Source organism: Diadema setosum, chromosome 2 (genome assembly GCF_964275005.1).
Source record: "Diadema setosum chromosome 2, eeDiaSeto1, whole genome shotgun sequence".
In the NCBI taxonomy this organism is placed as follows: Eukaryota; Metazoa; Echinodermata; class Echinoidea; order Diadematoida; family Diadematidae; genus Diadema; species Diadema setosum.
The window spans coordinates 44,629,963-44,702,051 of record NC_092686.1 but is presented as its reverse complement, the minus strand read 5'-3'; the positions used below and the strand labels follow the sequence as shown (position 1 = coordinate 44,702,051).

Genomic DNA, 72,089 nt, shown 5'->3' with positions numbered 1-72,089 from the left:
GAACAAAACACTAACCTACCTAAGGGGAAAACAAATGACATGGGAGAACAATGTTATTGGCAGAACAGGAAGGACTAAAAAGACTGCTTTGGTTTATTGTGCCGTTTCAACACAATTCCATCAGAATGTATTGATTTTACAAGGCTTCATTGTTATTTTTCAGCTAGGGGTAGTTATCCAACGATTTTCTTTTAAAAGACGTACGGTCAAGTCGGTCATCTTACCTACTGCTAGATTTTGGCGTCTGCCTTTTATAGTCAGCCCACCTTCTTTGTAACAGCCATCCTCAATAAGATGCCGATGCGAATGCATTAAGATGAAATTCATATTATTTGGTGAATGTTTTTGATTGCTGGCAATTTACTGTACGACTGGACAGTGTCAACTCGGACATTAACATAAACCTCGATCCCTTCCTACGAACTGATTCTATAGTGATGGCTGTCATCACTTATGATGGTGGCATAAGAGTGTAGATTCTAATAAGGCAATAGACGCGTTTTACACAGACAAAATTGTGAATATGGATCGTTCAAATTCCTCTGTGTAAATGATACGCGTGGTCTGACGAAATAAAAAAAAAGAGAGATGAAGGATAGAAACGTACTTATGTTAGGCATTACTGTTCACTTATCAATCATTACGGCAAATTAAGATAAAATCTCTAGTAAGTCAGCTTAAAGGTACAATGACGCCTGGTTCAATAGCTCACGCAGTACCAGTTCATTCCAGGTTTTACTTGTATTCTCTCAACAGGATCCGATGGTATTTTGTCTTTTTAAAAGAGTGTATAACGCCAACCAACCGATTATCATACACGTACTGATTTAATGAACCGCTACCATGTACTCCTCGGTACAAGAACTCACGACAGGAAAACGAGTGACTTTAATTCCACTGCTGATATACAGTACGCACATAGTCGCAAACTCTCCTTAATCATAAAACATGAAAATATCAGACAGGGAAAATGACATAAATTCTTGTGCATATACGACGAACATATAATTAATCACTATTTTCCATTTATCTCGTCACGTATCTGATGAGCAATGACTGGGGAGTTACACACACACACACACACACACCCACACCCACACACACATAGATAAACATACACACATACATTTATAATCATAATATACGACAAAGTAATTCATCTAACGAATTCTTGAAATATTCTCATTCATAATATTGGTAAAGTAAACTTATATAATATGTAAATCATTACATTTATTTGGGCGAGGAAAATATTGAAGTACAACAAGTAATCAGTAGGACGAATGAAATTCCCTATCACAGCCTGTAAAAGCACTTACAAACAAAAACCAACTACTAGTACTAGTAGTATGTCAATTTAAAGGAACCCCCCCCCCCCCCACATGTCCAGGTTGACTGAAAGAAATAAGAAAGAGATACCAATCACATACAAAAGATACTAATCACATACAAAAACAACAATGACAGTTTCAGTGCAGTTCAACATGAAAGAAAGTGAGGAGTTCATAATGAAATAATGATAATGATAAATTAGTAACATGCTTTCGAGAAACAGTGATACCGGCCAATCATGTTATTCAAATTACAATGTGTACATGAGGTCATGAAATAGGCTCACAAATTTCCATTTGCTTTCACGGAATTCTTACTTTAAATATCTTTGTGTAAAACGGATTAAAAAGAAATTATATCATTCACTATGTCAATATTTTTTTTTCAGAGCTGTAAGGACTAGGCACCGACTATTTACGACTTCATGTTCTGGAGAGTTGACAAGTGATTAATACATGTAATTCAACAATTTGATTTAAAAACCCATGATGAGATGATACATTATTGTGCAGTAGGACAATGACGTCATCACTTCACCTCTTCTCAGCTGCGTAATAGACGTGAGCTATGAGCGACAGCACTCTCTCATGAAAATATGACTATTTTGCTCTTCAACCATTATTTTGTAGTACATTTGTACCTGGTTGCTTAAGTTAGAGAAAATTCTACGACACATGAACTGACATAATTATACTGTACAGAGAAGCTGATTGTGCTAATTAATTGCTCTAATTTCAAAGGATTGACCTAATCTAATCGCCGCAAAACGTACTTACAGCGCAGTGTAATAAGACAATATGTCATTCAGTAACAACTCAAAATATCAACAGATTTTCAGCTCATTATCATTATTGCTTAAAGTCATTGTTTAACTCACATGGATGAACCATCATGTAAAGCATAACGTGCTATTAGTAAATGAACTGTTGCAAACACGAACAAACCAGTGTCCGTGTTGAGTCGATTCGTCAGGAGGACAGTAAGTCTTACCATGTTTACTTCGTGATGTGAAAATGTAATTTATTATTTATTGTACACTCGGAACCCCTATTGGTATTACACACTCTCACCACTTTTACACAATTCATCGTTGCTTACTATTGAGTGTACATTATTGCTCGTCCTTTTCTACTAACGGAAAGACGTAACTTCCATACACTACCGTTATATGACAAGTTATTTTATTCCAACACTCGGAATTCCCTTTGCATTCTGTGGTTATTGTCTTGTCAGGCAAGACTTGTGTAGGCTTCCTACTCCTAGCTGTCAGTGATATTATGTGTTAGGATCAATTGAAGTCGTGCATCGAATTTGAAAGGAAGTCAACCGGTCTACCCCTTCACTCAAAATCAGCAGAAGGACTGATTACTGCAGTACACCTTGACCCAATGTTTATTTAAGACATTTAACAGGTGAGTTGTTAAATCTTAACGAATGTAATCATGTTCAGCTGCTCAGGAGACTTACATTGTGGGGCTGCAGCCCTCCCCTCACACTCTTTGAGGGATCCATATTGACCTTGGCCAAATTACGATACACGTTACCCCTGACATCCTCCTCTTCCGGGATGGAAGCCCCCCCCCCCCCCCCCCCCCCAAACACACACGCATATACATTAGTTTTGTTGTTGCTTTTGCTCCCAGGGGAACCAGATGACGATGGCACATGGAGAATTCACGTACAAATTGCAAAATCACTCCTGCTTGTCTTTATGATTTAACGTTCTCCAAGCAGTTAAAAGGAGCTTAAAGAGCAGTCGAACGGCGAAGAGTGTGATGAAAAGACCCAACATGAGACATCCGACCAGAAAGCCCAATACATCTATCAGATTTCTCTTGATGAAATCCATGTGCACCAAGGGCAATTGATATTGTTTGCCTCCATGGAATATCACGTGGTCAATCCAGAACGCCGCCCTCTCGGCAGGGGTCGTTGGGCGATCTCGAAACATTGCTGAAAGTCTTCCGACCGTGTGCGCATACGTCGAATTCGTCGTCACGTCCTTCAGCGCTTCGAAGATGCGAGTCTCGCTCAACAATCCCTTGTCGATGGTGATACCGATGCCGTGACTCGCCACTTTGGCACCAGTATCATACTGGTCACCGTGAATGGGTATGACGACAATCGGGACAGCGTGATACAAAGCTTCGTAGAATCCGTTGTTGCCTCCCTGATACAAGAACGCGCGTGTCTTCTCGTGTCCCAAAAGATCGTTTTGAGGTAACCATGGCAACGCCATTACATTCGGCGGAAGAGTTATTCCGGATGGAATGGAGCGGAGTTGGAAGATGACTTTTTGAGGAAGACGCGCGAATGCATCTATGAAAGTTTTGACCACATCTGGAGGCACGGAGGTGAAGTAGGTTCCCATGGTGCATACGATGACACCATGTTCTCCGGAACTATGCATGAAATCTTCCAACTCGTCGGTCAATGCAACTGCTGGTTTAGTTGTCAACCCGCCAACAGGAATTACGTTGGGCGGCAATGAACACGGGAATTCCACAGAGAAATCGGAGTTAACTAAGAACAGATCGCTTTGGTCGAAAAGATATTGCACGTCTTCTCCAGGTGAAATGTTGTACTTCTCTTTCAGCCTATCATATGGCTGGCGAAAATATATTCCAAATAAGCGTACAAAAACATAACTTATGGTATTCACTACGCGATCCATAAAGTTCATAGTATTTGGCAATCCACTGAAAATTTCAGGCACAAAAGCCGGTGATTGCACGGCGCCGACGCCTTCGGTTATTGTGCATGGAGTGGAGACGGCAGACACGCCGACGTACGGTATCCCAAGTTTTCTGGCCATCAGTATAGGGCAAACCCAGCCGATGTCGTACACGACCAAACTATAGTTCGCCATCGCTAGTCTGTCCATCATGTCCTTGTCGCCAAGAATGGCGTCACAGTCTGTCGCTCGACCGTCTCGCATCACCTCGGCCAGAGTAAGCATCTGAGCAGATGCTGGCTCGAAGGCGCGTTCGTTGAAGGCGTTAAATTGCTTGTGCACCTCTTCTACGGGGATGGGGTGGCGAAATACTTCGAAATCAAACAGGTTGGCGTACTTGGCATCAGTAGTCCGATGTGCGTAAGCATTGCTGATGAAGAAGGTGATGTTATGCCCCTTTTCCACCAAGCGCTCGGCCATCGCAGCGGCGCACAAAAAGTGACTGCCCTCCCCGAGCAGGGCGTTCATAAGAATTCGTTCGGCGCTGCCGAAACCACCACCGAGCGATACCACCAACAGTAGGCTCGCTAACATCCTCAAAATTCCCGCCATAGTTTACTCGTAGAATATCGTTGCAGTCACCTGCGGTGAAAAACTCAATGGTGCATATTCCAACCTCAGTTCAGATGTTAATGAAAGTATCCAGCACTTTGAAGGAGAGTTCACAGTCGTGTCCTGTCCCGAAACAGGTCAGCCCTCGCCCTTCCGCCTTCAAGTGCATGCTATACATTCCTCGGCACCAATGAAAGGCGATACTCCAATCAGAAACAGGCCTTCAGCTGCTGGTAACGCCGTTCTCCGAGTAGTCTCATTCAATGCCAAACGCCGTGTTCATGCTGGTCAGTACAACAATAGCGTCCGTAGCGCTAATGCTTCTCCTGAAGCATGTCATCATAATATGACGTTAACGACCCAATTGTTTTGTGAGAGAGTAATTCTCATTTCGACTATTGTTTGGCCAGCTCGGAAACTTTCTCATACGAGGTCAGGGCCGTGTTAGTAGGACTAGCGTCCACACTATACGCACACATTGCTGTAGAATGTCGTGATACCCTGAATATTAATTCCCGCAGCCTTTCTCCAAATAAACCAGTTCGGAGTTATAGCTCACAGGCACATTGGTACGAATGACCTTTCCTTGTTCTCAGTCGGTTAGAGGAACTTCATTCGTTTTCAGAGCTGCATAATGCATAAGCTTTACGTAACAAGTTATGGGTTCATCATTCCTGTTCAAACAAAGAATTAACTTGCGTAGACCAGATGACCCAGATGACCAGATCGATCCGTCAATCCATTAACACTTGGGAAAGCATCCATTTCATTATCTTGCATTAAGTGTATCAAAAATGTCTTTCCATTGATATCGCCAAATACTACTTTTGCTGTCAGGTGGATATGCTGGCATGCAGCATTTATAAGGATTACATGAATAATCATTACATCACAGATGCTTACCTAGTGATTTCAAAAACAAATATATACAAGTTGGTACGAATGACTTTATTTTTTCTGCTCACACGCAAAGTGGAACGCGAACTGACTTATTGTGGATCATTTCCTATTATTGTCCATTAGAATTCTGCTGTAGTTGTTCAGTTTGTTTGAGACTTCCCTGACGTAGCATCACTGGAGTCTTGAAATGTATTGAACGTGTGAAGGTTGATGGAAGAGCTTTCTAGTTAAGCATTGTGGTTCTCAAAGATAGGCTGCGAGATAATTAGCTTTGAGTGATTTATAATGTGTACTGTCGACTCAGTGGACAATCTTCATTGGATTAATATAAGGCAGCCCCACCGTGGCTAATGAGAAAAGGATGGGTTTTACTCACGAATGGAGTCTTTGTAATTATATTTTGGTTGCCATGTAAAGTTTGCAAAACTTCTATGAAATAAACCGTATCAAGTTCAAAAAGAATGTAGGCTTATGTAATCAGGATAATGTGTGTGCATGTATGTGCGTGTATGAATTGTGTGTACGTGTGTAAGTGTGTGTGTGTGTTGTATATGATGCATACTGCATATCCATTATTCACATCCCACCCTAACAATAGTAACATAGGTACGTCAGAGGGGTGTGTGAGACTAAGAGACACCTCCTGGTTACGTAATGAACAAGTCTCTTACAAAAGAACGGGTTACGCGATCAATAATTACAGCGAAGCTGAGCATTGTGATCCAATTCAGTCATTATGTACACTTTGGCAGTCTTTCCTCTTCATAAGGGTGTTCCACATCTTGAAGTGAGAAAAGCTAGTTCTGTTATGTTGTTGGTGTTGTTTTTACCTTTCCCCTTCTTTATTTTCAGTTTCTCAAGCTATCTCATGCGAGCTGAATTTCTTTAAAAATCAATTATATTACCGTGTTGTGAAAAATCCTCCTTATGCACTGTGGTATGCAGAAGCAAAAATTGTGTTTAACGTAAGGAGGATAGAAGAGACTAATTTCATTATTTTTATCCTTAGCTACGGTAGACCGAGACGATAGTGCGATTACATTGGAAAATAAGGATATCGTACAGACGTGTTTCGACATTAGCATTTTAGGAGTTACCGTTGACGTTGACAGAGTTACAAAGTTACAAAACAATGTGCAGAAGCAACCAAGAAAGCAAACCAAACGCTTGGCATGGTAAAACGCCCCTTTAAATACAGAAGTTCTGAAATAATCATGCAACTGTACAAGTCACTGATCAGGCCCCATCTTGACTATTGTATCCACGTGTGGAGACCTCATCTAAAAAAGGACATCAAACTGTTGGAAGGAGTGCAGAGAAGAACCACCAAACTTATCCCAAGCATAAGACACCTTCCATATGAAGAAAGACTCCAGAAACTCCACCTCACTACACTAGAAGATAGACACAGCAGAGCAGATCTAATCCAAACGAGAATATTCAATAAGATAGATAGAATCAACCCAACAGAAATCTTCCAACTTGCAACACACCAGAGCACAAGAGGACACCAACTCAAAATCCAGAAGCAACACATGAGAGTTGACGCCAGGAAATACACATTCAGTCAAAGGGTAATTCATGACTGGAACAATCTCCCCCCAGCTGCAAGTTCATGCACCGTCAATAAACAGCTCCAAATCAGAATTAAGACTATCAATGGGTTACTAAGGGCGAATAGCCCCCCTCATCCTAGCCGCACTACATTGGTACACTACCAAGACGGATGCGGCGCTTCAGTAAGTTCAGTAAGTTCAAAAGATTGTCATCCATGGAAAGAACATTATTGGTATCATCTGCAAAAAATGAAAAATAAAATATAAAAAATAATAAAAATCTTCGAAGAATATTCTTGATGTTTTATCATAATACAGTCTATGACCCCAAGACTGTCATGGGTCAGTACTACTGAACGGAATGTAAGTCAATTGCTCAAGTTACAGATACGTGCAATGAAGATCATATCAAATTCTTTACTCCATATGCTCATTATAACCTGTCCATCTCCTTCTTTAAAATTTTTGAATATTAATTTTATGATGTGTATACTTTCAAAATCATTTTTAGTACGTTTGCTTAGAAATGCGTATTAACTCCTCCCTACTTCTTTACAAGAATATTTCAATTTGAATTGGTCCATTCATAACTTCTTAAGATTGAATATACTTTTCCAACTATCAACTCGATCCCCATAAAATACGGTCCTGCATGCTCAAAAAACAAACAAACAACAGTATGTTTCTTTGGAGATCTTTTGATATGGATGAAACATTACTTAATATAAGAACTATCCTATCATCAAATTTATTCAAGAAGAGATATAATTTGTACCAATGCCATTCATATAATTTGCAATGATTCTGTCACGTCAAATCGACGTGTTATCTTAAAATCTGTATATGTGTACGTGTGTGTGCGCAATTTATAACATCTCTATGGAAGAATCCGTTGTATATATATATATAGGCCCAGCTTTATACACGTATAAGGCATTTAGCCTTTCTGTTGGGCCCTTGATAGTTGAATAATTCTCTCTTTTTTCCTCTCGTTCTCTGATGGGGTTGTATGGTTTTCAATAATGACGAATATGCATTTGTTTTGTAAACCCTTCATTCCATGTTGCTGTTTGAATGTGTTACATAAAAATCAATACAAAAATCCAAACCGTTATGATAAATCACCTCCTGCGTGAATACCGCAGCATGAAAGCGATAGGTGATATTCAACAGGTGCATAACAGTCATTGGTGTATCAACGAAAAGATTGTGGTATATCGTGACAAGAGAGGTGTCGAATCGAACAGCGTAATATTCCTATACACGGAGTCACGGAGTGATACACCCCTGGAATGAAATAAAGTCTTCCTTGTCACGTGTTCTAAATCCCATCAATTCCAATTAAACCAGAAATTTTGTCCTCCCTTGCCCCACCTTCAACATGTCATGCATCACAGGGGTGGATCCAGGAATTCTGTAAAGTGGGGGGGGGGGCGTGACTAATTATTTCTGGTGCCACTTCCGGGTTTCATTTCATTTTTTTCCTTTTTATTTCTTTTGTTTTTAACGAAAAATAAAGGAGGGGGGGGCGTGCGCCGGTTGCGCTCCCCTCTGGATCCGCCACTGCATCAGTAAAAGGGTGTAGCACATTGAAAAGAGACGGTCATAAATTTGAACTCATTGCGAAAATCCCTTACGTTGTATTCTTTTCAAGCACTTAATCCCATATATAAAGCCAGGACAACAAGCCTTTCCAGCCCTGGTCTGTGTCCTTGCAGGAGTGAATCATTAACCCCATCACGAGTGTATATAGTTTACAGACTCCATAGCTATTACATCTGACAACCTTGCTTTTTGGTAACGATAAGTTTAGCCTTTTTGTAACCAGTGTCCGTGCACTCGGCACGAGTCCCTATCCGATACTATTATACTCAACAGTTCATCCTCCTAACCAAGGGTGTAGCTGTATAAGTTTACAAGCAAAATATTACAATTCATTTCTTTTCGTTCCTGTTTATTCATATTGTTAATTAATGCTTTGTGATTTCATTGTTACAAAAACGCATACTATAGTATGCGCGATGACGCACAATTAAAAAAGGGGATTATTGGTGCAGATAAAGCCACTATTTTCCTCACATAGTAACAGAATGAGACATATTAAACTACCATAATAATCAATTAGACAGGTCCAGGGTTTTTGCGATGCTGGCCCCCTTGAGAAGCGGCCAAAGTTCAGAATGTAAAGTTCGTAACATATTGACACTTGGGTTGCGCAACATTCTTATCTCGCATGTAGGAAAAAATATAAATTCTTTAGATGTCTTAAACACATTAGAGAGTCACAAAGTCCTTGTTTGTATAATGTATTTGCCTTCAATGATCTCATCAGTCATGTCAGTAGCGACAGTAAACCACTTCAATAAAACGAGGACGGGATACGCTGTTTTATTATGACAAAATGTAAACAGAGCTATTGATGGCAGACCTCGCCGTGTCTGTGCTTTACGTCATTTCAAACATTCTCCTGCGAATGGGACAGAATTACATAAAAACATGTATCTTGCAGTCCAACGATATGTCCAAATGAACTTCACAAAATTACAAGTCAGCCTTTCTTCTTTAAGGTGTGGGATTAGTGCAGAAATACGACGACTATCCACAAGAAAATGTATCTACATTTAGCCCTGAGAAAAATTAGTGTGAGAAATAGGCCATTTTCTTTTTGACCTGTTGATGAATGCTTAAACACAGTGAAGGAGGAGAATTATTCTACCTCGTATTCATTATCAGCTTCTCAGATGACTGTGACACAACGGTGCCTGTAGACCTATAGATATAGTCAGGCAGTAAAAAAATCGAGCAATATCTACAGCACTGGCGTAATGATTGCGGGGGAGGGGGCAAGGGAGAGGGGTGGGATGTGTGGGAAGGGAAGGGGCGATGGGGGGCGGTCGTCGCCACTTCCACCCAAGATTTGGAATGCGAAAAGGGGAAAATAAAGTTGCTTGTATACGTGTGAAGCCGCCGCCTTCAACCTTTTCCAAAATAAGATTATATACATTTGGGCTATACGAAGAAGATATATATATATATATATATATATATATATATATATATATATATATATAATTATAAAAGATGACAAAGTAGCGTGGAAACGCATTTCAGTCCAACAGTGCTATTTATTCAGATCAAATTTTCGACGAATACATTCGTCTTCCTCAGGGTCCACAATGACAATTCTGAAAGTAAACAAGATGACTCTATTCTCTACATAATAATAGAGTCATCTTGTTTACTTTCAGAATTGTCATTGTCGACCCTGAGGAAGACGAATGTATTCGTCGAAAATTTGGTTTGAATAAATAGCACTGTTGGACTGAAATGCATTACCACGCTACTTCGTCATCTTTTCTATACTGGTACCAACACGCGGACTACAAGTATCATATATATATATATATATATATATATATATATATATATATATATATATATATAATTCAATATGTTGGTATATATTGGATGTTAAAAAAAAATGCATTCTGGAGGAAATATTATACAATGAACAAATCATGTCCTTGCTTAAAGGGGCCCTGAAATCCAAATGCATGTTGATCTGTGTTGATTTATGATACCCTCAACATCACTTTTGCGGTGAAACGAATATCTAGAAACATTCCATATATTTTTAATGATTTTTTCTTCTATTTTTCTTCAGATTACTTGGGAACACCCACAAAAAATCCTTCCAAACCAATCAATATTCATATTCTTGAGATGACATCATATGTCAATCATTGCTAAAGTGCTGAAATGTTCAACAAAAGACATTGGAATGCACCTTCCACCTTGACTCAGCATAACTTGCATGTTTCTGTCATATCAATGTGACTAACAAAAGACATGGCGAGGGAACTTGCAAGTTATGCTGAGTCGAGGGGAAGGTCCATTCCAATGTCTTTTGTTGAACATTTCAGCACTTTAGCAATGATTGACAGATGATGTCATCTCAAGAATATGAATATTGATTGGTTTGGAAGGATTTTTTGTGGGCGTTCCCAAGTAATCTGAAGAAAAATAGAAGAAAAAATCATTAAAAATATATGGAATGTTTCTAGATATTCGTTTCACCCAAAAGTGATGTTGAGGGTATTATAAATCAACACGGATCAACATGCATTTGGATTTCAGGGCCCCTTTAAACCTTTTCCATCACTCTGTCTCTCATACTATTGGCTGAAATAAAAAAAAAAGGGATAATTAGGCAGTTCTATCTAGTATTCAGAGTTACTCTATATACGTTTCTAACTCAAATGTGGAAATCGTAAATTATCATACATATAATTGAAATCGCAGTGGTTTTGTAAACCATAAGTGAGTGGTAAAGTATCTAGATTTCCTGTTTCGAAATGTCATAACTAATGACTATTTTCAGGCACGTGTCACTGCTACTGTCCAATGCCCCGTTGCATAAAAGTTACTATTGTGGTAACTTTGCCGTCCAATAGTAACTACAATGGAATTCTTGATTTTGATTGGCTGTTGAGTATTGTTACCATGGTAGTTATCATTGGATGGCAAAGTTACCACAATAGTAACCTTTTTTGCAACGGGGCACTGCCAGATGGTTGGATTTTAATTCGAAATATATGAAAGAGGATGACAACACCCCTCCAGCACCCCCTTCCGTCCACCTCCATAAACGTATACTATAGGACGCTGCAAAGACGCAGAACAGATTAAGAGGTGACGGAAACCACGATTTAGCCATTCACATTGTCCCTGAATACTTTTCTAGCTATCTTACTTTTAAAAAAATGCAAATATGCCACCCAAAATGTGCACTAGATTGTTGAATCTTGACTCTCAAAATACAAAAGTACCCTCGGTGGTGGGGGACACCCTTTCCGACACTCTCTCCCTTCGGACCACTTCCATAAACTCACTACACGGTGAAGACGCACTCGCCGATCAAAGAAGCCGCATACACCACAGAATTAGTCCTTCACATTGTCTCTATAGATACTCGCTTAATTTTCTTCCTCCTCTTGATAAAAAAAAAAAAAATCCATCAAAGTGTGCACCAGATCGCTGAATTTTAATTCTAACAATGCAAAAGCTCTCTCATCAGAATGTACAAAGTTGTCATTGTGGGCGGGGGAACCCCTTCACATTCTCTCCCCCCCCCCCCCCCCTCCCTCCCAAGCACCCAGCTCGTTCGGGCTCGGTCCCTTCCCTATACCTCGCATATTGTTACCACCCCCTCTTTAAATCCTGGCTACGTCATTAATCTACAGTTGATGTTTGATACGTTTGAGGAGAAGTATACACTAAGTCAGTAAGTGGTCGTTCCTGTTTTCGTGTTCGAAGTTGCCTTTAAACTCTTGATGTGATAAGTTCATTACCCCTTGTGAGTATACAACACAATATTATATTTCTCTCCCTCTCTTTGACTTTGCAATCTGAAGTCTCGCCTTCATAAAGGGATGGTACAGCTTCGTTTAGATAATAGGGGCTGCGGGTTTCCAACTTATGTGTGTTTGTGTGTGTGTGTGTGTTTGTGAAATAATGAGAAATCTCTTATAAAATATAACAGAACATGCAATTTTTAGAGGAATTCAAAGTTTATTTGGTGAAAATTATGGCTGAGATATACCAACAAAGCGATTCTAAAATGTGACAGGCCACGACTTTTATTAGGATCGCTTTGTGTACACTTTGTTTTTGGATCTCTCATTAATTTCAAAACCGATTTTCATCAAATGAACTTTCATTCCCCTTAGAATTATTATGCTCTTCAACATTAATTTTCATAGAGTCGTTTCTAAATATACCGCAAACGTTAAAGGGGATGGCTAGTAACTGATCAGTGGGAATCAGTGGGAATGCTGGGGGATGATTGTTCCAATCCTTGTGGGATTCATTTAATTAAGAGTACATTATATATCTATTGTTGTGTGAAAATTATTTGCTTCAGAATGGTCTCATATTCAAGTATTAATGTGCAGTTTAATGTTTCCAGGTTAGCATGCCTGTACAGTGACGGGGCGATCGTTAACGGAATAAGAGACCATTCTGAAGCAAATAGTTTTCACACAAAAATCGATATACATGTATAATGTACTCTTAAATGAATACCACAAGGATTGGAACAATCATTCTCTTTAAAAGCTGAATCCCACCTTAATCAATACTATACCATCCCTTTCACACCTTAGGCCCTACATGTTGAAGATTTACACGTCACAACTTGATTTGACACAATGTTTGAATTTGTATTCTAAACCCTGTACAATTTTAATCTGGTGCACTAACTGCTAATGAAATTATTGTGCGCGAATCTACCGGATGTGACATTTCACTTTTGGATTTGCCAGTAAAGGTTGGGGATTTTGACAGTGAATATTTACTGATCGGTTGCATAGTCATGATATCACGCACTCGCCCTTGGCCCTGCTCTGTCGAAAGGAAATCAACGATCAAAGTGCTTTTTTTTGGGGGGGGGGCAGTGCTCATAATCATTACTGAATTGTGCTGGTCATGGCATGCAGCAAGCCTCTGTTCGCATGACAATCTTTTCTTTTGGTCTCTTGCTTAATGAAACGTTCGTTATTAACTGTAGATTTGGTGAGACTTTTGCCCGTGACACGTTTATTATCAGATTGGTTGAGCCTGTTCTCGTAATATTCGAAGAGGCTCGAGATTAGGCTAACCAAGTAAACTTGAGTTGTCCTTTCAATTCCGTTCGTGCTGCGTTTCGCCGACCCTTGGCCTTCAGGAGAAATGGTTGTTTAGCCTGCTCCATTTCCAAAGTCGACAATGTGGCCCAAGGATCGGAGGTTAATCGGATACCTATAGACCCTACAATGGTAAAGGACATACGCACTTTCTTAAGCCAATGTAGAATAACAATACACGTGCCAACAGACGCATGAATCTCGACACGCAATGAGAGAAGAAAGAAGGAAAAAATTAACGACGTTGACACTTTGGAAGTGACTTTAAAACGAGGACAGCGGAACTGAGGAAATGCAAAGCGAAAGAGGGAAGAGAGAAAAAAAAAGCGAACGGGTGTGAATCATAGTAATGCCATACAGAGTAAAATAAAGTGGTTGATAAGAGCAGCAGAATGGTACGCAACCTATCAATGCAAAAACAAACAAACAAACAAACCCCACTTTTCAAACAAAAGAAACACACAAGCGAAAGAAATGGAGGTGCGACACAACTACAAGTACGCGTGTGATTTAATTGCAAATAGGCAGAATGCAGGTGAATGCATATGCATCACATCATGTACTATGATAGCCCTTCGATCGTTTAACCCTTCGTTTGGGAAGCTGCCGCACAGAAACATTGGCAGCATTTTACTACATTGCACTCCCGCAATAACGAAGTCCTCTGGACTGGCGGTCTTTTTCCGTTACACCGAAATTTCGTTATAACCAAAGAGTAAAGTATATAAAGATAAATAGATGATAATTTGGGACCTGAATTTTCCTTCGTTGTAACGAGAATTTCTTAAAAAACCTGTTCGTTATGTAAACTGTAGTAGATTGACTGTGTGCTGCACATAGTGAGGACTCGAAGACAAAACCACGAAAAAACGAGGGCTACAACACAAAATTACTCACGCTCAGATATTGATTGACACTACAGTGTCAACCCAACCACATAAAATTACTCTAACGACATGATGATCACTTTTTATTCATGATTTCGGTATCATTGCACATTATCCTTTTATCTTCTCCCTTTGTGTCCGCTATAGAAAGAATGATACCCTCTCCCCCTCCACCCCCTGAAAAATAGCACAATGCAATGGTGGGAAGAACGTACAGAAGAAATTGGAAACTATCATAGAACACTAAAACAGAGCAGTTTATCCGTAACAATCATACACGTTATGGCTACTGTATACTGCGAAGTATGATTGTGCGTCGGAACGGCGATTTAGTATCCATCGAGCGAGAATCAGAATATCTGATATTGCATATTGTGAGATACATCGTCGCGTATTTTGTTTTCATTTTTTTTTTTTCTTTTGAAGAATGCGGCCAGAACAGGTGAACTTGACAGCAGTGTGTGTGTGTGTCGTGCGTCAGACAAGGATATTCAATAGTAACACGCCATCTTGCGACTGATTTATTACAGATTCCCTTACAGGCGTAAACGTTTGTCAGACAATAAACACAATGACTTAACTCCATTCTCGTTTTATCGTTTTGTCTCCATGATTGTGTGTAAGTTCTTGATCTCACGCACTTTCATTTTATCCCCCATCTCCATTTAGACACAAAAACGATACACCGAGGTGCAACGCGCCACATAAAAGTGGATAAAGTCATGAACAGAAAGGATAAGGAGCATCTGACGAACACATATTGTTGCATAATGCGTATGCTAGTTTAGAAAAAATAAATACAGACAAGAATCTAATAATAATGTGGCAGCGTAACTTTCACACAAACGCAGGAGAGTGCGAATCGAGAGCATGCCAAAATTCTTCGTATTCATGTGATCCAGCCAATCAGGACACAGTAAGTATGTGTACCAGTGAGTTGATTCTTAGTTGTTGCCTTTATAAGTAATATGAAACTATGGAGTAAATGTACCTCCCTTGCGATGCTAATGAGGCAGTATTGCCCTTTTCCAGATAGAACAGACGTTGACATGCATCGTACAACAAACTACTGCATAACGTTCATAACCTCAGTAACAAGTTATATCTCATCCATCAGCGACTGGGAGAAAAGAACTCAAACAGACGTGCCTTTGACTTTACAGAGACAGGATGTCGATTTATCTATCGTTTTTAACTTAATCCTGGTACAAGAGGTTATTCTTTAGACGGCTGCATGAGAAACCTGTGTTCTTTCTTGGGCCGTTCTTTACAGTTAATGCAGCACAATCAAATCGGATATCAACGTTTTCCTAGAAATTGGGCTAGAAATTCAACGAACTTGAGAAATCTTTTAGCTGCTAAAGAGTGCAACGTTGTTGGCTCCGGTGCACTTCAACGCCTTGATAGCCAGTACCGCCCTGCGGTTACTTCCAATGTCCATCGGGACATGAAATTCTCCACTCGGAGACTGCGTCGCGATCATCGTCGGTGCCGCCGGTAGCGATCGTGGTCGTACCTCTACCAGCGCATTCCCGTCGGCGAAGCAACTCCGTCGGTGCTGTCGCACGACCTGCAGGTCGTCTAGAATCTCCCGCGTTATTTTGACGATATCCTCCGAAGTCGCGCTTTGCGTTGTCATGGGAACTATTGTTGGCTGCTGCAGCATAGCAACAGGAGTGCTGGTGTTGCACAGGGTGATGATATGCGGTGTCCCAGCAGGATAGACCGTGCCTGAGGATTTTTCGTACACATGGACGATTGGAGATTCGTCACAACGAACCAATGTCAACTCTGGAAAAAATTTCTGGTTCGGGATTTGAGTTGCATCAGGGTCTTTAGGCATGACTGTGGGAAGACAAATGGTTGAGTCATGACGGTCTAGATAGACCTCATTATACAGACAGGTTGATGAGCTGACTGGCTCTAACAGTGACCTCGGTTGACTGCAGGTTAGTCCAGGAACTCTCCTAATTGCATCAGATGTCATGCACTGAAGTGGCTCTGGTATCCTAGATGACATGTCCTTATTCACTGCACCTTGCTTCTTCTCAGCCACCATATCTGATGGAGTTCCTTTAACCTTTGGTTCCATGTCTACTTTTTTCGGAGGAGAAACGTTCAAATCTTTCTTTTTTAAATGAGAGTCGGGATTTGAATTGCCATGATTGATTACGTGCTGAGAAATCATATTTATTCCTGCATGATCTGAGAAAGTCGAGACTTCACTTAAAGTAGGGTTGATAGTTCTGGAGCACTGGGCGTTTCCAGAAGAGCTGGTGGCTTCGATATTGCTGTTGTTACAGTTTGATGCAGTATTGGTGGACGAGATACTGACGCCAGAATCACCGGATGTGGAAGGGACGCGAGTATTATCATCGACAAAATATCGTCCCGGTTCCGTGCTGCCTTTGCCAACTGTCGGACCGCTCGTTAACCAGTTCCGACAACCGCGAATGGTTGACGAGTTAATTGGCGCCCTCTTCGGCGATGCGCTAGGTGACTTCACTTTTCCAAGCAGTTGGCAACTTTGCCTGGAAGTTGACGCTGCAAACGAACCCCAAAAGACGAGTAACAACAATCACTATTCACTTGATAAAGTTATATTTTGTTCAAAGCTATCAAAAACTGCAGGTTTTGCATCACACGATGCAATTCTGCATGGACAAATCATAATATTATTCACAATTCGCCGATGTCATATCGTTATGAAAAAAAAAAATGCTGTTGTTAAAAGTATGTTTCCGTCATACACCCTGATGTCAATTCCCAGCTCACAAAGACACATACTTTCAGAATATGCGATAAGAAATAGTTAAGATTGATTTTTTTTTTTTATAAAGATAGTCACAAAGTCACAAGATACGATGATTCAGTACACGTAACAGAATATCACAGACGAATACTGAAAACTTTTCGGGGGAGGGGTGTGTATAGGGGAGAGCGGGGAGAAGTGGGACATTATTTCAAGTTCGCCAATTTTCTCCTTATATCTTTTTATAGAAGAGATGATTACATTTCCTTTCGGGCTTGCATAAAGGTTCATATGGTAGGGTTACATAAAGAGCCATAAGCTGGGGGTGGCACTGTTCTCAATTTTCTGCAGTTAATGAAAAGAAAAAAAAAAAAACTTATTTTGGGGGAAAAGTTGACCCACCCGTGGGAAAAGTGGGACAACAGCAAGGGAGAAATGGGACGGTGGGGGTAAAATGGGACATCCTATAGAAATGCCAAAGTTGGACGGCGTAATGAAACATTGGTAATGAAAACAGTCAAACATGCTTTATTATATAATTATCTTTATTATCTTTATTGGTCTTTGCATTTTCTTTTCAGAGTACATCACCTGTGAATTTGGGTGATAAATATTGTTTGATTCAACTTTCATCTTAATATGTCTGTTTGTTTTTGTATGAATTCCAAATACATGTAATGGTTTTATGAGGGACAAACGGGACACGTTGTCCCAACTGTCCCTCACATAATATTATACATAAATATGTAGGACTACTCAGTAACCAATGAGGCATTTGTCAAAACCAAGTTATATTAGTTGCATATTAATAAGGCTCACCACCACTTAAATTGTGCCCTTGAAATCATGAATACAAAGACAACAGGTTAATTAACCTGATTTCAAAAAAAAATATTATATTTTGGGGAAAATTTTCAATAGCAATTTATACTTACTTAGAATTTTCCAAACTGCATGTCTTTCTCAGTGTGATGTATGGTTGCTAGGGGCTTATTGTAGACATAAGCCAATCGCTGATTTGTTGAACAGTTTTTGATTCAGAGAACGTGTCCCACTTGACCCGCGTCCCAACTCACCCCGATCTCCCCTACAAATGCACCCACGTGCCTCCCCCCCCCCCTCGTGAATGCCCCTTGCCCTAGATTGTTACAAGTTAACGTTAATCTGCTGTGATATAAAATATTTGATACTTAGTACTTTTAGCAGTAGGCCCACTAATTAGGACGAATAATTACGACAGGGTCCCATTTATACATTCTCACAAAATAACAACAATACTTTGCCAGAAAAATCCTGTGTGTATAGATCCCAATTTGTGTAAAGGAAGCATTTTCTCTGAAAAGGATCGCTTTTTTATCTTTGCTTGTTTGTCCATTTTTTGTTTGTATCCGTTGGTTTTGAAGGCGGGGCGGGGACAATCAATGTACATACCTTGACAGGAAAAGCTATCCGGTGTGGTGCCCTGCTCAGTGTAACGGCGCTTGAGGGCGCGAAGCACGTTTGGTTCTCCGATAGCAAGTATCAGCCTCGCGGCTTCTCTCGATCGCTCTATGGACGATTCGTTGAAGACATCGAGTAACGACCGATAGCAGAGCATTGTCTCTTCAGGGTTCGTTGTATTTTTGGCGAGCAGTGGGCAGAGTCTCGATATATCGGCCTAGCAAATCAGAAATGTAATGGAAAAGAACTGGTTCGGTTGGTTTTCTGAGTTTATTTCCATTTTTGTCTCCCTATTTTTTCTGCGAAGTTGTACACGGCAGTAAATCTTTGACAAATATTCACACAGACACATTCGATATGAAATACAATAAATAAATAAGTAAATGAATAAATAAATGAATAAATAAATAAATGAAAATCATTTAAAAACCGCACTCCAATTTTTTGCTCTTAAAAACAAACAACTGCTCCCCCATTTTTGGCTTGTCAAAAAGCAGCTCCCCCACCATTTTGGGGCTTGTCAAAAGTAAAAAAAAAAAAAAAAAAGAGATGAAAAAAGCCATAATCATTGACCTTGCCCCTCCCCCGCCCCCACCTCCTCCACACACATTATACCGCCGGCGCCACGTTTTCAAAAGTGGGGGGGGGGGGGCACTTCCGGGTTTCATGAGCCAACAAGCAAAAAAACAAAAAAAAAAACAAAAAAAAAACCTAACAAAAGAAGAAAGAAAGAAAGAAAAAAGGCCTTCAGCGCAAGTTCTGGTGCCACTTCCGGGTTTCTTCAGCTGACAAGCAAAAAAAAAAAAAACACAAAAAAACAAAAAACACAAACAAACAAACAAAAAGGTCTTCAGCGCATTACCGCGCTCAAAGGTTAAAGGGTGTGTACAGTTCTGGTCGAGGTGAGGATTTAGCTTTTAACATTTTGCGAGATATTCAGAAACCACTCTATGAGATGTCAAAGAGCATGCAGTTCTAAGGGGTATCAAAAGTTTATTCGATGAAAATCGGTTTTGAAATGGCTGAGATATCCAAAAACAAGGTGAAACAAAGAGATCCTAATAAAGTTGTGGCATGTCGCCTTTTATTATTAGCACTTTTTTGGATATCCATTTGAAAACCAATTTTCATCAAATAAACGTTGAATCCTTCCTAAAATTACATGCTCTTTCATATTTCATGAGAGGCTTTTCATTATCTCACTTAGGAATGTTCAAAACATGAATCCCCACCTCAACCAGTACTGTACAGTCCCTTTAAGGTTTTGTTCTAGTTTTTTCTTTTTTTTTTCTACTGCCACCTCCGGGGTAAAAGAAGTGGTGGGGGCCCAAAGTGGTGACACTCTATGTATTCTGTACGGGAGCAAAAAAAAAAAAAAAAAACAAAGTTGGGGGCCGAGGCCCCCCCCCCCCCACCCTGGTTCCGCCGGCCATGCATACACACTGAAAAAAAAAAAAAAAAAAAACGTTCCGCGGCCCCTGAAAGTGAGACCAACATCCTTATACCACTAGTAAGGATGGGTTTTTTTTGTTGTTTTGTTTTGTTTTTTTACTGACGGAAAAATTAAAAGACATTGGCAGCAATGTCTCCTGAAGAGTTTTTCAAAAGGTGAAGGCGTCAGAGCTAGAAAATAAATGTGAATGTCATATGTAATTAGGCCTGCTGCCTCGGAATAGAACTAAAGGAAACTGAACAGCTTGTAATGGTATACAAGTGATGTCGGTTCAATGTCATGTCTACTTTGATTATACAGTAGGATCATGGAGCTACTAGCTCCACGGTAGGATCTATAACATAACATATAGATCTCTGGATGCCCCGTACAACTTTTAACTGCAAGGGCTCTTTATGTTTACACGCATCTACTGAATAGTAAGCTGACGTTGTCACACTTCTGATATCATTTTTATTTGAAACATTTATCTATTGTTTCCTCTAACATTTTCAGACATCAGAAACACATAAGACAATGTGCACTATAATGTATGGGTTAGGTTCTAATTATATTTTGTAGTCTGCAGAGATCCCGAAATCTATGATTTGATGCGATAAATCCATAAAATTATACTCACCATGATGTGCTGATATAGCTTCACGTGCCTGTAAAGGTCGTTCTTTGAGCTCTGTGCACGTGTATCAAGACCGGAATACCAGCATGAGTTTTTCATATTTGAAAGAACTCACGTTTCTCTTCTTTCTCGCCACAAAATACCCTATAGAAGTCGCTGGCGCCAAATTAACTACCTTGCCAGCACACGTACATGCATACACCATGCATGCGCGCATTTCAAATTACCCGCGCTTTTTCCATAATCAACCCTGGCGCTTGGTGCTGCGCTTGCACTTTGGGACGCAAACCATGACACGCCCTTTTCACTTTTGATTTATTTTGCTTATCAGTGGAGAGGCATGTACGTTATGTATTTTCATTACCTCTTGTTGTGCTTCATTTTACATAATAGCACTTTGATGAAGTATAAAGTTATTCTTTTACATTTTGTTGCAAAATTTTCTCTCTTTGGAAACTATTACCCTTAAAGTTTGTTGGGAGAGAGAATAATAATGGGTGGAACTTGGAGTATCCAACGCAGGTATAGATTCAGGATTTTCAGCGATTAACTTTCAACGATTTGGTGCCCCTGTGGCTGAACTGACATTTGAACAATGCTCGATCAAATAAGCAAGAAAGTTTTCCGCATCTCGGAAATAGTATTTGGGGACAAAATTATGACCTCCCCCCCCCCCCCCCAAAAAAAAAAAATAAATAAATAAATAATAATAAAATAATAATGATAATTTTAGGCCCGTATTATCATTATATTTATTTTTCCGGGGGGGGGGTGGGCAAAGTGGCCTTTACCTTCAGAATTGACGCCCCCTGCTATACGTGGGAGCTTTTGCAGTTTTAGTATTCATATGAAAATCAATCTTTAAAGCGTTTTTGATGACTTTGGGAACGCACCTTCCCTTCGCCATGTCTTGTATTAGTTACATTAACGCAGAAACATGTGCAAGTTATGCGGAGTCGAGGGGAAGGTGCATTCCAGTGTCTTTTGTAGTACTTTAGCAATGATTGACAGATGAGGTCACAACTTTGGTTTGGAAGATTTTTTTTTGTGTGTGTGTGTGTGTGTGTGGGCGTATCCAAGTACTCTTAAAAAATAGAAGAAAAAATAGTTAAAAATATATGAAATGTTTCTAGATATTCGTTTCACCGCAAAAGTGATGTTGAGGGTATTATGCATAAATCAGCACAAATCAACATGCATTTGTATTTTAGGAAACCTTTAAAAGCATGGTTGTGTGGCACCCTACTTACTCTATAAGTCTATCGGGGAAAGAGTCGAGTGGTCGGAGCAGTTAGATCCATGTTTAGAGGATGTATATAGAGGGGCATATTCCCTATCAGAATTAAATTTACAATTTGGTACACTTTGGGTGATAATACTCTTTAGGACAGTACCCTATTTTTTTTTTTTTTATCAAAATGTCAACTTTTCCATGCAAATTTAGGGAAATTTGGGAGGGCAACTGCTCTACTCCCCTCTTCCCCCCCCCCCCCCCCTCCTGCCTATGTGTAAGCATTAGTTTTGGGTCACAACCAGACAATTTACGTAAAAGGCATAATAATAAGGGTTACGCCATTTCCTGACCCACTTTATCTGACACACTCTTTCTGACACACTTTTTTTGCCATTCTTTTTGTACACGGGGCAGTTTCATGAGACGGCCTCTGTTATTGGCTACTGTGCTAATGAATATTCAATAGCCTTACGATTCTTTTTTCATAATGAGTCACTCGGTCTGATTCTGTGTCTGTGATTGGCTTTTAGCTATTGACTTACGCGTGGTATCGTGATATCGATCTCCTCAAGGGGGTCCATGACGATATCTGATTACCTGTGTGCGTGTGTGTATCGAATTGCGTTTTAGTGCCAGTTAGTGTGGCATAACTTCTGCAGGTTTCCTGTCCATTTCTCTCTCTTTTTCTCTCTTTTGCTTTGGTATCATCTTATCTCTGTTATTCTTAGAGTACAATCGTACTACCACAAGTGTTTTCCCCCCATTTTTTGAAGTGATTATCTCGTTTGCAACAATTTAGAGGTGAGTTTTTTGATTGAACACGATGTAGATTATCTTTGTGTACCCACTCGTTTGTTTCCGTGTGCATTTTTACCGTACAGTGTCTTCATCGTTCGTCTTCCAAGCAGCGGGTTTTCACCCTAGTTTTCCTCAACGTAGTTTTTTACCTCAATTTTTTTTTCGTTTTTTTTTTTTTGCGGTGCAAGATGTTCAGTGTATTTTTTCTACGGTAAAATGCCATCGTTGATGATCTCCGTGTATTCATTACTAGTTTTCCACCTCCGTTTCATTTTGTGTACAACTAACATTGATCTAAAGTCTAACGTAGTAGTTAGCTACAAAGTCTGCGATGTCTGTACGTTTGCTGATGTGTTTTTGTGAGCTGGGAGTGACTATGGTGCATGGGAATGATATTCAGGGTTTTGCTGTGGTTGAGATGATAGTGATGATGATCATAATGATTCTGGTGATGATAAACGAACCCTTTTGATGATGCAATTTATTTCGTGTGACCATGACGTTGATGATGGCGAGAACGACACGAGTAGCCTAGCTTAGGCCAAGGACGAGAGTGACACTGTCCATGGGGGCTGTTGCTCGCTCATGCACAGGAGTGGTCTAGAGACCTGCATTTCATCATTTTTTTAAACCTTTTGGTTGTTCACTTGGGTTAGTGCTCCAAAAATTCGTTTCTCTAAAGAAACTCAACCAAAAGCTTGACAATAAGGTTCATCAATCAATCAATCAATCATAATTTATTTCCAATCAATGAAGATTATAAACATAATACAAAGTATACATATCATGAAATGAAAGTCAAAATGTTTACAAAAGATTCATGTAGTATATGAAATAAATTGTACATAACAACATAATGTACAATAATTATGAGGAACAATGTATGTATACTTTGTGAGCGTTCGGAAAATAACTTCAATCATGGAAAATAGCGATCCACTAAAAAGCAAAGCTTGTGGGACGTGGATCGCTAGATAAATAATGAGTAAACAATATATTATTCAAGGTTGTTTGGTTTTTTTTTTACAGCTAGTGTATTAGATATAGATTACTTAAGTCATTTGTAAAAATATTGTTATTTTGAAATATGCTGGCTGCGGCAGTAATAAGAAATAAGAATGGAGTATCAATGCTAATGCCCAGACACGGTTGCATCAGGGCTATTCTTTTAAATATCATTAGATCTAAATGGCGATGCTAATTTAGTTTTCATTTAGAACTCGATGATATCCCATTTTCTTTGCTCATTTTTCAAATAATAAATTATTTAGAACTGTACTTAAATTCTGATGTACTGCATTCACCATTGTAAAAATCAATAAAAAAGAGCCCGCTGAGCAGGTGTGTCATTCTATCCTTTTCATTTCCTCCATATCGTATTAGTTTCCTTCCTGTCACTTCCTTCTTTGACCCTGGATGGAAGAAAAAAAATCCCATCTTGCCATGTAAAGACAGAACACATACCATCATGAAATATTATGACATTAGAATAGTTTTAAAAGATTATGTAAGTCATCAAAATTCTTGTGTGTGAAAATAGATAATAAATAAAAGGTGATTTCTTACAAAGCAGTTCTTTCAAATGTCCAACAGCCTCAGAACAGCTTCGATAATGAAGCTAGTGAAATCTGAAAACTATCGTGGCAACAAGTGATATTGATAGGGAATTCTGACAAAAACTGTCACAACATTTGATGTTTAAATTTGTCTAGTTTTATTGGATTAGGTCATGAAACTATAAATGCCACCGATAAAATCACAATCGCTCTCAATTTGAACAGAGGCAGTAGGGTAGGAATGACTTAGCAAACAGCTGATTATTTATGCGTCGTATCCATGGGCAACTGCGGGTAACTGCAAGAAGACGCACGAAGTTTAGACTTGAGTCAAGAACTATTATTTATTTTTTATTTTTTATTCAAAATATTTTTTTCTTTGGATTGCAAAAGAAAAGTCAAAATATTTCATATTACGCTTCTAAAATGTATTATGAATATATGAAATATTTCTATCGTGATTTCATGAAGAATTAGAATTATTATGAATATATAAATACTAGACGGGTTGAACAATGAAGTCTAATTTTGCCCCAAGAATTTGCAGCCCATCGTACCTGCTGGTGGTACATTCCTAGCGTTCTTGCCGCGCTCTCCCAGCCACGTGCACGCATGCATGCAACAGTCACATAGAGTACACGTTTAGCTACTTACCCCGATTTCACTCCTGATCTCTTGCAAAGAAAACCTTCACAAGTGTAGAAAATTCTCTCGAAACTAAGCCAGAATTTGGATTTGAATTTGGAACATACATTACAGTGTCAAAACCTTTTCAGTGGACTTTGATTTCGCTATTTGTCTGTTTAGCTCATGAATGTACGACTTCTTACGTCCGATTTGTTTTTTACCTCACCACGTGGTGCTGTTTTTTCAGCCCCATGCTTCCTCCATATGCACACATGTTGTAAACACACACAAGCCACCGGCACCGCGATCGAAGTTTGAGCGATAGCGACAACATGTGTGGAGCAGACATGCGGATTTCAGCACAGATGAATAGTTGAACGTATCACGATTGTAAAACAAATATTTATGTCTCTGCCAATTTGAATTAGGTTATCTAAGCATAGATAGATTACGATTTTATTCTAAAATAGATTAGCTATGGCAAGAATTTGCTTACATGAGAGCTATCTCGGGGGTTGGGAGGCGGCTCCAGGATGTTATGGACACGTCGATTTATAAGTGGGTACGATGTGATTACAGATGGGTTGAAATGAAGAGGATTTGTGAATAAAATACACAGAAACATTTTTTTTTTTCATAATTCCGTCACAGTTTATTATTTCTTTTCATAAAATTCACAAGTTCTGTGAGGAATACCCTTCGCGTGTAGATCGCGCCGTAGGGAAGATCACGCCCAAGTTCACTGCCGACTTACTAGGCAGGCACGAAATTACAGATTACACAGAGGCCCGTACGTGGATGAGGTTAGAAATTGTCGCGCGCCTCCAGCTCACCAGCTCCTGGCCGCCTCTTATTGGCCGGCCTTGAGCGCGACGTTCGACAAGCCATACCATAGTCTTGAATATTTATTAGCACAGTAGCCAATAACAGAGGCCGTCTCATGAAAACTGCCCCGTGTACAAAGTGAATGGCAAAAAAAGTGTGTCAGAAAGAGTGTGTCAGATAAAGTGGGTCAGGAAATGGCGTAACCCTAATAATAAGTTTTCTTCCGCTTTTATTTGTAATCACGTATTTGATCTAGAGATAGTGGAAGACAAAAGATCCTGCGTGCATTGAATAAAGGCTTCAGAGAAGAAACATGCAGTTGTAAGCTTTCTGGACAGCTTGATGAATTTTACTCTTTTTTTTTTTTTGTATTTCCGGATTTCTGGGCCCCGTCTTATAAAGCCTTCAAATCAATCACAAGTCCCCAAATCAATCGCAACTTGCATTGCAGCTCACAAGAAACTTGTGATTGATTTCTATCACAAGTCTTTATAAGACAGGCCCCATGATTGTATTATGCTTAATTGCATGGTTTCCGGTATTGTTGCCGCTGTTGTCGGATCGCGTCTTTTGTTTGTTATGTTGTCTGTATATGTTTGCTTGTATGTCTGTTTGTCTGTTTGTATTGTATTGTATCCGGCGTCGAGTGATAGTGCCACTGCTTCTGTGTACTATTATAGACCATCAAAAAAAAAAAAAAAATCCGCTTAAACGTTCTTGAAAGCAAGTCAAAGGACTGCATATAGGCCTAATCATGCCACGCAGTGATTCCGTGCCACAAGGTAATAGGCCTACATTGTACAGGTGCTTATACGAAATGTACATCTGTAACTGTATTTTTTTTTCTTCATGGCCCAAACTACAATAGTTATGATAAAACGATTTAGTTCTTTCAGGTGCAATTTGACATATTTAGGCCCTATGTTTCATTGAAAACTGTGATTTATATATATGATATTATGTTATTATTTTCTCCACAGATAAAAGCACAGTGCCTAATAAACATTCTGTATAGGTTACCACCTGCCCACGGGCATGTAAAGGACAAAGAAAAATACAATGCACCATATCACAATTAACAAGGGCACAAAAATATATGCGTAGGCCTATAATACATTGACAAACAATAATTATAATACATTTTGATAATTGCTGTTTTAGGACAAAATAAAAATAAAACTATTTTGTAACATTGACATTAACATAATACCTTTGCTAAGCTGTCTTAGGACAGAAATAAGAAATGAAGCTATTTTGTAACCCAACACCAAAAAATATTCATTCTGATATCTCATTCGATCATATACTGTAGTAGGCCCTAAGATTACCAAATTTGCTACCAATAAATTTATTCTTAATTATTATCAAATAATTTTTAATCTCTTTTATCAATATCATTAGGCCTATCATTATTGCTATTATTATCATTATTGTGTATATAAACTATACTTTGTTATGTTTGATTACTTGCATTTGTTGGTTGACTTTCATTTTGCCTCCTCTTGGTACACCTTTTTAGGACTTTTCAGGGCTCAGCCTCCCCCCCCCCCCCCCCTTCATGCTGTTGCTATTTCATTATTTTACCTTTCTTTATCCAGGGAGGTGGCCACCTCCCTGCTTTATCCCTCTGTTGCTCCTTATCTTGTTTGATGTTGCCTCCCTATATTCATTCTTTTCCTTCAATATGGCTGCCCCCATGGTCCTCAGGATCATTACTGACCGTGATCAGGGAGGTGAGACAAACTTCCTCTCACCTCCCTGCCCTGATCTGCCTTTTGTCTGTCCACCCTCCCGTTCTAATGCCCCTCCCTGTACTTGTTGCGCTCCTTGCCCATGACCTCGCCCATGACCCTCGCCTTTTGTTTTCCTTGTTCCGTGTCCCTAGCATGTCCCTGACTGCTCTTGTTGTGTGAAGTCCTTAAGTTAGTGTGATTGCTTTCCCTGCCTGTTTGTCATTTTGCCTCTGACGAAGATTCTGCTAGGATCGAAAGCTCATCAGGCCCCTTTTGACTCCATTTTACTCCATTGGCTCGCCAGTATTGGATAAGCTGTTTTCAGGATCTATCAATTCAGCAGTTTTTTTTTTTTTTCTACCGTACACTTAAATTCATTAATCTACTCAACATAATTATAGATGTACAGGAAATCTCCATTTCCAAGCCCCATGATTTTGCGTGATTTCCCCCTTTGACGCACACATATCTCAGTAACTTGTTTGAATGTGATTATATGAAATGAATTGAATTGAATTGAATTGGATTGGATAAAGAAAAACAAACAAACGTTTCCGAGTTCCTTGGTGGTGTGTTGGCGCGTTGCGGGCGCCTGCACGTGCAGGATACTGGTGGTGTGGGTGCAGTCAAGCGACATGTCAAGGCCACGTACGTCGCGTCGTCTCACACATACCTACGTAACGTGCGTGTGTGCTTCGAATGGCTATGATTCGAAATACAGCAGCGAAGTTGTTGTGCTGTGAGTCGCGGTAAACAGAGACTAATGTTGAGTACCTCCATTGATATAAGGTGCGATAGGACGTTCCAAGATCGCACATACACATCGCATGTAATCCTACATTAGTCTTTAGGTGACGCAATGTCATTAATTTACACTTTACATAATCTTCTGTAACCCTCCTTGAGTCCTTCGACTGTTCGAGAGCTAACCTGCCTGCAAAGCCCGGAGCGCTATTTGTACACAGTTAGTGGGCCCGGAAGCGTTCGGGCTGTTCGCCTGCCTGAGCTGGTGGTGATCTCCCGGAGTACCGTTTCCTGTTACCGGTACCGGCCCCATCCACGCCCGGATCGCCAGTTCCAGAAGTAAATTTAGAAGCTGCATTATCGTTGACCGTGCTGACACACTTGAACGAACAGGGAATTTGACTCTTGAGCTCTCATCATACTAACGTTGCCTTGTCGAAAAGGTATGGTTGATGACATGGCTGTCAAATTCTGTAAATTTATCTTGTTTTTGTTGTTGTTGTTTGTTTGTTTGTTTGTTTGTTTGTTTTTACAGAAAAATCAAAATTTAATAGTGGCAGATGGGTATCAATCACAAGCTAACATAACAGTAATTAGTAACCAACGTGTTACAGAAAATGTCTAGGTCTAACTGTTAGAGTCTTCCATTGACTGGGTTTTTAGTCTCCAAGCTCCAATTGGACAATATGATACCTGTGTGTACAACTAGAATTCTACGTACAATGACTGTCAATGTAGACCAAGGTTATCTGAATTAAAATAATTAAGACCTAGTAGTGTTCTAGAAAGTTAGTAGAGGTTTCAAGACTGCTATGTCTAGGCCCTATAAATTTACTTTAAAAAATAGCCTGACCAGACGCCATGCCAAGCTATTCATAAATTTACAGCTAGCGGCTTGGCTGTGTGTAGTTACTTGAAAAAGAACATGTCTTCTGTTAAGAGTGTTATGTGTTGGCCTGTTTCAACCAAGACTAACGTTAGGTCATGAGGTAGAGGTCTAGTAGATCTATAAACGTGTCTGTTACTGTTAGAAAAATCTGTCTGTCCGGAGATGAGACGACCCGCCTCACTGGTGTGTATAGAATGATGATAGGTATTCTAGTACTACTGTAGATCTACTAGCTTGAAAAAACAGGGTGGTGGAAAGACGACACAGTGCACCAAATGCTAAAAAAAAAGGGGAAAGAAAGCTACAGAGTATATGTAACACTAACACTAACAGTAGGCCTAGGCCTAAACTGTAGATCAAACGAGATAGCGTCTACTGTTTTCCACACTCATAAAAAGTCATATTGATGCAACATCACTTTAAACAAACAGTTACACACTACTGGGTTATACTAAGGTGGCCTATTGAATCCTGCTAGAAAGAAAAATCTGTCTTCCTTATCTATCCTATCAAGGAGTTCTTGTTATTTTGACTTAATACGGCTCTCCTCCAACCAAGGGGATTCTGTGAAGCCAGATGCAGTCTCCGCGGTTCTATCCCCGACAACAAGATACAGACCAATCAAAGCAAAGTTTCAACGTAGCGCACGGGGTGCTCTGTTGTACACAGTTGTACTGTCGGAGTGCTTCGCGTTCGGACTGTGGCAGTTAGTTTCAATTCTGTATTGCCGATTTGTGTAAGTGTAGGCCTACACAGTACTACAGTAGTACTTAGCCTGGCCAGTTGGGGGGCGTTTCATCAACAAGTTTGTCGGAGATTTCACCGACAAATTTGCTATCAGCCAATCAGACCAAGGATTTCATTAGCTTTTAACAGTTGTCAGTGTAAATCATTGCGTCTGATTGGCTGATAGCAAATTCGTCGGTGAAAACCTCCGACGAACTCGTTGATGAAACGCCCCCCAGCTGATGTCGTGCCTGTTGTGACACTGGTGTACAGTGACATGGCTGTGTAGTTACGTACTACTGGATGTCCAGTACGAGACCTCTCAGTATCACTGCTACGTAATCTGCTGTATGAAAATAAGGTGTGAGCTACAGTAACCCACGGATGCTCCTTGTTCACAGATATGTACTGTATTAAATGCTTTGCGTTCGGGCTGGTCGCAGTTACATGTAGGTGTGATCATGACATGGTTGCCTTTTTGTCTTGTGTCATATAGTATGGTTGGACCTACTACCCATCAGCCGCTTTTTGAGTACCAGTAACATATCTTTGAAAGTATTCCTCACTTTCACCTTGATTTAATTTCACTTTGGCGGAATAACCCACAGATTCACTTCATGGGGTGAGATTGTTTACTCTTAATCGTGCATGCAGAAGTCTCGGCAACTAAAGAAATTGTTTGGGACATTTTTTTATATTTTTTTTTATTGTGGTCTGGTGCAAGCTGATCATTTTAACCAACTGTCTAGTATCCATTGATAAAGCACAAAACATCTAGTGAATTGCAAAGATGTGTTCACATCAATCATATGTATCAAACTAAACATGTCATATTGTTAGTCAAAGAGAAAAGACAAGGGACCACTAGATAACCCGTATTCATAATTATCAGGTGCATCTGATTACAGTGGTGCTGGTCTTTCATGGGGACCAGTATGTGTTACTGTGTACAAAGCCTCTGCCTTGGAGTAAAATCCTGTTATCTGAATATTGATGACAAAAGTCAAGTGTGACAGAAAAAGTTAATGACTTCCTGGGGTCCTGGCAGGCAATTTAAACTTACTGGCTTCAACATGCCAACACCAGCTGCAATTAATGGACAAGTTCACCTTCTACATATGTATACAAATGTACTGTGGATTGAGTGAATTCAGCAATTTTAGTACTTACAATCAGTGAAATCGGAGGAAGATCGGACATTCCATTCAAAAGATATGAAATTTTAAAGTGCATTATATTGTACAGAGCAGTCACTGCTGGTGAGAAGATGACTACATTTACATGTACAGTACAGTGCATGATGTAACATGCGTAGAACGATAGAGAATTAAAAAATATATATATATATTTTTTTTTTTTTTGAAAAAGAGGACATTTCCTCGATGTGTTACTGATGTACAGTGTGTTATTTTAAGGGTATTGCTATTCCCCCTGCCTTCTGAAAGAGGCAAGTCGAGTCTTCTTTTATTATGCAATAAATGTGAAAATATGTTGAATTTTCTTTATATTTTCTGTACCGGTATATTATCGTTCTTCACATGTGACATTACAATCTTAGTCTTCTCATCCAGCATTGACTGAGCAAAACTTCAAAGGTTCATACATGTAATTTTTGAACAGATTTTCTGATTTTCCTAAAACTCTCACTGATGTGTGCTACTGAGATTGCTGCATTCACTCTATCCAGTATGTCTATGAAGGTGAACTTGTCCTTGAAAATTGTGGCTTCAACACGCAAACACCGGCAGCAATTAAAACTGTGGTTTCAACACGCAAACATCAGCAGCAATTAAAACTGTGGCTTCAACACGCAAACATCAGCAGCAATTAAAACTATGGTTTCAACACGCAAACATCAGCAGCAATTAAAACTGTGGCTTCAACACGCAAGCACCCACAGTAATTAAAACTGTGGCTTTTACACACTAACTCTGGCAGCAATTAAAACTGTTGCTTCAACACGCAAACACCAACAGCAATTAATGGCCTCAACACGCAATGCCAAACACTCACTAGTTCAGCCTTGTTGCTTGTAATTTGCATACCGCATTCATGATTTGGATCCCAGTTGTACACTGTAAGAGTGTAGGAGATTCATCACAAGAATCCCTCCCAAAAACATAGAGACAGGCAAACAATGCAGCTTGCCCAGTGGCTACAGCACATTTGTAGCTATTCAATGTGGCGACTAGAGTTGTACATCACACAGTAGCACCGTCAGAAGCTAAGTGCATTTGTACATGAAGTAAATATTTTTAGCAAGTGCAAACATCACCTACATGTAATTTAGGAAAATGTGGGAGGAAACCATGTATTAGTCCAATGCAAACATGTACATATGTTATGCACTAATCTTGTGACGACATCTACAATTTGTAATACCAATTTGCTGACGTCACCATTTATCCAACAGAAACCCCTCTCCAGACGAGGAGACACTTTCAGTCCAAGTGCAGATGTTTACGTGCTGGACCCCAGATAATCGTGACTGCTTGCTTCTTTCTTGCTGAGGCATCATCAAATCACAGTTCTGCAACCGGGCATGCCATCGGGAAGAAACTTGAGAATGGATGCGACATTTCATGTGTTCATGGCAGTGTTTCTGCTTTCACTTGCTATTCCAATGACTACTTCAACAGATGGTAAGACCCAAAGTAGTCTTGAACGTCACTTCCTTTGGACTCATGAGCATCACGCTCGAATTTTCTAAATTACCAAATGTTATTTCAATGTACATGTTATTGTGAGAAAAAAAAAACACATTAAGTTTGTATTATCTATTTCTTCTTTTTTTTTATTTCTCAAATAATGTGCTCTTCAGATTGATATGATGTATTTTCATATAGATGTAAATAAACCCTACTGCCATTTAGGAAGCCAAAAGTTGATGGAAGCTACTTTGCTTTTTGTGAATCATGCTTTTCGTGATTCATTTCCCCTTCTAACATTATTCAGTGTAATGGCAATATTTTGCCCATGCATGCAAGGATGTGCAACATCAGTGATATGGATACAGTTTGCAGAAATGTCAACTGTTCCTTTTTCGGCAGTACAATTTTTTTTTTTTTTTTGTGCTGTTGCTGAAATGTTGTTTTGGGTGGTGGTTTTTTTGTTTGTTTGTTTGTTTGTTTGTTTGTTTGTTTTTTTTTTGGGGGGGGGGCAGAAGTATTGTTGGTTTTATGGAAGGTACTGCTGTTTCCCCACCACTAACATGAATTTTAAGCCGTAAAATATTGCAATGCTGTTTACAAGCTTGGCATCCCTGAATACACTCTTACTTGTCGGACAACAACAGAAAACAACAATGGATTGACCCTCCACCCTCCCCCCCCCCCCCCAAAAAAAAAAAAAAAATTAATTAAAAAAAAATTAATAAAAAAAAAAAATAAATTAATAAATAAAGTCTCTTATAGCACAAGTTCAGAATTGTTCGTTTGTACAATGTACATTGTACATGATGCATTACAGCCATCGCAGGAAGTACTGGAAGCACTGAGGCGCCATGTTTTCATAATGAATATTCCACATTCATGTGAACAAAAATCAGTTTTGTTTGATATTTATTTAGCTGTAGGCAATATTCTTCCCTGGTGGTATGCAACCTATTGACATAGTTATTGAATTCTAGCAGTCCTTTGTTGTTTGCCCAACCTCTGTGCTCAATAAAATATTCTGTGCTGTTTGCATTTGCCTGCAACATACAATGTAGTTCAGTTAAAGAAGAAATAAGAGAGGAAATTTTAGAAAAGGGAGGAAGTGCATTTGAAGGTTTTTAAGGTACAAAATGTACCCGCTGTACTGACAATGTTTTGGTGAAATTTTGGTCTATCTGCAGGGGAACCCAACATTTGTGGCATGAACATAACCTGTGTCAACCACCAGGTGTGTCAAAACCAGACGTGTGTTTGTTCCTCAAGCTACTATGGAGCAAATTGTGAATTCTCAGGTAAGTCATTCAATTGTTGTGTGGGTTTCAGGAAGCAAAATGATGACAAAACTTAGAGCAGCAGTGCATGAAGTACATTGTAGCAGGAAATTAAATATAGTTGTCTCGTCACTCTTGCACATGTACAGGACATGTGTGCGCATGATTCCCCCCCCCCCCCCCCCCCCCGACAATGTCAAACATGTAACATCTAACTACGTACCTTAGGGTGTGTTATGTATGGAGAGTAGTGAACTTTGGGGATCGTAAACAGTTTATCAATGGGATAAGTTCTGATTCATCCAAGTGATATTCAATAAAGATGATTACAAAATTACATCAATTCAGCTGTGAGAATAGTTCCACATCCAATCCTGGATGCTCCAGCAGCTCGTCATAATCAGATGGTCTGATGAAGCATCCAGGATCAAATGTGAAACTTTTCTCGGAATTAAAACAGTAAGTCCAGATGAATTGATTTGATTTTGTACCTTGCCTCTCATGAACAGTAGTGATTAAAAGATTTTGATCATTGCATTCTTTGCAATTAATAGATTTCATGCAAAAAGATTTTTAGTTATTGCTTTATGTAGGTGCACTGTTACATGGCATTCAGTGTAAATAAAAAAAGACTTACTAGACTAGACATTTTGACTCTGACTATTTTTCTCTGATGCCACTGGCCAGTCATTGTAGTGATACCTCTGGTCTCTCACATGCAAAACTGGTGTTTTGGAGACAGAATGAATTGGTCACAACACCTCCAAAGTTGTGCAGTCAACCTTTCTAAGGTCGACCTCACATACAGTGTAAGCGAATAATCACCTGCAGTCATTGTAAGTTGAAGGCCTTTTCAAGTCCTCTTCTCTCTACATTTGTATGTTCATTTGATTTTGATCCCTTGTACATTTATAGGTCAAATTTTCTCCAAGTCTCTCTGGGGATTCGACTTAGGCAAGGTTGATTGTATGATATTATTTGCTAGCTGTGAGGTGATGTGATAAACAGTATTAATATTGCTTGCATGCTGAATTTGAGATGTCATATGTAGTTCAAATGATTACATGAGAGGTAAGGGACTTTGAGAAAGAGCAAGAGATACATCATTACTCCTGAAAATGTAATCAAACATATACAATGTATGTTTACACACTGTGATACACAAATGCTTACATTGGAATATACACATCATGTGAGTGTCTTGCATGACAACTGGGATTTCCAAATGTATTTAATGTCACTGACTACATGTAGTAAACTTCACTTGTTCAGGAAGAAGGAAGTAATTATTATCCTTGAAATATCATAAAGGAACCAACATTCTGTGACTTGTATGGGAAATGACAATGTCCGTGATATTTACTTAGAAAGTACTGGCAAGACGGAACTTTTTGTTGTGGGATGCTTTACGTTTATATCTTATGCTGAAACTACTGTGAAGAAATATGCAAACAACATAAGTTCAGCTATTTGCTAATTTTATTACTTTTTTGCATATGCTTGTTGAGTGCTGTATTTGAGGGCTTACTTAGTTCAAAATGATGATTCCTTTCCAAATGTATCAAGTTTACTCAAGCTATACTTGCCTGTTGTGGATATGTCGCTACATTTGTGCAACCAAAAACTTCTTCTGTGGTTACATTTTCTTGTGATGTGTTGACAGACATTATGATCAATGTACATTCTTTTATAACCAGTTATATGTTGTCAAATTATTTCCTTGAGCGTGACATTGCACCTCTTGGCAGTAGCAATCTTGTCCTGATTACTGTTAAGCAGTGCTTTCTTTCATGATGAACTTGGTGAATTTTTGTTTGTTTGTTTGTTTTTAATCTCATTTTTATCTGCAGTTGTCAATGCCTTGGTCATAGTCCTGATCTGTATATTGCCACCAGCGTCATGGTTGATAGTGTGTTGCTACGGAGTACATTCCAGTGAGTATCTTTCGCAAACTCCTCATCATACGGTTTTCTTTTCAAATCCTCCCCCCCCCCCCCCCCCTTTTTCTCCTTATAAGCCAGTTCGGGGTTAGCTCATGGGCACATCGGTACAAATGACCTTTCTTCTAAAATCTTTCTCAGTTGATTAGGCACTCCACGAGTTTTCAAGCGAGAGAAGGTATTTCAGCTTACCCAACGTAACAATTTATGGAATTCATCAGTCATGTTCAAACAAAGAATGAACTTGCGTAGACCAGGTGACCAGAATGATCCATGAATTAGCACTTTGGAAAGCATCCATTTCATTATTTTGCATTGAATGTATTAACAATTTTTTTCTGTTGATATTGTCAAATACCGCTTTTGCTGTCAGGTGGATGTGCTGGCAAGCACCACTCGTAATGATCACTTGAATAATCATTACATCACAGATGCTGATCTCAATGAATAAAAAACCAACATGCTCTGCCGGTACTGATGACCTTTTTCTGCTCATGCTCAACGTGGAACCCCGAACTGGCTTTTTGATATTTACTGTAAAAAGTATACATATAATTGGCATACATCTAAATGGACAAAAATCTTTCCTCTGCGATGCATTGTGGAAAAGACAGGAAAGTGTATTTACCATTTATTTCTTATGGGTTATTTACATTTTTTGTTCTACTGGATGTTTGTGTTGTGAAATTAACTTTCATAATAGTTATGTGTTTAAGAGGATGCTTAGTAAATCATTTCCAGGTCCATTGATTACCAAGCTGTGAGTGTATTTGTATTGAGTTTATCAATTCTCACGTTTGTCCTGCATAGATGGCATTTCCAACCAATAGATTTGACACAACGCATGCAGTGCTTTGCTGTATGCCGCAATACATCTATGGGCAATTCCACAGTCAGTGTGTAGGGGGACATGACATGGATATAGGAAATGTGTCTCTTTATCTTACTCTTTAAAGGTAGGGGATACCTTTTACAGACCTCCCAAAATGCAGCAAAACATTGAATATGAACCTCAGGGGACTTGTTTAGGCCACTGCTGAGAAATTTGGAAGTCAACAGTTATCTACAATTTGAATAATGCACAAAACTCAACTACTCAGTAGTTCTGTGTGTCAGCCACACTTAAGCCTTTTTGTTGCAGTCTTCTGTATTTTTTTATCTATAAACACAAATCTAAAAGTATAAGAGCTGATGTAATAACATATAGAGTGTGTGGCAAGAATGTATAAAGAAATGTTTGTAAGTTTTGATGAACTTTCTTCACAAAATATACATGTTGGACACACGTGCAGTGCATGGGTCTGCAAAGGTAGCCTAGTAATGTACTGGAATTTACGGTGAGCCCCGAAAAAAATTCAGTTCAAAATCTAACGGTCAATAAAAATGTACTAAATGTTACCTTCCACTTTCAATACTTTATGGGAGTTTCTAAAATGATACTCTCTTCAACATACCACTGTATTTATACAACTCTTCATTTAAGGCATGCAAATGGGATTCCCTACCTTTAATTTAGGTATCAACCAATACCATGGATGTTGCCACCAATCATTAAGGTCTCTCAAATTCAGTAGATTTTATTTTTCGTATTTATTGGTTTTGCGAGATCTAAAACCATCATTTAAAATGTACACGTGGGACTGGGGACGCTGAAATTCACTTAAATGCAAATTACAGTGGGTTCCTTTGAAAATTTTTTCTCAAAATTTTGCTAAAGGGTAAAAGATGAATACATTTGAATACTCCAGAAGTCTTGTGACATTTTGTCAATTGCATGTACAAAAGGGTGAAATGACCTGCAGAATTACTCCGGACAAATGTAACGTTACTAACCGTAACGTTACTGACCATGCTTTTGGGGGTCTAGCTAATAAATTATCGGTCGAACTGCTAAAAATATTTGCGTGAACATTTGTCATGATGCAAGAGTTGAGATTACTGCAATACGTAGAAGTAACTTGAATTTTTGCACACTTTTTGTTACAAGACATTGATTTTTTTGCCATGTCCTTTTTTCGTAACGTTACTAACCAGCCCTTTTAGTTGCCATGGCAATTCTAATATTTATTGGATTGTATTCATTCTTTTCTATATCATAAACCTGGGAAGGATGAACATGTTTTTATCATGATTTTGACTTGAAATGAATAAATGGTGATTTAGTAGTAAAAATAAATATCAAAATGTGTTCAAATGTAACGTTACTAACCGCGGAATTGCCCCTATGCATTTGTAGCTTATGTGTAATCACTTGCTCATGATTGTGAAAGAGACCCTTGTTTCTTTGTGTTTGACAACAGAGCAAGCCTCAAAGAGAGCACAGCATGCCAACAGTGCAGACAACAGCAGTGGTGACGAACCACGGGAGGTTGTGCGAGAGGAAATCATTCACGATGAAGGCCCACCCTCGTATGCAGCAGTCCTACACTTTGATTCCACCGGTAGCTACGAGTGCATCGAGCTGGACGTCCCAGGCCCGGGTGGTAGCGTTAGCGTGAGCTTGGAGTTGGATGCCCCGCCGTCGTATGAGGATTGGATGAAGAATGCGGCATGTCTGGCTGAGCAGGAAGCACAGGGTATCCAGCCAAGAGGGGATGGAATGGAGAGCATCCGCACTATTAGTGGTAGCGCTGGATCCCATGCGAGTGGAACCACAACAATGGCAGCACAGCATGTACTAGTATCTGATGGTGTCGACAACTTAGCATGCTGTATAAGCGATGAAGAGCAGTGCTGAAGATACTCCGGAAATCCTGTGCATCAAATGTACCAGTCATGATTCTGGCTTTGGCTACAGTTTGGGATTCATTCATTCATCTCATGACCCAATAAGTCCAAGGTAGAGGAGTATTATGTAAAAAACTGAGGAGATCGGGTGTCGCCAACTGTCTGTCCTCTGTGCTGCACAACAGTGTAACCAAGGCTGCTCTCAAGTTGTGTCCATTCGTTAATGTTGTCCATCAAGCACTTGGCCTGTCTACCTCTGCTTCTGCCACCTTCCAATGTTCCTTGCATGATTGTCTTGGATAGTGTTGTGACAGGATTATAGGGTCCAAACCAAGATAGTTTCCTCCTCTTTACAATTCCAAAGAGGGGTTCCTGAGGACCCAACAAGAGAGTAGTTTGATCACAGACAAACTAACTTGTTTTCCTTTCTGCCCAAGAGATGCCTAGGAGATGGCTGAATCTCATGGTTCCAAATGACTGGATCCTCATGGTAATCTCAGCTGTCCAGGTCCAGCCTTCGCAGCTATACAGCAGGATGGACCCTGCAGCCAGTGATCTGTAGAGCTTCAGCTCGGTTGGGAAAGTGATGTTCTTGTTTCTATATATTTTGGTCAGATTTGTCATAGTGGATGATGCCAGGGGCAGCCTGCTCTTGATTTCTGTTGTGGTGCAACCATCCATAATGAGTGTATGTAGCACCAAGGTATGGGATTGCGTGACTGCAAATAACTAAATCTTGGCACAATAGTTACAAAAATGAATTTGCTTGTACTTTTCAAGAGCTGCATAATTTATGTGCAACATTTTGAAGATAGAATGGAGACCAACAAGCTGAGATGATCTTATATTGTTGGTGGCAAATTCAAGAAGGATGAAGGAGCTTGAAAACTGTAAATGGCAATTTGTCATATGTCATTATGTGCCTCCCTAAAGAGTATCTGAGGTATCATATTTTAATCATGTGAAATATGTTCAAGCCAATCATTCAAATGTGCTGTATTGCACATGAAGTAATTTTAGTATGTTGTCGTACAGAGCATTGAGGAGATGCCTATAAATCAATGTCTTACCAAATGTGAAGAAATCTAAACCCAGCAAGTTGTATACCTACACAAAATGGTTGTTTCAAAGTCATCGTAAACTGACTGTTTGCACTGTGCTTGATAGGATCAAGGTGCCTCAAGACAAATGCTCTGCATTTTGTTGTAATTTAATTAGCTTCTTAACTCTTTTTGTGCTATTGTGCAAATCCCCTCGATGGAACAAACCTTTTATGTGTTTTTTTTCACTGCTTCATCAGAACTATTCACTTTTTCGAGGCATATTTAGGCTGAAACGCTTCTGTTGACTATCACTATTGTCTAAAAAGGATAAGTAAATCCTTGGAAATAATCACATTGTTTTTATTTCCTTCCTAGAAGGGTTATTTTTTAACCATTTTCAGATACTAGTAGACTCTGCCAATTGCACAGTCCAAACATCATTGCTGTTAGGCAGTATAGGATGTAGTGCAGGCGGTCATATTTAGTGTCCTCGGCTTCGACAATACCTGTACACTAACCACCCCTTTAGTGCGAGTGTTGAAATTCACCTTCCCTATGTGCTGCCCGAATTCTCCCTCTTTGCACAATTGTTTTTGTGGACAGGTGTGTGTGTGTGACAGACAGTGAAGGAAAGAGGGACAAATAATGAGAGTAAGGTGTTCATCACTAATAAGCTGTCGTATGTGCTTGTTGTTCATTCAAGTGATATAATGGAAGCATATTCTTACAATGTAACCTAACAGCACTGCCTCCTCCTTTGCATAGGCAGGGTCATAGGCATCATGACTAGATATTATGTACTGTGAACTCTCAAGATGAAAAGAGTTGTTTTTATGGATCAAATGAAAGAAGGTTTGTTCCAGTGATGTATATGCCCGAACTATAAAACTTCTGTGTCCTTTTTTATTTTCATTTTATTTCTGCTTGTCATAGCACATGTCTACTTTTTTCATTGATTATGGTTTAATACTGTGCGTGGTTTAGTGTAATGCCCACATACTGGGTTTCATGTCTGTTGGTTTACATGGGTCAAAACCAGCCACTGCTGAAGCGGGAGCCCTGCTGAAACAGGACAAAAAAAAAAGTGGCCATCTCGTACCATGTACATGTAATCAGCTTATGTGCTTTCTTCTTTACTAATGTGTGTTAATTCATTGTATTATGCAACCATTTAATAGCACTTTCTGCACACTGTGCCATTACACTTGTATGTAAATACTCTCATTCAGTTCTTTATCCATTCTAAATTATTCAAAAGTCTGCTGTGTATTCATCATCCAGAATTCCATGCTACGCATACATTTATCTGAATGTGTAATGTCCGATGGTCTTTCATATTTATCATTTTGTACTGCATTTGTATCTACAATTTATGTCGAGCAATATGCACCGTCAAGATGACAAAGCAAGCAATTCAGGCATATTTCTGTTGAATTGATTGAGATTTGTAAGATGTCAAGTATCTTGATATTGGTGTTGACATTTGTATAGATAAAATGTGCTCTAAGTGTCCGATGTGGCAGCCAAGGAAAAAATGGTTATGATCTAACAATTCGTCATTATTCTCGCAGAGACTGTCGAGTGAAAAGATACTACAGTGTACAGTGTAGTACAACCAGTGACCATTTTGTCAGTAAGAAAGACAAGAAGCAATTTCTATGTGAGTTTCATGAAACATCCCACCTTTCCTTCACATAGGGGGAAGTGTAGTGTACAATTGTAGTGTATATTGCTTGGTCAGAAAAAAAAAATCAAAATAGAAATGAAGAAAGATTCATCAGTAAATAAAAACATGGATCTTTTAAATTTGTAGTGAAAGGCACAGTGTCCATTTTTCTAGATAATATGCACCTTTTCTTTTCTTTTCTTTTTTTTTTCTTTTTGTGGTATTACATATTAGCACTTGTAATGTACTGAAGTTAATGGTTTCTCCAGCTGTTCATATTGCATTTTGGTTGATTTGAACTGAACAGAAAGAAAGGCAAAGAAACATTGAGGAGATAAACCCATAAAGTATAAGATGTTAGTGTATCAACTTGAGCATTACAAAGAGCAAGTGCATATTCTTCACATGTTACTTTGTGTCATACTGTATATGCATTTAAAGCGTTGCTGGAGAGTGTACATGCAAGCCCAGTCAAGATTGTGTTCCTTGCATGTTATGTTGTTTTGTTTTTTTCTCTACACCCCTGCGCATAGTGGTTACAAGTGCAATGCGATTCTTAGGAGTTCACCACTTATCTACACATACACCTGTACCTGGCCGGTCCTACGTGTATGCAACTCTTTGGATAAGTATCAGAATCTTGAAAGGAAAAAGGCCTAAGCCATCAAGCCCATTGTACTTTAATACAGTGTACCAGAAGATACTGGTAATGCAGGCCAAGCCATGCGTGTAGCTTTCCTCCTCTGCATACCTGCCTGCCATTTGATCTGGTGCTTCATTGCTGATATACTTTTATTCTAGTATACAGGGTTTGTTGTTATCTTGTATTCGGTGCTTTCAGGTTTATGAAATATTTAAAAGCATTTATTCATTGTACAGAAAGAACTATCCAAGAGGCTTGAAAAATGGGAATGCTGCTGAACTTATGGAATTTGAAAGCATCATGTTAGTTCTTTTTTGGCTTGGAACTGCCAGTACCGTGGGGTTCATAAACTAGAGAAAAAAGAGAGAGCTATAGCATATCCATGCTACAATAGTAGTGGTGCTTTCAATGTGTTGTTATTTACACTCTGCATATCCAGAATATTTTTATTCTGAAGGTAAGTTTTAAGCCTCGGTCACAACCCACTGTGCATGTTTATAGTCCATACGTTTTTGGCGGAGACCACGACATTCACATTTTTCTGAAAATGTGGAGAGAGAGTGACAAGAGCAGGAAGTACAAAAAATGTACATCAACCCGTACTTAGTATGAATCCGTAGGGCCCAAAATCAGAAAAAGTTCTTCATGTCCTAAAAGTGCTACGATGTGTCTGCATGCTCCAAAATCCGTACTGAGGCAGTACTTACTACATACGGATCCCCAGATTTTGCCCACGTTTTTGCAAGTAGACAGCACGCACTTGCAAGTACATGTACGGCAGGTTGTGACCGAGGCCTTAACCATGCAAGATTTATTCATACCAAAGTATTCTTGTATACTTGTGATTTGTAATCCTGACTTTTCTGAAATTACTGAAGCATCAAATGTGTAGCAAATTGTAAACAGTGCCTAAGAAAACCTCAGTGGGGCATGTATTCCAAGTATCTGGTACATGCTAATGTCTCATTTGATGGTGATTGTGTCTTTGGTGTCACTTTCAAGTTTTTGGTGAGAAAACATCAATATTTTGTCATGAAAAATTGAACAAAATGGTTATTTATGTTGGTTGAGCAACTTCATAATTAAAATCCTCTTTTATTTGGGAGATTCAATGAACCCATCATGTGCAAACAAAACTGTAAAAACTAGCTTTCAACCACTTTGTTAGAAAAAAAGGGCAAACAATTCTTTGTAAGTGGAATATTATGTCATGATCTAATTCTGGGTATATGATCCATCAACTTGGCAAAGTTTGAATATCTTGTCTGCTCTACTGGTGTAAAGAGCATGTGTAAAGATGATGAAAAATAATTTGTAACTTTCTTATCTTTAATGAGTGAAATCTATTCAAATACTTCTTGGGAGTTCAGAAGTTATACTGGAGCTGTGGAAAAGGAATGGGAAAAAGCTGCAAAAGCTGATGATAATGTTTGCGACCAGCACAGCATGCAACCAGCAGCAGTCATCAGTACCAGCATTGTACATGGCTACAAAAAGATTGAAGCCAATCTCTAGCCACAGTTATGTAGCCAAGTAGGGAATGTCTGTCTTTCTAGTCAGGCAAACTAAAGTCAGATTGTCTTATTGGAGAGAATGTTGGACAGGCATGTCCTCCCCCCCCCCCCCCCCCGAGTTATTTTGGCATACAATGTACCAATAAAACATATTGGTAGCTCTTTTTTGATTCACAAATTTACAAATACGCATTTCCATTTCCACATATGATTGCTTAGATATCAAAGCATTCAGGAAATGCTTGAACTCCTGAATATTAGTATTCCCAAGCCAATCTGATGATCTGCTGTTGGTAGCTGTATATTATGAAAACTGCCAGAGCATGTACCGTATATTAGTCATTCTCACGTGTGAGGTATGGTAATGTGCTTTTCTTTTTATCTCTCTCACTTTCTCTCAGTGGCCCTCACATGGTGTGAGAGGCATTATTTGATGTGGTAGTCATCACTGTGTATGACTCTCTCGTAAAAAAAAAAAAAAAAATGATGATAAGTAACAAAAGAGGAATTTGGTTTGTTTGCACGACAATATCTTACCATACAACTACACTTTATATGTACAGAGTATTTGAGATGATATTCAAACCATGCAAAGCATTCCATACTTCTTCTTTTTCCCCCTTTCATTTATTCAGGGCTGAAAGCATGTTTGTGTCATACTTTGCCCACAGTGCTATGAAGTTGGGATAAGCTAATCAGAAAGCTATGATAGACAGTGTATAAAATTAATCGGTCTTCGTTACTCAGGGTATCCTCTTCAGTGTTTGTTCTTCCACAAAGCCCTGGTAATACCATACCTCTGTATTTTTAGATAATTGTGTTCATTTGTACTACTGTACCACCTGTACTACCACTTGTACTACCACCAGTTTTGAAGACAAATTTAATTGGCAAAGCTTATCTGTAATTGTCCAAAGCCTTACTCATAACACCCACTGTTCTAACTCTTTCATTGCTATTTGTATTCAACAAGTTACATGTACGTGCCTATTTTGTGATGGCAGTATTGTTACACATGTTTTTATGTACATGTATGTGACACCGGGAAGGGGACAGGTGTCAACTGAATTTATACCAGAGGAATAAATATTTATTTTAGTCAGGACATATCGTTGTGCTATGTGTAATGAGGTGACTTGTGTGTGCATGTGTGTTTGTGTACTGCCCCATTTACTGATTACCTGAATAATTTGATGCCTTATCTGAATTTTTGTATTTCAACATAAAACTAAAGCTTTATCTGTGAGCTTTCTGTACATACTTTTCCACTAAAACATGGTGATCGAGGTAGACCTAAAAAGCTATCATACTTCACAATATGACACTGTGTATGTGTTGTGGCAATATGCTTGCCCCTATTCAGAACATACACCCACCCACGCACAACATACTAGATACACTGTACATTCAGTCACAGACACTTCTGGTCTGCACCACATCCACACACCCGTAGCGAAGGTACACCTACACTGTGCGCATGATGCAAAGATTATTTCACACTTCTGGCCACTTCGGCCACATTGTCCTCACTTTTGAGAAGAAAACTCTGACTAACACTAAGATCCATAGACTTGTGAAACAAGAACCTTATTTTGTTTGTTGTTTTTTTTTATATAAACTCTATAATTATATTCCAGAAAAGAAGTAAATCTAAGGATAATCTTAATCTCACTTGGTGTGATAAGACAATGAGAAATACCTTCAAATCTTTAAAAGCTCTTTCAGTTTGTCTATTTGAGCAGTAAACAAAGTACACCTCAGGAAATGATGACAAAGGAGGAGTACCAACTGAATATCATTTTATTTCCCTCTGGGTAATGTATGAAAGAGTTTCAGCTTCTACACTTGTTAATGAGATACAATTTCTCCATTGTTTGAATTCCACTTTACAAGGGTGAGGCTAGGCCAATTCTTGGTACAGAAAGATATTTCAAAGAATTGCATTAAAATGAAAAAACAAAAACAAAAACATGGCACAAAGAACAGTAATCTGGCAACTATTCACTTTCATGCTGATTTCATCAACAGTGTGTTACCCTCCATGGTATAAAATGTATCAATGAAACTTGGTAGTAACCATGAAATGATAAGACATATTGCATATGTCGTGCTAGATACCAGAGATACTGTAAAAAGGGGGGACAAAAAACCTAATGCACTTAAATTGAGAAACAAATAGATTTTGACACAAAGTTTGAAAGCTTACTTTTATCACTTCTTAAATCATCTGATGGTCTTTCAGACTATGCTATAAAAAGTTTACATCTTTAAGACAATGACTTATAGAGACAATAATGTGAAACAATGACTTAAACAGTTATCTCAGTTTACAGAATACAGTGCACTCCCGTACAATGAACACGGTTATAACAAAATTATTAACACAAATTCCAGTTGTAACGAAGTAGAAATTTGGGCCATAACGTTATCCACTTTATGAATTTTTATTGTTTATTTGTCCGGTTATAACAAAATTTTGATATAATGAAAGATAACTGCCGGTCCCGAGGACTTCGTTACAACGGGAGTCCACTGTACTGTTCACGGCATGATTTGTGTTTTTTTTTTTTCCCGCTAGACAATTTGATGACATAAATGGTATCCCGGGGTACCAAATAAAAATCAGCCATTTCGTTGAATTATTTTTTTAAAAAGGTTGTACCCTGGGTGCCAAAAAGAGGGAATTATTTTGGTGCTGGAGCTAGCGCGCGCTAGCCATTGCACTGCACTACACTAAAGCACACGCTAGTGGTATCGCACCTTCCATGCATGCATAGTATAACATGCAGTGGCATGAGAATGCTATGTACATGCACACACAGTGCATGCATTTTTCTCTGGCTGTCCTCGAGTGGACGTGAGGTGGCGCTACACAACGCGGTTACCCGGGGTACTATGGTACCCCGGGGTAACGCGTGATGCATCATTTATAATATACTAATCAACATGGTTACTTATACTGTAGAAACTATTGCAAACTCTCAAATAAAGACTCTTTTATTGATGGTTCTACATTGTCAGATAATTCACTGCTTCTCTTATAAATCAAGGACTACAAAAAACAAGAAAAGGTGCACTGCCAGAGAAAATTCATTTTCACTGGCTGTAGTATGTTTGTAACTTGCTTTTTGTATTGCGAGATATGACACATGTATGATCTTCAGGGTAATATCATAGAAGCAGATTGTTGCCACTATAGTGATAGACATGACTGACTACAATATCATCAATTGGAAAATTTGTGATTACATTTGATGCAGCTTTCCCTGGTTTAACCCCATGAAAATAACTTTCCTGATTCTTCTAACATGGTAAAGATCCTGTAATGGACATCTATCACTCTAATATAAAATGTAAAATCAAGTATACATGAGTGTATTAAGTACTATTTTTGATGGCATTTACATGTACATGAGAAAACAAAATGTGAAATTCCCTTTATACTTTCTTTGTATCATTCGACCGTAATATCCTGAATTTTCTGAGAGTCTCCACCAAAAGATCAGAGGGCAGCACATGGAATTGACCTTGTAACCTCTTGTTCATACCTTTTGAAAGTTTTCTATATATTTGCAGGAACATCCCATTCAAGCAGGGCCATTTCATTATACCGTCTCAAGATCATAAGCTAAACATTGCTCAGAGCCAAGACATGTGAGATTTGATACCCTGTACTTTACTACAGACCTTTTACTGACAGGTATAAGATCATTATCTTGATCTGTGGAAGAATTGCAACCTCTGCAACTGATTGACAGTTTGCTCACATATGTATGCCTTTGACTTTTTATTATGGCTTCTACTAAACACTGATCAATTCGGTGCTCTTTTACATCGATATAGGGCAATATGACAATCAGTTGCAATTAAAACAACTTGACTGGAGAATTTACTGAATTTGAATAATTGCAAACTTTTCCTACCACGTGGTAAAAAGCAACTCAGCTGACAAATTCAGACAAGTCCACTGGGCAGTGAGAAAATGGACATGGGTGGAAAATGTCCCCTGCAAATAGAAATTTGTGGTCTACATAATCACAGGGAAAACAAAAACTGGAACATCTGGAAAAAGCATCTGAGTAGTCATACGATGTGAGTTGAATTTAAATGTATGTGTAACACTTCACTTCACCAAGATGTGGTTGTGAGGTCTAGACGATGTGTTGCTATTCATTCGTGGAAGGATGGTCCAATAAGATTCACCTCTGCAGCTAACTTCGAACTGTATCCAAAAGAGATGCTCCAGATAACCTCAGAGAACAAACTCAAATCACTGACATCAGAGCTCCCCACTCACACCAAATCAATGCAGACCTAGTGAACGATATGCAAAATATTGACTTCATATCTCGCCATGATAATTTCAAGTACAGCTCCCTCAGAAGTTTATTGCTTTCACCACTTCAGTGCAAAACTTGAATTGTTCCAACGTGGTTTGCCGATGAATAACCAGTCTGACTTGGCTTTGTGCAATTCCAGTAGAATCGGTCAAAACCATGTGGAGAAAAAAAAAAGCGTATTCTCTCTGTCTCTCAAGCATGTTCTTTTATTTGTTAGTTTTGTTTCCACATCCATGATTGCTCTCAGCCCTTGATGACTGCTATCGGCCTGAGCTTCAGCACCTTGCTGCTGATACCAGCACTATGGCATGTGTCCACCACACTGGTCACATCCTTGTAAGACTCTGGAGCCTGTAGGATAACAAGACGGACACAACCAAGCACATTGTCAATGCAGTGGAAAGACTATCTCTGGGAAACACACAAAGACATTATTGATTGCTCACATTTAGACCTTCCTTCACTGATATGTCCAATGACAAAATTACCTTCAGACAGCTCACTGGTTTCAAATTCAGATCAAATAAGCTGATGAAGCTCACACAACTAACAGTAAAAAAGCGCTCCTGATTTCCTGCACATTAGAATTTTCGGTTGCACACACTAAACACTGAATAGCTGGCCTGCTTTTATACACTACATTCATTCACACATAAGTAACCACACGTGCTGTATTTCATATTTTTGATAATCTTTCAACTTGTCAATTATTTTCACTTTAATAACAGCACAGTGGACACTCGATATAAGAGATCAGATTATAACAAAATACCTGATATAACAAACTAATTTCTCTGGTCCCAATGAATTAATTTCCTTTGTTTTGTCTTGTTTATGACTACTAATGTAACAAAATATCTGATTTAAAGAACAAATTGTCTTGATCCCAAGGATCTTGTTAAACTGAGTTTCCACTGTACATAAATTATACTCTTTGTGAGTTTCTGGTTGTTAATGTGGAGTATCCTAAGAAATAAGGTACATGTAAAATGTCTGAAATATGACATCTATTTAAAGAGATGAATATTTCATATGAGCCGAAGAACATACCTCCTCCATGACCAGCTTGGGGGAAGCCACCCTAATTGAGATTCCGAGTCCATCCAACTTCCTCAGGACCTGCTGGTAATCCAGGTTTCGCCTCGACTTAGCCCTGGACCATGCACGCCCCTGAAAAAGAGATAAATTGTGAAAACGACATCCCTTACACTGTCATAAGCTCCTCCTTCTCTTATTCTGACACATAATTTCGAAAGGATGGTAACTTTTTGTTTTTCGAACATAAGAGCCCTTGCACCTCAAACGATAAAATAAGGTTCCTGTGGTAAAGAAAACACACAGCTTTCTTATATTGCTTGAATCTGATTCATTCTATTTCCTTGAAAAGAAAATGGAGAAAAGCCATCAAATGTCCCCAGCACTTGACTGAAAAACAAAGAAGAATAAAAGAGCACACAATGTACACAATTTTAGCCAGAAACGTCAGCACACAATCTTAGAGAAAATCAATACAGGAAATATAATGGATAAAAAAGTGATTAACCCAATGAGGACTGGCGGACACTGCTACAACACGCATTTGCCATAGACACTTATCTGAATATACTCGGGACTCGTCTTCAACTTGCTAAGGGTCATAATCTATACAGGGTTCATACGCTTCCACATTTTCAAAATTCCCTGACTTTCCATGACTTTCCAGAGCAGAAAATGTAAATTTCCATGACTATTTTACGCGATGTACACATCTTATTCTAAAGTGTGTCAAAATACATCATTATAATACTAGGAAGCAAAACACAAAACAAGTGTGTATATTCGGTTATACACACTTATGCTTTGTTCTGAAGGAAGCACCTTAAAGGGGAATTTTCCCCAAACAACAACGTGGATTAGGTGAGTAGAAAACAATTTTAGAAACCCAACAGTAAAATGTTGAGCAAATTTTGATAACCTGTTAACAAGAATTATGCAAAATTGTGTATGTTGCCCTCTTTGGACGGAACTATGCCAGAATACGTGATATCACAAGAGGACAACACTCCTTTGAATTTGTACATAGAATTTCACAATTTTAGTTTTTTTCTTGGATATCGATAATGCAGTTGATCAAGTTCAATAATAAATGTACGCACAATTATCTAAGCCCTAACATCCTAAAGTATATAAAGGAGAGGGAAGATGATTATTATTTACATTGAAATGATTGTGTTGTCAATATTCTGTGGTAAAATGCTTTAATTCAAATTCTATATCAAAATCAAAGCACTATCTCAATCCAAAAGTAATCATACATTCGTGTTATTAGACAGGGCGCCACACTAACTTCTATTTTTGGTGGCCTGATCCGGCCACCGAAATCATTGATTTCTATTTTTTGGTGGCCCGAAAGTAAAATCTGGTGGCCCCCCAAAAAATCAAGAAAAACATAAGAAAAACTAAATCGGTCTTACTAAACATAGAAAAATAAATATTAAGTATCACTGACGTGATACAGGTACCCATGTCTAAAATAAATGAATAGAGTTATCATAAAAGTTGATGCCTATTTACATGTAGGTGGTCAAAACTTACGTTTGAAATGATAAAGTGGGAGCATTTACAGACATTTGTAAACATCCGACATTTGTTTTGGCATTGTAAAGAGCCGAAAGTTACCGTTATTCATTTCTGATTGTGAAAGCAATCATTTAACATTTACTAGTATTTTAACACCTTACGGAGCCGAATGTTACCGTTAATCATTTTCAAAAGTAAAAGCAAACAACTGACATTCATTTTAGCATCTTACGGAGCTGAATGTTATCCTTATTCATTTCCGAACGTGAAAGCAAGCATCCACTATATATTCTAGCATCTAACTGAGCCGATTGATACCGTTAATCATTTCCAAATGTAAAAGCAACAATCTGTTATTTATTTTAGCATCGTACGGAGCAGGATATTACCGTTATTCATTTCCAAATTTAAAAGCAAACATCCGACATTTATTTTATTATCGTATGGAGCCGAATGTTATTGCTGTCCACTTCCGAAAGTGAAATGAATCATCTGACAATTATTTCAGCATCGTACGGATCCGAATGTTACTGTTTTTCATTTTTGAACGTCAAGGCAGACATCAGACATTTACTTTACCATCAAACGCAGATGAAAGTTACTGTTATTAATTTCGAAATATAACAGCAAATATCCGACATTTATTATAGCATCGTATGAAGCAGAATATTACTGCTATTCACTTCCGAACGTAAAAGCAATCATCTGACAGTTGTTTTAGCATCATCCGGAGCCAAATGTTATTGCTATTTACTTTTGAAAGTAAATGCAAACATCCGACATTTATTTAATCATCGTAGGGAGTTGAATATTAGTGTTATTCATTTCCGAACGTCAAAGGGATCATTCGACATTTATTTTAGCATCTTCCGGAACTGAATGTTATTGCTATTTACTTTCGAACATGAAAGCGAACATCCGGCATTTATTTTATCATCGTACGGAGTTGAATATTATTTTAATTCATTTCCGAACGTCAAAGCAAATATCCGACATTTATTTTTGCATCTTCCGGAGCTGAATGTTATTGCTATTTACATTCGAACATTATAAAAGCAAACATCAGACATAATCATCGTACGGAGTTGAATATTATTGTTATTCGTTTCCGAAAGTCAAAGGGATCATTCGACATTTACTTTAGCATCTTCCGGAGCTGAATTTTAGTGCTATTTACTTTCGAACGCAAAAGCAAACATTCGGCATTTATTTTATCATCGTACGGAGTTGAATATTATTAGTATTCATTTCCGAACGTCAAAGCAAACATTCGACATTTATTTCAGCATCTTCCGGAGCCGAATGTTATCCTTATCCATTTCCGAACGCAAAATCAAATATCTGACATTAATTTTAGCTCCCCATACGGAGCTGAATATTATCGTTATTCATTTCCAAAAGTATAAGCAGACATCCGACGTTTATTTAAGTATCATACGAAGTCGAATATTACCGTTATTAATTTCCAAAATTAAAAGCAAACAACTGACATTCATTTTAGCATCTTACGGAGCTGAATGTTATCCTTATTCATTTCCGAACGTGAAAGCAAGCATCCGCTATTTATTCTAGCATCTAACTGAGCCGATTGATACCGTTAATCATTTCCAAATGTAAAAGCAACAATCTGTTATTTATTTTAGCGTCGTACGGAGCAGAATATTACCGTTATTCATTTCCAAATTTGAAAGCAAATATCTGACATTTATTCTATTATCGAACGGAGCCGAATGTTATTGCTGTCCACTTCCGAAAGTGAAATGAATCATCTGACAATTATTTCAGCATCGTACGGATCCGAATGTTACTGTTTTTCATTTTTGAACGTCAAGGCAGACATGAGACATTTACTTTACCATCAAACGCAGCTGAATATTACTGTTATTGATTTCGAAATATAATACCAAATATCTGACATTTATTAAATCATCGTATGAAGCAGAATATTACTGCTATTCACTTCCGAACGTAAAAGCAATCATCTGACAGTTATTTTAGCATCTTCCGGAGCCGAATGTTATTGCTATTTACTTCTGAAAGTAAAAGCAAACATCCAACATTTATTTAATCATCGTACGGAGTTGAATATTATTGTTATTCATTTCCGGACGTCAAAGGGATCATTCGACATTTACTTTAGCATCTTCCGGAGCTGAATTTTAGTGCTATTTACTTTCGAACGCAAAAGCAAACATTCGGCATTTATTTTATCATCGTACGGAGTTGAATATTATTAGTATTCATTTCCGAACGTCAAAGCAAACATTCGACATTTATTTCAGCATCTTCCGGAGCCGAATGTTATCCTTATCCATTTCCGAACGCAAAATCAAATATCTGACATTAATTTTAGCTCCCCATACGGAGCTGAATATTACCGTTATTCATTTCCAAAAGTATAAGCAGACATTTGACGTTTATTTAAGTATCATACCGAGTCGAATATTACCGTTATTAATTTCCAAAATTAAAAGCAAACATCTGACATTTATTTTAGCATCTTACGGAGCCGATTGTTACCGCTGTCCATTTCCAAAAGTAAAGGCAATCATCCAACTTCTTTTTTTTTTTTTGGTGGCCCGACGTGCGTTTTTTATGGCCACGGGCTACCGGGCCACCGTTAGGGTGGGATTTCACGGAGCACGCGAACGATTTGGAACGACGCGAATGACAAAATCCAACATTCGGAAAAGTTTTTCTCCGAATGCGTTCCGACAATGAAGCCGAAAACTATTCTTGCGCAATTTGTGCGAAGTTTCCACAACGTTTGTGCGAATGTCGTGTGTATCATTGCTTAAGTACAGCATGTTACGTTCACGAAGAACAGGAGACGGAAATGCGAACGAAAAATTTTCAATAATCATGGGATAAAATGTAACCCAAGGAGAGGTGGAAGCTGTCTTGAGTTGATTTTTTTTCTTTCCTCTATTTCTCCTTTCTTTTTCTCTCATTTTTCTATCCTGTGCTTGCCTACATTTTTTTTCCCTAGGACCTATCTCCACTACAAGTAGTAAAGCATTTGATTTTTTTTTTGCATTTCCTCCAACACATAATCTCTATAGTTTAAAGAAAATTTTGCATACTTTAGATTAATATTAAGTGTATTCTGCGATTTTTTTGTATATCAAACATTTCTTTCTCTTTGCTAGTCTTTAATTTCTTATGTTACTGTAGTTGTTAATAGTTGTTTGATGTTTAGATGTATGCTACGACTTTTATTTGTAGAAAACGTATAGGTAATACATCCCCCAAACGTGCGCTAAACGTTCGCGAGAATAATCTCAAAAGGTATGCGAACAGATTGCGATTACGTCGTAAAATGATCGGAAAAACTTCGCAGATTTCGCGTAACATACGCGAGACATTCTCCAAAGTTTCGGAGTCTGTTTGGGGTTTCACGAACATTTTGCGAACATCGCGCGTGTCTTGCGAAGATCTTGCGCATATGACGAGGCTTTAAAGACACTTTCGAGAACAATTCACGAGCAAATCACGACCAAGAGTGTGGAAAAGGTTCGCAAAAAATTTCAAACTTTTTTGAAATTCTCGCCGAAGTAAAAACGACATTCGCGAACAATTGACGACGCTTCCGAACCCTCACGTTCGTTTGGCGATCTTTTGCAGACTAAAATACGAATGCTGGATTTTGCCATTCGCGTCCTTCGCAAATCGTTCGCGTGCTCCGTGAAATCCCACCCTTAGTGTCGAGCCCTGTATTAGATGACTGACGCTTCGATCATGCACGCAATTTAAAATAATGCCGATCACATCATCAGCAGCGCTCATGTCACGTATGTACATATGTGTACACAAAGGCACCACAGCACCTTACATCACTGCCAGTCGATTGTCATACACACAAGTACACGTGCACATGCCCATGAGAGACGCAATTAGACACCAATCTGCGTGGAGTTTGTTACGAAAACGGTCTTAATACGAGAAACCACAAATTTGACAAACTATTCTTCCTTTGTTGATAAGAGAAATCAAATATCATTTTAACAAATATCTTGAAAAAATGATTTTCCCTGACTTTCCATTAGAAATAGATGGATTCCCTGACTTTCCCTGACTTTTTGCTTCTGGAAAAAGTATTTTGAAATTCCCTGACTTTCCAGAAATTCCATGACGCGTACGAGCCCTGTCTATACACTATTTGCATTTTTAAGGAAAACAAATCATCATCCCTAAGGCCAATATTTAAGGTCTTGTTTACCTTTGGGAGCAGTGATTTCAACAATATTCAAGATATCACATTTGATGCATACGAGTAGGTCTGTTGTACCATAAAACATCCTTCCGTATAAAATTTTCGCAATTAAGCCTAAAATAAAAGGAGATATCAATATTTTTCTCAATAAACTGTAACTGTAGGCGGTTTAGTCTGGAAGCATTTTTATCATAACATTTGTTCACATTTTGTATAATTAAAGGGTGTGTACAGTTCTGGTCGAGGTGAGGATTTAGCTTTTAACGTTTTGCGAGGTATTCAGAAACCACTCTATGAGATGTCAAAGAGCATGCAGTTCTAAGGGGTATCAAAAGTTTATTCGATGAAAATAAATAAACAAAACTGTAATGTGCAAATACTTTGCAAAGTCATTATTCAAGAAGCATTCACAATTGAAAGAAGTGTTTTCATTGGTCTGATACACTTTTGTTATCCATAACAAATGCTTGTGCTGATATAAGTCTATAAGTCTTATTAATGGGAGTTTAAAATCACTTGTGATTGTCAGCTAAAGGGGAGTTGTTGTCAACAAGCACTGTAACAAATGCTGATCTAAAAGAATGCTGTTATTCTTGTAAACTGAGCATGCCAATTTGAAAGTTAAACCGTTGAAGACAAGTCCCAAGAATACTTGGGCAGGTGTCTATGGGAAATGCGTATGCGTGTTATAGCAAAAATCTGTCTGTCCTCAATGGGTTTATGTTGTTATCATTTGTTTTCACGAAGATGCTTTGGTTCAGATGGAGAAAGCCATGAAGAGGGACAAGATTGAGGTCAATGACCGGCAGCTGGCCTGCGCCCGCATCAGCTCCCAGGAGGGTCAGGACTACCTGAAGGGAATGGCAGCGGCTGCTAACTATGCCTGGGTCAACCGGTCCAGCATGACTTTCCTCACCAGGCAGGCAGTGGCCAAGCAGTTCAACACCACGCCCGACGACCTGGACATGCATGTCATCTACGACGTTTCACACAATATCGCAAAGGTAAGCCCTATTTTTCTGTAAGATTGATCAAAGGCACACTAAACTGGGATTCAGGAGGGAGCTGTTTGATGTCATGATGATTCCTGCCATATTCAATACAAAGATCAATGATGTGAAGCTAGTGAACCTTCAATCAATGTAGATTAGGGGCGTGTATTGCAGACGTTCTCTGTTGTACAGTTTCAATAGTCGTTCACAATTCCCTGTACGTAGTAAAGTATGGTGCATGCTTGTTGGATGCATAAATTTGGGTCCAGTGCTGTATATAAAGAGGGTCTGGACAACTGCTAAATTGGTTTTGAAATGGCTGAGATATCCAAAAACAAGGTGAAACAAAGAGATCCTAATAAAGTTGTGGCATGTCGCCTTTTATTATTAGCACTTTTTTGGATATCTCAGCCATTTGAAAACCAATTTTCATTCAATAAATGTTGAATCCTTCTTGAAATTACATACTCTTTTATATTTCATAAGAGGCTTTTCATTATCTCACTTAGGAATGTTCAAAATATGAATCCCCACCTCAACCAGTACTGTACAGTCCCTTTAACATCGATTTTACTGATTCAAACTTTTATAGTGGTTGCTTCTAATCAAAACTCACATTTTAGAACTATTTCAAAGCACTAATGCTGGGTTTTTGTTTCATCCGCAAATGGTAAATTATGCCTTTTAAGTCCATCAAAGTGACTTGTCATGACACTTACAGCCCCATGGCAGGTTGACCCAAACGTGGTGGACATCCCCTTCTCGGTCCCCGTCAGGACATAACTGCACGTGCCCATGGTGCCACCAATCAGCACCGGCTGACCAGTCATCTGGTAGTCTACCGGGATGAGGGGGTGGTGAGGGGGGAAGGCCCTGGTGGACCCCTTCCTATGAACCAGCAGTGTCTTCTGGACACCGTCAATCATGTGCTCCTCAACCTGTGGCATTTCAAAAACATTAGAAACACATTCAACAGCATGGAGTTTCGAAGGCAATGTATAAACAAGAAGAAGACATAGATAGAAATAGAGAAAAGTACCAGACTGACAAGGATAAAGTAAAGGATGGACACGCAGCCTTTGTGAGGGAACAGGCGAAACATTTGTTTATAGAAGTGTACTCGACATAATTTGACACGAACAAAGAATCCTGGCAAATTGGGGGGGGGGGGCATCCTGATATTATACTCTACAGATTATTTAATGAAGAGTCAAAGTGTTTTGCAGTATCTGGTTTAACCCTGTCATTACCACTGAGTAACCATTCTGCATTTAATGTCCACAGCACATTCTGACAGTAGTCCCAAGAGGCTTAATGGGAAACTAAACCAGGCTTGAAGAGGGCGCTGTCGCATGGACCCACACCAGTGCCGTATATAAAGAGTCTGGCCAACTTGGTTTTAAGCTTTTGAGTTTTGAATCCTGCGAATGGTCAAAACTGGTCCTGTGATCTTCGTGGAGCCATGTCATTACCAAAGTGCACTCACACGCAGTGCCAATTGTTCATGACCCTTTAATTGGCTTGTTTTCATTATGATGTCTGAGCGTACAAGCTAACCCTCCAATGTGTAATACGCAGAGTATCGACATGGTGTCCAATTTAGCAGTTGTCCAGACCCTCTTTATATACAGCACTGGACCCAAATTTATGCATCCAACAAGCATGCACCATACTTTACTACGTACAGGGAATTGTGAACGACTATTGAAACTGTACAACAGAGAACGTCTGCAATACACGCCCCTAATCTACATTGATTGAAGGTTCACTAGCTTCACATCATTGATCTTTGTATTGAAGATGGCAGGAATCATCATGACATCAAACAGCTCCCTCCTGAATCCCAGTTTAGTGTGCCTTTGATCAATCTTACAGAAAAATAGGGCTTACCTTTGCGATATTGTGTGAAACGTCGTAGATGACATGCATGTCCAGGTCGTCGGGCGTGGTGTTGAACTGCTTGGCCACTGCCTGCCTGGTGAGGAAAGTCATGCTGGACCGGTTGACCCAGGCATAGTTAGCAGCCGCTGCCATTCCCTTCAGGTAGTCCTGACCCTCCTGGGAGCTGATGCGGGCGCAGGCCAGCTGCCGGTCATTGACCTCAATCTTGTCCCTCTTCATGGCTTTCTCCATCTGAACCAAAGCATCTTCGTGAAAACAAATGATAACAACATAAACCCATTGAGGACAGACAGATTTTTGCTATAACACGCATACGCATTTCCCATAGACACCTGCCCAGGTATTCTCGGGACTTGTCTTCCAACGGTTTAACTTTCAAACTGACATGCTCAGTTTACAAGAATAACAGCATTCTTTTAGATCAGCATTTGTTACAGTGCTTGTTGACAACAACTCCCCTTTAGCTGACAATCACAAGCGATTTTAAACTCCCATTAATAAGACTTATATCAGCACAAGCATTTGTTATGGATAACAAAAGTGTATCAGACCAATGAAAACACTTCTTCCAATTGTGAATGCTTCTTGAATAATGACTTTGCAAAGTATTTGCACATTGCAGTTTTGTTTTTGTTTGTTTTTAAATTCTGTGACAAAGAGCTTCCCATAAAAATTGCAGGAGCAAATACCAGGTACTAGTTGCTCCTTCAACTATGGTATTCTTCATACACATTTAAATTTCCCCATATTGTACCCTCACATAGTACAAAACTATGTTAAAGCTCAAACTGCATTAAATGTCTACATGCTGGCTGATTGTGTTGTATCACTGTAATGTATAGTGGAGTCTTCATAATGAGCAGATTGAATAAATTCAAATGGATCTTGACTGTGGGAACGGCAGTCAAATATGACCAATGCATCGTCAACAAACTCATCTGACGTATTTATAGTAAAAAGAGCTTGTACTAGGAAAATAGCTGAGACAGATGAAAAACAAGAATTGAACTTTGCGATCATTCAGGCGCAAAGTAGCAATTCTGGCAGACTTGTCTTTACCTGTTGCGACCTGATGACCAAGCCCTCTGCTCCCACTGTGGATCATGACACACACCTGACCCTTCTGGTCAATGCCCATCTTCTTGGCAGCGTGGTCGTTGAAGATTTCATCCACCACTTGGATCTCGGCATAGTGGTTACCAGCACCCAATGTACCCAGCTGTAATGCAAAAAAAATTAAAAAAAAAAAAATGCCGTCATATGTGTCAATCAATTAGTGCTTCCTTCCTCCAGACAACAGGACTACTTTGTCTTCTGTTGTTAAATTAATAATTTCTAAATTAATCAGACTTGCCTAAAGAAGCAAGACTAGATAGATGTAAAAAAATGGAGTTTGGGATTGGTATCAGATATGTGCATGTGCACGCACACGTACACACACACACACACACACAGACAAATCATTGTATTGGTAGGTGGGATGACATCAGACACGAATAGTTCTAATTTGTAGCAACTTACATCGGCATCATTCACCAAGAAGCCATGACATCATACTATACTGTACAAGTGGAAATTTTTGCAGTGTTGAAATTTTCACACATTTCGCCCAACCATAAACTAGCGCGAAAATACGTAAAAGCACCGGAATATTTTTGCCTGCCATATGTTCCAGTGGTTGAGATCCTGATTCCGCGGAATTAAGAACACACAAAACTCTTCTTACCCCGCTGAGCGCAAAAAATTAGTCGCGCGAAAATATCCACTTTTACAGAAATTTATTTCATTACTGATAGCTCTGTGTGACAGGATGGGAAATGAAATCTGACCTGTGGTAGTCCTCGCTTCTTGGCCCTGGCGCTGACCTTGCTGGGGTCTGCCTGCAGCATCCTACCATACTCCTCACAGTGTTCCTTGTCCTCTGCCCAGGCATAGCCTGAAGGGTGTGGACAAAGGGGGAGAGACCTGTCATCAACTACTGTGATGATACTCAAATATATGCATTGATTGAGTAAATGCAGCAATATTAGTACACACCAGGGAAGTTTAAGGAAAATTGGACAATCTGTTCAAAGTCATATATATCTAAATTTGCAGTGCCACAATGGCTCGATAAGAAGACTACAACAGTTTGTGACATCACTGGACAGTGATGTGAAGAAAATATGAAAAAAAAAACTATAAAGGGAATTCTGCAAAATTTAATGTTTTGAATGATAAGTACACATTCCCTTGACTTAGTTCCCCCTGCTTTCTGAAAGAGGCATTAGTAAAGTCAAGTGCTCTTTCGCTGTGCTAGAAAAATGGAAACATGTTGAATTCTTTTTATATTTTGTTCAGATCATTGTCCCTAGTGATGCCATTAACTCTTGTAGTCTCCTCATCCAGCAATGGCAGCACTAAAAATTTTATTCATAACTTTCTAACAGATCGTCTTGTACTCATCAAAGTTAACTGATGCGTTGTATGAATATTCCTGCATTCAATCAATCCACATATATATTTGGGTATCATTCCTAATTCACACCCGAGCACACAATCAATGACGTGGCACACACGAGAAACTAGTTTTGTCAGCAAGATGCACACAAGAGAAGATAACCTGATGCTCTTTGTCACTCAACATGCTGTGTAAGAGATACATTTAAAACAAGAAAAGCACTTTGAGAGCACAGACCTCTGCCAAGCAGCTCATTTCCACCCATATACGTATGCTAAAAATCACCCTTATTTCCCAATGTGTAATGATAAAGAAGCCTTTCTGTTATGTCTGCACAGAAGAGTCTACAGAGTCAGCAGATTACTGCAGGTGCAGAACACCATTTTTGGCTAAATTAGCATTGTCTTAGAGTTTGCCATGCAGATCTAAAGTTCGCAATTAATAGTCACATGTTTCCCCCCTTCATCATAATTGCTCTTCTTAATTCCTCTTGCTTTCAGAATGCACAATGCACAAGCACACTGTTATTAACATACGGTGACATCAATTCTAGGAGTGCATCGACAACAAGAATGTACACTTCCCTTCTTCGACACCTGATAGTCTGGTCTCCTTTGCAACATTTGCAAATTAATGCTAATGACAAGCCAATTTGTGGGACTAAAGCATGAACACTTATTATATTGGCACTGCTGGTGTCTTTCTATTAGGACTTTCTATTGGGACTTTCTATTGGGTGTGGAAGTTATGCTCTCAGTTTCTACCTGTTGTCTACCTAATGGGGGCTGCTAATTTAGGCAGCACAAAACAAGCAGGCAAACAACACTGCTTACAACACAACCTGAGTATGTTCTGACATGCATTCAGTCATGGCAATGAAACATAAGTATCGAATCCTGAAGAATAAATTCAATGCCTCCACTCTTATAGAGAATGAATGCCAATCCAGCAGTGCTTTTTTTTTCTTACCTTCTCTCAAAGACCAATCCATTCCCATTTCTAGTGCCTCCTCCAACTCCCTGGTAAAACATAGCAAAAAAAAAAAAAAGAAAAAAGAAAAAAAAAGAAATTCAAACATTCAATGATATTCTAACTTACTTACAAATAGATATCAGTGATTATACGCAAAGAATGCAGATTCAGTGACTTTTCTTCCAACTCATTGATGTTTTTGTTTTGTTTTTTAATCTGAACACATGTTGTTTTAGCTAGAGATTGGGTAAGGATTAAAAAAAAAAAGTGGATGACAAAATTAAAACAATGATGTCAAAAGTTCAATACTACGAGGCTATTGAGTCTGAATACTCCTATAACACATGTGAAAGCTGCATGTCAACACTTCCAAGTTCAGCCACAACTGTTACTTCCCTACTGACAATGCAATAACACATGACAAGACAAAATTGACAATCTATCACATAAAAACTTGTTTTTTTCAGTTAAATGATATTACATTTCTGCCCTTACTTTTGCTTCCATGCCCCTACCCTCACCAACATCCTTGAACATGTGTTTGTTCTCATATTTCCCTGTACCCTAAATTGCCATCCTTCCGCAAACCATTACAATTCCTGAATTCAAACAAGACTGATTTCCACAGATCCATGCTTATTGTCTAAATATTTCCCCCTTACCTCACTACCCCCCACCCCAACACCTCCACTGGCACTCCACTCACTTGGCTCCCATGGGGATGACACCTTTTGACCCCACCCCGACAGGGATATGATCGAAGAGGGACTGGGCCAGCTGTTCCTTGACGGGCAAGACATCTTTCTCAGTGAGGTTGGTCCTCAAGAGACGCACGCCACAGTTGATGTCAAACCCTACTCCTCCGGGGGAGACCACCGCCTCAGGATTGGACATATCAAATGCTGCCATGTTGCCTGCACAAACACATAATAACACCTATCTGACTATCTGTATAATATAAATGGCAGGTAAAAGTCATCAACCATACATAACCTAGAAACAAACATGCTTACATACCCAAGTAGATGCAAATGAGATGTATACTTCAAATCAAAATGTATATTTGTTTTTTGATAGACCAATAAATAGTCTGTTTTGTTATCTCTTTAATTTTCCTGACTTTTAGAGAGAATGTCAACTACATAATTCTCTATAGAAATCTCTTTTTGATTGCTATAGGCTCTGTGAAGAATACAAGGAATGATGCATTTTTATACTTGGCTACATAAGATAGCACTTTACTGCTTTAAAAGGTCCTCTTTACCTTTGGGAGCAGTGATTTAAAAAATGTTCATGATATCACATTTTATGCATATGTATAGGTCTGTTGTATCACAAAACATCCTACCATATAAAATTTGCAATAAAGCCTAAAATATAAGGAGATATCAGTATTTTTCTCATCAAACCGTAACTGAAGATGGTTTAGTCTAGAAACATCTAATAACGATCGTTCCCTTTTGTGTATTTAACAATAGTTAACATCGATTAAACGGATTCAAATTTTCAGTGGTTGTTTCTATCCCTAACTCACATTTTAGAAATATTTCAAAGCACTAATGCTGGGTTTTTGTTTCTTCTGCGAAAGGTAAATTATGCCTTTAATGTTTGGCAATGCAGTTTTCCTCCTACACCTGTCAATGATAAACAATGTCATTATTTTTGGATTACTCACACTTATTTCTGTCTGAATGTATAATTGAATGAAATGAATCAAAATTATTAATCAATAACTCATCCATGAACATTCAGGAAATATTGAGGTGATCACTTTGGACAGGGAGTGAAGTCCCAATGGATATTAAAGGTCATCGATATCAATCACCCAACATTGCATCACATTTGGATACGGATTTAGTAGCTTTGATCAAATGTATCTGGTAAAGTTGACTACATCTGTGTACGTACCAATGGCAAAGCCATATCCAGAATGTATATCTGGAAGCCCGATGGAATATCCCACGATTCCTGGTAGGGCGGCAACATTGGCCACCTGCTTCACAGCAGGAAGGAAGCCTCCAACTCCTGAGAGAAAACATGGTATGCTATCTCTCATTGATACACTGCTTGATGACACACTCATTAATGAAAGTTTGGATGCACATTCAAACCTAAAATGGATGACATCACGAGTAGGCACGCACAGACTGAGTGTAACTGTGCACAAAATGTGTACTGGTGGTTAAAATTCTAACATAAATGGTAAAAAAAAATGTTTTATATGAAAGGTGGTTGTAACAAGTGTTGCACACAATCTGAAGAGGTAGTGGTACAATGAAAAACACATATTACACTATTTTGCACCCATTCTCACTTCAAAGAAACAATGATGAATGTGAAAAAAAAAAGTATTTCATGTCTGGTGACACAGCTTTTCCCTTTTTAACCTTCCTTTAATGACACTAGCAATTCTCCAAAGCTTGATACACTGTATCTTCACTTTGGAAAGTCACATCAAAAACATCACAGCTGATATGTACATACAAGCCATCTTTAATGGAATATACACAATGATTTTGAAAATAAAAGGATACAGAAGTATATGTATCTGATAGTTACAATGTATGTTTTAAGAAATCATTCAACCAAAAAGACAAGGAAGCATTTAAAGAATTGGCATTCATGACCAATAAGACATCAATGATTGAAAGTGGCCAGAATGCATTTTCAATATAGAAATTATTTCTTATCCTCACTGATACAGAAGTGCTTAAAAAATGAAATCTTCACCTTTTGTTCTACAAGCCTGCTGCAGTTCTTCAAACATAAGTTTTTCCAGCTTTGGATCAACAAAGAATCGTCCTTCCACCTAGACAATTAATAACATACAAAAATATAACTTCAACAGCATGGCTGATTTGCAATCACCACCTCAAAATGATACACACAAAATGGAGAATTACTTTTAATGCTAGCATAAATTGTATCATCAGAAATTCATAATCCCTACATACTTCACATATCATATTCAAGATAATGACAGGTTGAGTGATTCAAACTGATAATGAAATAATATGGCCCTATGTGATTAGCTGAACTCCCAACTTTGTAATCTTTCACAATTTCTATTAGAATGGGGAAAGAAAGGTTATTATTACAATAAATTCACATGTATTTTCAATAGCAAAGATTACAGCAAAACTGTCCATTAATTTTAGAGTCAAACATGTCAATTTTTCAAAAGCGAAACACTTGGGTACACACTAGCATTTAAGAGTATAGGTATAGGTACAAGTACCTGTACAAGTAGCTCATTTGCTTTAGTTACAATCCTTGTGCTCCAGAGAGAGTATCTGAATGCAAAAGAATTCAAGATACTGTATTCTTTACAAGTCTCTTTGAAGTAGGACGTTCAGTTAAAATCTTTTGCATACAATCATATGAATATCTGCATATTAATGTAACCAACTAACAGACTGCCTTCACCACAAAGTGAATCAGCACTGAACTGATTCAATGTTTAGTAACTCCAGTACGATTGTAGCATGATAAAAATAATGGGCGTACATACCTTTAGACAGAAAAATCTTGTCTGTTTGGAGGGGTTTCATAACATTTTTTTTTTTTCACTTTGACAGCTCTCATCTGAGACAGACAGAAGCCTCTCACAGCCACTGCTGTGGGGGGGGGGGGGGGGGAGGGGGTGCTTAACCACTGTTCCTATAGACATGCTGGGTGAGGTACATTTTGTATCTCACCCTCCTGAATAGTTATGTCTTATATTCACAGTCCAAATTTAAAATTAAATAGCATTTATGAATACAATGCGTTCACTAGCTGCTTGATATATCAAAGATTTAGAATTTTCATGGGAAAAGATATAGAGCTCTAGCTATCAGCATGTCGGCGAGCTAGTGGCACGCTAATAGCACACTGATAACTGATTATCATCAGCAAATGCATACGTTAGCCAATTATACTGGTTTACCTCAGTGGAGCATACAGTTCCCCTCAATACAGCAGAATCGGGTATGAGAGCCTTCAGTCTGTATAGGAGAGAGATTCCGTGAAGCTAGATGTAGTCTCAGAAGAACATATCCCCCATGATAAATACAGACTGATCTTTTGGTCTAACATACTGTACGAGCTGAAATTTTTGCGGTGGTTTTATTTTCGCGAATTTCGCGAATCGCCTTTGAACCGCGAAAATAACAACACGTGAAAATAACAATGTGCGAATAGATAAGTACAGTTAGACCTCTGTAAATATCTGTACGCGAAAATTTCAGCTCGTACAGTATATCGTAATTACATTGTAACTGCATAAATACCTGCATATTGTTGACAAATCCCTTCTTAATTTGCCAGCAGTTGTCATCAAGCTTCTTGAGGTATTTGAGTTCCTCGTTGTATGACCTTATTATTGTAGACATCTTTGTAGGATTGTTTGCCGTAGTTAACGAAGAGGATGACAATGGAATAGTACTCTCTTTACAGACGAAATCTGTTGATAAACAGAAACAATAAAAAAATTGGATTAGATCCTATCACAATGCATAAATACTTAACACAACAACCCTATCTCAGGATTACAAAATATCAATATATGCATTTTTTTTAAGGCTGCCATTTTTAAAGCAAATTAAAAGTTGAAAATCAATACTGAATACAGCAAAATTAAAGCAAGCTGCCCACAATTTGAACACAAACCATCCACAATTCGACCACCAGCTCTGTGTAAAACCTATGCTTTTGCGTGTGGTCGAATTTTGGCATGGGAGGTAGAACCTTGGTGCAGGTTTTTAATTCACATTGACTTGAGAATTACTGTGCCCATTTACAATTGCTGTGTTGTTGCAATTCCCGTTGCAATTGCCATCATAATTCCATATTGCCAGCAAAACTATTGTGTGTGCTAGGACTATAAGTATATAGGAGTGTAACGGCCCAGTGGCATTGATCATCAATGGAACCATGCTCATGCCCTCAACATTCAAGACTCTCTCGTCAAATGTGTATCTGTCAATAAAGTTACGTAAAAAAAAAAAAAAAAATGTCCAGTAAATGTCACACAGAGAAGAAATCTACATATGAATGAATACATAAGACATTTGAAACAAGTTAAATTTACTTCCATGTATGATGTAAACCCTATAGTAACCCCGGCACGGGGCGCTGTAACTAGTAACAGCCCGACTCGGTACGTGTTAGGGTCGCTGATGCGGTTAGCCCTATAGGAGCCATCTCGGAAAGGTATGGTAGCTCTACTACACATCAACCACCCTTTTTGAAACCGACCGCATAGTTTTTGGTGCACAGAGCATTTAGTACGCACTGCACTGCGCACAGAACACATAAAAATGTATTGGCTTTGACTGTCAATGAGGATGTGTGGGAAAACGAAAATTCACAGTTCATTATTATGGTTTAAATCAAGGACAAAATTTCAAATTAATATTTTAACCGAATCGTAATGTAATGTCAATGCATTTTCTAAAAAGCTTCGTACAACACGGTGTTCAATACAACTCGGTTTGTGTGCTTTGTCAATACAAAAACAGCGGTCGATTAAAAAAAGTAGCGGCAAAAGTAGCGAGGACCTGAAAAGAGGGCACTCAAGTTCTACGGCAATAATCTTGCACTGAAACTTCGAATTGAAAAGGGGACAACAGCATTTGATAGTGCCGGATTTTCTAAATCACGTACTAGGTCAAGTTTTAAAGTGAATTTCAGTCTTAAATATTCTTATCAGGCAGATAAAAATTAGGCGGTCGATGAGTAGTACTAGTAGGACCAACCATACTTACTTATTATACTTCTGGTAGCGGTAGTCTAGTAGTTCTTGCAGTGATGAATGCAGACAATCTAACAGAATTTTTTAGACCTGGAAATAGTGAGATTGGTATATAATATATATCTATCTATCAATGTTTGACAAATCTGGTCAAATCTGTTCTCAACTAACGTTAGTTTAGACTGTCTATTAAATTATTTATATCACTTACTGGCCACTTCTCCCACTTCTGCTCTGTCGGTGACACAACACAAGCTCAAAATGTCAGTCTCCTTTCTGTCTCAATCACACACTTCACTTGACTAGATCTATACTCACGATAGTTTACTATATGATCCAAAGTTACTTCTACGCAATGTATCAGTTTATTCTTCGAGTATGACACCATTAGCTGTAACGTTAAACGTAAAGCAGGGTACCGGTACTCTCTTGTAAAGCTGTCACCTCGTTAGACTAAATCCGGTGAATGACGTTTATAAATAATATGCACAAGCCACATATCACATAAGGCACCAGTAGTAGGCCTATACCGGTATTGCGCAAACGTGTCGACATCTTACAAGAACCACGTCTCGTGTAGCTGGCAGTCCCTACGGCACACAAGGGGAAGCTCCGCCTACGCTTACGGTTGCAAAACGTGTAACATTAGGCTTGTGACTGCAGCTGTTCAACTACATTTCTACAGACAGCATGCTTTTCTCCTAAATGCTACAGCTGGTCTCAAAGTGAGAAATACCCTTACCTAAACTGATCACCGCAACAAGGAAGATTTAGGTCTTCCAGTTCTGAGGCTTTCACTATGTCATTTAACTGTATGGTCGGGCCTTCTACTCTCTGGACGAGATCGAGGAAGGAGAGCACAGCAAAGGAAGGCGGTGTACAATGTCGTGTATGTGTGCGCGCGTTGAAGCGAGCTTGTGGTGGTTGGTGAGCGCCCACGCAGCGAATGATGGTGAAATTATACTATTGATAAACAGCATTGAGCAATAATCGATTTACTAGTAATGCTGTATTATGTAGCTTTGCATGTAAAGGTGCATTACATAACATGAACATTTGTAGACCTACATGTTTTTTGAAAAAAAAGTTTCAGATTGGATCATGAAATGGATAAGAGTGGGGAATTATATTCAGTGGATTATTCTTACAACAAAGGACAATATTACTTAGATGTGTTGATCGAGTATTTCACAAAAAAATATATATATTTATATATTTATATATAAGATTACCTCCGAAGATGTTATGCTGAATTGGTGAGGAAAATTAATTAGTGATAATTCGTTGATGAAAAAAAAAACTGAGATTCTTTTAAAATGATTTTTCTAATAAAGATAACTTCAGTATGGGAAGAAGTACCACCTTATCGCATGGAGTATATAGAGTATACGAATAATCACCTATTTCAGCTTAAGTTTGTAAACTTTATGTTCCTTTTGCCATAAAGAGGAAAAGATTTACAAACATTCATATTAAACATGCTAATTTTCTATGAAGGTTTAGGAAAAGTGCAGTACTTTTTTTTTATATGTTAATTTGCAGCAGTTTAGTTGGAAGAGATTCTTTTTGGTATTGATTTACCAGACAAACAAAAGATCAGTAAGCTAATCATAATTTTGGTTATTTTTTTTTTTTAGGAAGGAAAGATAACACACCGATTTGATTAGAATAAAAGTTCTGTATGAACAAGATAAGCAGAAAAGTTAGCAATTTATATGCAATCTAAGTTTCGATACATTTGGAAAAGTGGGAAACGTGATTCCAGATAGATAAATTTATATTCCTCCCTATAATCCAGCATTTCTGTATGTTTTCTGTATGCTTTCTGTGGCGTATAGACTTCCCGTATTACCGTATCTCCAATTTTGTAAACTTATTTCCTTCATTATACACTGTGATGTAATGCATTCATCTTCTGTTAAACATCATTATTATGTTTCTGCCCCGGAAATGAAATACAATGAATAAATGAATGAATGAATGAATGAATGAATGAATGAATGAATGAATGAATGAATGAATGGATGAATTAAAAAAGTTAAACAGTTTTAAAGTTAAATTCGCTGGAATGGAATGTGTTTTCTGTGTACCAAATATGTAAAATATGGATTACGTTATTTAATCACAAGTTTTGTGTTAAAATCGCGCAGGTTTTGTGTGTATAGCGGTAGGGAGATTTCGAAGGCGTAGAAAGAATGCATTCATGAAATTCGAACTATTTGGTATCGTGTTTTTGGACGCGGGGCAATGACATTCTGTAAAAGGCTATGTTAAATGAAATAATGATCTGTGGTGATACGATGTTTTTGATAATGCACACAGGTCTATTATCTCACTAATGCAATAGACAGTTTGTTTACGCCAGGTTGTCACGGTAAATGTGTATAGGCCTACATAATGTATGACCTTATGTCCCTGGTCTAACCATAGATTCATTCAGTTAAATTCTCTGGATTGGAAATGGTTGATGATGATGTTGTTGATATTGTTGTTATTATTATTATTATTATTATTATTATTATTATTATTATTATTATTATTATCATTATTATTATCATTATTATTATTATTATTATTATTATTATTATTGTTGTTGTTGTTGTTGTTGTTGTTTTGTTTTTCTGTGTAAGGATTATGCTTAGCTGTATGAAGTGGAATGATATAGGGAGTTGGTTGAGAGGAAGTAAACTATAGTATTTATGTGCCACGGCCGGCCGGCGGTGCGTTTTTAAAAGGGGGAGGGGGCAGTTCTAATCAGCTTGAAAGCAAAAACAACAAAAGCTTTACCAAATTTTTCTAGCGCCACTTCAGGATGTTAATAAAAAAAGTGGGACCCAAGTGGTTAGACCCAGTATATTCCTATAAATTATGCAAAAAGAGTGGCCCACTCACATATATACTGAAACATTGAAGCTCTTTGAAAACGACAATTGATAAAACTGCAATTGATTAGTCATGTGATTTGTATTATGTATGTATAGGTCTATACATTTGCGTATATCACAGACTGTGTTGATTTGGTCTTGTTGTTTACGTGTTTGACCATGTTAAATGATTGGTAATTGCTGACCAATGCATGGTCTAATCTTTCAAAAAGTTGCTTTTTCTTTATAACATCAAATGACGAAAAATTACATGGTAAAGGTATCAATTAGCTTTACAAATACGCATACTGCTCGATCATGTTGACATGTAAAGGAAATCAGCCTGTAGCTGATTTTGTAAGGTCATGCTTGTAAAAGTAATGCCAGAACAATGCACTGTAATCAGATGCCAAATATAACCTGCCTGATTAACTGCTATTGACCAACAGGTTTGCCACAAACACACTGTCTCCCTTGATTATAATTGCCCCAATTTTGAGTACGACCAACTGATGATAATTACTCTTCACGCAAAACATAACAAGCCTGAAAAAAAAATCTCGCGGCCGAATAAATGTTAAAACAACATGTTATGACCAAGTTTCTCTTCTACAATCGCTGTTGGTCTTGCATAAACTCCCTCAAGTTCAAACGCATTTTACAACAACAAACAAACGTGTATAGGTGCCTGCACGCAAACATGCGTAATCATCATCACTCTTTTCTTCTCGAAGTAGCATCAGAAAACAAACAAGTCGCCGTTTGTTTTTCATAGTTTCTCAATGGTTTTACTGCCGTTCGGGAAAAACAATAATGGTGCACAAACAAAATATCTTCATACAGTCATCACCAGATAGACTTACCAGTCGCTCCCCCCCCCCCAAAAAAAAAGCAACAACAACAACCAACCAACCAACCAACCAACCAACCAAACAAACAAACAAACAAACAAAGCAAAACAAAAAAAAAACCCAAAACAAAACAAAAAGAATAATGATAATAAGAGTCCATTGATTGGCATTTAGACTGTAAACATCATGTACAGTAATCATGTTGGCGTATATCATACATCCGCACTCTCTCCCTTTCTTCCTACATGTTTATAGCTGTGTTTCCTCTATACCGGTATAGTTCCGAAAAGGAGGAACAGTAAGAGGAATAATGATGTCAAAGCTACGCACCGTTTTCTCCTTCCTTTCTCATATCTCATAAATATGTACATATATATATATATATATATATATATATATATATATATATATATATATATATATATATAGATATATGTGTGTGTCTGTGTGTGTGTATGTGTGTGTGTGTAAGATATGAGACATGAGTGACAAATGAGATATCTCTTTTCTTCCTTTTCTCTCTCTCTCTCCAGGTAGAATAAGGGTTGTAAGAATGGGTCAGTCATTAAGGAAGGGGTAATTAGTGTGACTATCATACCGTGATTATCATTGTTGTTATCATCAGTCTTATAACCACACCACTGAAAATAAAATTTAAACTTCTTGACAATTCAGGAGAAGCACGTTACTCGTGGGTTTAGTGTACAGTTTGCCTTCTTTATCATTATTTGACAGTATGTACTGTATAAATAACAAGCCGGTGACTATACAGGGGCGCGCAGGGGTGCAAACGAACACCCTTTTTGTTTTGTTTTGTTTTGTTTTGCTTTGCTTTGTTTTGCTGGCGAACAGGGTCCACTTGATCTTTGTTTGACACGAAACAAATGAAATAGTATAGTTTGTTTCGAGATTGTTGTTGTTGTTGTTGCTGTTGTTTTTGCCGATTAGATAAGATTAAACCGACTTAGGTTTTATTGTCTACAAATTTCAATTTCACCCAAAGCGTTCAGCAGATCGTTGAATTCCAATTCGGAAAAAAAAATCTCTCTGCGCTTGGATGTAAGATTTTTAAAGAATTCGAGCAGTAAATGAAATATATATCCATACTTAGTTTGTTTCTTATTTTACTTTGCAATTCAAATAAATGACCACTATATCGTCTAACTTTCAACTGCCTAAAACTTTCCAAACAATCTACCCCGAGTGTGGACCAGGTACATGGCCGGCGCCACGTATTTAAAAGTGGTTGGGGCGGCTTATATTTCTGGTGCCACTTCCTGGATAACAAAAAGTAAGGGTGCCCTTAGACTTTATTCCTATGTATTATCCCCCCCCAAAAAAAAAAACACAAACAAACAAACAAAACAAACAAATAAACAAACAACAATAATAATAATAATAATAATAATAAGTGTGGGAGGGGGGAACGAGCCCCTCCGGTTCCTCCGGCCCTGAGGTAGTTGAATTTCAATTCCTCTAATACAAAAGTTCAATTCTGAAGGAGGGAAATACCCAATACCAAACCCTCCTTACTCGCTTCCATACTAAAAGATTTAAGATTTTTGCCTCCTCCCCCATGGAAAAGTTCCTGCATGCGCCAATGCCCTTCTATCGACCGTAAATCGCTCGCTCGATTTACTCACAGAAAATGTTCACAATTTTCAATTTTGAATTTTGAAAAAAAAAAATTGATATAGTCTACGATCCTGTATTACATTTTTCAGCAG

General features: G+C 38.5%; 4 protein-coding genes across 4 annotated transcripts; 1 reads left to right on the top strand and 3 right to left on the bottom strand.

Annotated features, from left to right (window-relative positions):
• Positions 1–2,929: 2,929 nt before the first annotated feature.
• Positions 2,930–4,656, bottom strand: LOC140246029 (2-hydroxyacylsphingosine 1-beta-galactosyltransferase-like). Its single transcript, XM_072325476.1, has one exon. It carries the CDS (start codon positions 4,616–4,618, stop codon positions 3,026–3,028), a length of 1,593 nt encoding a protein of 530 aa, XP_072181577.1. The 5' UTR covers positions 4,619–4,656; the 3' UTR covers positions 2,930–3,025.
• A 9,576-nt stretch (positions 4,657–14,232) lies between these two features.
• On the bottom strand, positions 14,233–21,059 carry LOC140246028 (uncharacterized). Its single transcript, XM_072325475.1, has 3 exons — positions 20,909–21,059; positions 18,828–19,053; positions 14,233–17,188 (listed from the first exon to the last, which is right to left on the bottom strand). Exons 1-3 carry the CDS (start codon positions 21,002–21,004, stop codon positions 15,996–15,998), a joined length of 1,515 nt encoding a protein of 504 aa, XP_072181576.1. The 5' UTR covers positions 21,005–21,059; the 3' UTR covers positions 14,233–15,995.
• Positions 21,060–32,487: 11,428 nt separating this feature from the next.
• LOC140246026 (uncharacterized) lies at positions 32,488–38,874 on the top strand. Its single transcript, XM_072325474.1, has 4 exons — positions 32,488–32,679; positions 33,873–33,983; positions 35,813–35,896; positions 38,203–38,874. Exons 1-4 carry the CDS (start codon positions 32,580–32,582, stop codon positions 38,637–38,639), a joined length of 732 nt encoding a protein of 243 aa, XP_072181575.1. The 5' UTR covers positions 32,488–32,579; the 3' UTR covers positions 38,640–38,874.
• A 6,403-nt stretch (positions 38,875–45,277) lies between these two features.
• On the bottom strand, positions 45,278–67,472 carry LOC140246308 (RNA-splicing ligase RtcB homolog). Its single transcript, XM_072325775.1, has 12 exons — positions 67,390–67,472; positions 65,185–65,357; positions 63,644–63,722; positions 62,822–62,938; positions 61,620–61,827; positions 60,911–60,960; positions 59,331–59,437; positions 58,561–58,720; positions 57,490–57,746; positions 56,319–56,537; positions 48,886–49,005; positions 45,278–48,186 (listed from the first exon to the last, which is right to left on the bottom strand). The coding sequence occupies exons 2-12, from the start codon at positions 65,284–65,286 to the stop codon at positions 48,079–48,081; spliced, it is 1,527 nt and encodes a 508-aa protein (XP_072181876.1). The 5' UTR covers positions 65,287–65,357; positions 67,390–67,472; the 3' UTR covers positions 45,278–48,078.
• Between the last annotated feature and the right edge of the window lie 4,617 nt (positions 67,473–72,089).

Bases quoted from the DNA above. Each gene is read 5' to 3' on its own strand.
- LOC140246029 (XM_072325476.1), bottom strand. From the start codon at position 4,618: ATGGCGGGAATTTTGAGGATGTTAGCGAGCCTACTGTTGGTGGTATCG.
- LOC140246028 (XM_072325475.1), bottom strand. From the start codon at position 21,004: ATGAAAAACTCATGCTGGTATTCCGGTCTTGATACACGTGCACAGAGC. The intron at 19,054-20,908 runs GTGAGTATAATT...CTGATTTGCTAG, and splicing joins AGCTATATCAGCACATCATG to GCCGATATATCGAGACTCTG. The intron at 17,189-18,827 runs GTATGTACATTG...GTTCGTTTGCAG, and splicing joins GGATAGCTTTTCCTGTCAAG to CGTCAACTTCCAGGCAAAGT.
- LOC140246026 (XM_072325474.1), top strand. From the start codon at position 32,580: ATGCCATCGGGAAGAAACTTGAGAATGGATGCGACATTTCATGTGTTC. The intron at 33,984-35,812 runs GTAAGTCATTCA...TTTTATCTGCAG, and splicing joins AGCAAATTGTGAATTCTCAG to TTGTCAATGCCTTGGTCATA. The intron at 35,897-38,202 runs GTGAGTATCTTT...GTTTGACAACAG, and splicing joins TTGCTACGGAGTACATTCCA to AGCAAGCCTCAAAGAGAGCA.
- LOC140246308 (XM_072325775.1), bottom strand. From the start codon at position 65,286: ATGTCTACAATAATAAGGTCATACAACGAGGAACTCAAATACCTCAAG. The intron at 59,438-60,910 runs GTAAGAAAAAAA...CACACCCTTCAG, and splicing joins GGATTGGTCTTTGAGAGAAG to GCTATGCCTGGGCAGAGGAC. The intron at 49,006-56,318 runs GTAAGTGTCATG...TCTCTTTTTCAG, and splicing joins GGTCAACCTGCCATGGGGCT to GGGCGTGCATGGTCCAGGGC.